This window comes from Juglans microcarpa x Juglans regia, chromosome 5S, assembly GCF_004785595.1.
Source record: "Juglans microcarpa x Juglans regia isolate MS1-56 chromosome 5S, Jm3101_v1.0, whole genome shotgun sequence".
NCBI classification, from domain to species: Eukaryota; Viridiplantae; Streptophyta; class Magnoliopsida; order Fagales; family Juglandaceae; genus Juglans; species Juglans microcarpa x Juglans regia.
In genome coordinates, this window is record NC_054603.1 from 4,621,260 (window position 1) to 4,678,016 (window position 56,757).

The following is a 56,757-nucleotide window of genomic DNA, read 5'->3' on the forward strand; positions in this document are numbered from 1 at the left end:
CTAGATCTTGAAGTCGAATCTAAATATGAATTCACCTTAAATTATTGATATTAGCCGCCTAATGACTTGAGAGAGTACCTACGATTTCCCATTGTTTAAGCCTTCCATCCTGTTTCTAATGGATAGAGTGCTACTGATCAAATAATAAATATGGTAGGATAAGTTTTGGTGACCCAAAAGAATGGTACTGTGGTACGTTAGGGTACAGAGGCCTAATAATTTGACCCTTAGATTGTGTTTGGATGTTAAGATGAGTTGAATTGAATTTTGAATAATAGTATTTTGTTGGTTCCATCGAAATGAATTTAACTTTTTTAGGTTGAGATGAGTTTAACTTTTTTATGAAAAATTGAAAAAGTAGTGAGTCTCATCAATGATTTGTTTGAAATGAGTTGAGTTGGATTCATCTTCCAAACACAGCATAAGTGGGATAACAAGAAAAGGTCCCTAGTGATCGAGATTTGAACATTAGGACCTGTGTTTGAAGATATGTTGTCTATAACTCTCAAGATAAAATCATTAAAATAACTAGCTAGGACATAAATACAAGAAGATCTAGCATTGTCATGATTTGAATCTAGCAATGAGACTCTGGCAATGTCATATAACTATCTACTCTATAGTTTAATTATTTGGTTTTTTTAGTAGTAGTTATAATAATAATAATAATAATAATAAAATAACTTTCTAAGGATTTTCTGGGTCACTTGAACCAGGGCGGGCATCCGAATTGAATCCCTCGGTGGCCTCTTCAACTATCCTCCATCTGTTAAATGTATGAGCAGGTATTTTGTTTATATGTAGAACTTGATAGATATGCAAAGAAATTTAGAAATTCTACCTTTCAAGAACAAACTTTCCCTCCTTGTATTTTTGGTTCTTGTCACTTACTTCCACCTAAATGGAATTTAACATCAGTATCCGTCCCACCATTTCTCATCTAAGCTTTTAATATTAAAAAAATAGTACTTTTCAGCTTGTGAAGTTGGAAAACTTCCATTGAAAAGCTTGAAAAAAAAAGGGACACACACACACACACACACACACACAATGTATGGTGAAACAATCCAACTGTTCCATGGTGGTTGACTTTGAAGAAGAAGGCCATCTAGTTCTATTAAAAAGACCATATAGCTTGAAAGAGGGAAGCTTACATATTTCCAACCAACATATTGCCCACAGCAGCAGCAAAAGATGTCTTCTACAGTATGCATACCAGAAGTCATCAGCCTCTCTTCTTGGGGTCCAAGTGTTATATTTACCCTGAATGAAACTTCCAAAGTTCAGAAATTTTGAAGGACTATACATGCATTCAGATTTCCTCAATTCCCATGAAAGATTTGCATCTGCAAAATTACCACAGTTGCATGCAACTTGGGGTAGAGTTGGAGAGGCATGCTAACTTGAAGGTAGAAGCATGTTTGGTTAATGAGACTGGATTTGGAAACATTTATAGAAGGGTAAAATTTGGTGAGGAAAAAAGCGACCCCCTTTGGCAATGGCAGATGTCAACGTTAATCTAATGTGGTGTTATTCTGATCATCATAGTAGAAAGACTGCTCAGGAACTGGCTCATGAAAATCAAGTCTAAGGTCGAGGGACGTGGAATTGAGCCCGTGATTTTACAGAGATCAATTATAATAAGAGACAATGCAAAAAAGACAGGTCATTAAATCCATTAATTAATGCAGCCGCAAGTTACATAAAAGCAAGATAAAGAACAAACACTAGATAACTTACACATTGCTGATAAGGTATGCCCTCCCATGATTGCAATTGAAAGACTGATTACATAACAGAGCAACAAGCTAGAGTCAGTCAGATTGCTGAACAGCAAGGCATATCAAATTAACTTGCATTCCAGAAATAAAATAGCAGAGACTATATGCAAAAAAAAAAAAATCAGACTTATGCCATGAACAAAGGTAATTTGCATCCATCATTAGCACTAAAGTCCCATATTGTTACATATTTCCGTTCTTTATGTAGCTAGTCATTCAAACTGGAGAATTTGTTTCTAACATTATCGTTTGAACTTCAGGTAGCCTCATTGCAGAAGGGAGCAGAGATAAATGCATGGAGCACATTTTCAATTCTATGAAAATATAGCGAACTGAGCAAATAGTTGGACTGGGTCAATGGAGAAGCATCCAGAGTAAAATTTCATGCCTCTGCCTCTCTTTTTTTCTCAAGTAATGCTACATACAGTTGTGAAGTGTGTAAATGCATTTCACGACTGCAAATATTATTTCTCTTGTTTTTCGGAGGACGCTAACACTTCTACTAATTGCCAAGGAAAACTACCACTCCATTTATTTTTACATACCTGGGAAAATGTCAGGTAGAATATATATCTTTTCTTATTAGTCACTACAATGTAAAATGCTAAATAAAAAATACAATCTGGAGAAAGGAGACAGATATGGAGATTGGAAGTGGCAAAAAATAGGAAAGAATGTTGGGACTAATCAGGTCTGATACAACCTGCATTCCAATCCCAAAGCAGGTTTGATTGTCTTAACCCTCTTTATAGTGTCAGAAACATTATACCCTTCTGCGCATTTTATTTCAAAAACAATATGTTCATTAGCATTTAAATATACATCAATAAGAAATTAAAAATATACCTTAAAAAACTCAAACATTGTGAGGCAAAATGAAAGAGAAACTCTTTTAGCTCTGATGCTCAAACGAAGCTTCAAAATTTCTCCCTCAGCCCCAACCACCCTTAATTACCTGTTCTGACTCATAACCTTGTCCTATAAAGGAAAGTTGGGAGTATACTTAATACTAGAATCTCTGCTAAACAGTCCCAAGGGGCTCAGTTTCTCTGCTATCTCTGCTTTGTGTCTGTGGATGGGACAAACCACAAAAGCTATGTATCTAATAACTATGAATTACTAATAACTCAACAACTGTTCCAAGAGCAGAAGCAGAAAAAATGGAAATAAAACAAGCCGATTGCAAGGGAAATAGGCCGACGAAGGGGGATCCTCAAGTCCAGCTCCAATGAAAACATAGTATATTGATTTTATGACAGTAACCACTTAATTTTGTCCCCTTTTTCCATTCTTATTATTAAACTACTCAAATAATTTTTTTTAATATATCAGTAACCACTACTCAAGTCTCGAACACTTGCGAGCAAACGACAATGCATTGGTAATCCAGAATAATTTAAGATTACGTTTGAGATAAGTTGAGTTGTGGAGAGCAGTATTTTGTAGGTTTCATTAAGATAAGTTTAACTTTTTAAATTGAAATATATGAACTATGTTAAGATGAATTTAACTTTTTTATAAAAAATTGAGAAGGTAGTCGGTCATTGGTTTGAGATGAGTTAAGTTTAGTTCAACAACACCAAACACAACCTAAACTAGTCGTTTCAAAACAATTTTTTTATTTTTTTTTATTTCTCAGCTCCACATAAACATAATTCAAACTCAAAATTAAAAAATTTCAACAAAATATAAAGCATGTAATTAATCCAATACTATCCCATTTTCAACCAAGTTTCAGAGACCCAATTAGCACCTAGTAAGGCTCTACAAACCCTTCAGTCTAAAACTACCAAAACAAAACCAAATGGTTTGACAGTATGCCTCTTTTGATCAGGTTTTGATCTATTGTAAGATATTTAACACAGATCAAAGGTACAAACTTCCGTGCATGTGTTTAATAAGTAGAGAGAGAGAGAGAGAGAGAGAGAGAGTATTGCCCTAGAGAGGACGTGGTCGACGAGAGCAAGAGCGCTCTCGCAGAATTTGCATCGGTAAGCCCTGCCGTCAATGTCCACCAGAAATACCCTGCCCATCGCCGCCGGCACCCGAAGTCCGCTCTCGCATACAACAACCCAACTCCGAATTACAATTTCTGTACCAAAACGAAAACAGACCACTAATCTCTCGCAAGTTTGGCGGTTGACGTTTCTGCTACCGGAACCGGGAAATTCACGTGCCTACCCTTTGCGCCTTCGAAAATGTTAAATGTAATTAATAAAAATTTATATAAAAAGAATTATTTTTCTACGTGTCAATAGCCTAACCGCAAATCATAAAATTTAAAATTTAAAACAAAAATTAATAAAATAAATATGTACAATTGTAAAAGCATATCATACCACTCGTATGTGTTCTTTTCGATAGCGATCGAGTGCATTTCGTTGCCATCTTATTGGACAGTCTATACATGTTTGGTTCTCAATTTAAGATAAATGATATAAGTTTTTTTTTTTTTTTATTTATAAGAGGGGAATTTTGAACTCCGTACTTCCATTTTAAAGGCTATAAATTATATCAATCAACCTACGTAACTTGCTAATACTTTATAAAGAAAAGTGAATTACACCATACAAAAGTATAAAAAATTCATTTTTCTTGATGGGAGCTTAATTTTTATAAAAAAGTGTATACATTTTGATCTTGTATATAATATTACTTATCGTAAAATTAATGTTGGAATGACATGCCTCAAAAAATATTTACTTATCAATAAATTTATTATCCCTAACCATTTGCTTTTCATTTAATTAAAAAAAAACAGAATTTTGAAAAAGAGACTGGAAAATAAGCTTTTTATTCAAAAAGTAAATTTTAAGTTACTGATTTAATTGTCTTTATGAACATATAATCTAAATGGTGGCACAGCGACATAAAAAGTAAAAATCCTTTATTTTTACCACACAATGTTAACAACTTTAAACTCATCTATATTTGGGAAAATCCCAACTTTACTCCTTTAAAAGTATCACTTATCTTTTAGTTAACACGAACATTAAATTATTAAGATTAATCGAATCATAAATTTTCATTTTTAATTTTAATTACCTCTCAATTTGATCTGAGCATCAAAATATTTGAAAAATAAATAAGCTGGCATAATTCTTCAAATACACACATAATAATGATGTAAGATAGAGGAGCGCCCACGTGGGACCGACCCCTCCTAAAGACAAAGTGTAACGCATGGCTTTAAGCCATGCGTTATAAGCAAGTAACGCATGGCTTAAAGCCATGCGTTACGACAATTGAAGGCTGGCCTTTAAGGCCAGCCGTGTATAGGAGGATTATAAATAGTCCTCTTCAATTGTTTTTTTTGTGATGATTACAAATACATAAAAATCTCTCTCTTTTTGTTCTCTCTTGATAAGATATTTAGACTGTGAATTTGTTAAGTGTTACTTTAATTTTATACTACGTAGTACATTTCGCCACTAAGAGGAAAAGCTTGTGATTTGTCAATCTGAAAAAACTTGTGGAGCAATTTTATAAGTTGAGCTTGAGGTATTTTTTCTACTGTACTTTCTAACAGATGATGATGATAGTTTAATGTAATAGGAAAAAAAGAATAGCAATGCTAGACATAATTTTAAGATATGCAAGTTCTTCTTACTTTTATTTTAAAAGAATGATGCTATTATTAAAAATATAATTTTATTTTTATGTGAATCTTATTGCATTTATCTATTTTTTTAAGAAGTGCTGAGATTTATATACTTTATAAATCATTTAAAAAGAGAGAGAGAGAGTTTTTTTTTTTTTTTTTTTGAGAAAAAGAGAAAGTTGATTTAGCAATGGAGCATAGCAATCAATGGTTGAATTCTGTCATTATACTGTTATCTTTTAGGAGGGAATATAAATTATAATAAAAAAAATAATATTTATAATTATAGAATGTATAAATATTATATATTATTTTAAAAAAATAAATATAAAAAATTAGATAAAAATTAATTTTTTAATAATATACAAAAATGAATACCCAGTACAACCTATTATTCTATTTAGCCTTCTAAATATTCCATCGGATAGAATCATGCAAAACTCGTGCGCCAAAAAAGATGAGACTTGAACGTGCGAACAGCGTCTCATCACGTGGAACACTGACATACCACACACGGCTGGCTTTAGCGTGTATGACTGACGCGACAGACACTGCCTTTAACCTTATCCTTTTCAAATCAATCTATTTTCCATTCCTTTTAAACCACAATATTCCATAATCTCGAACTCTATGAAATGACCTAAAACCACCCCTCAGACGGGACCGCACGACGCCGTTTGCGCGTGCAGAACACGAATCTAGAAGAGTAGAGAAGAGGAAAGAGGTTACGCAATAGTCAACTTAAACTAAATAAATGGAGCAGCCGCCCACACCTAACTTACCTGTTATTCGGAAGTTGCCTTTTTCTTTTTAATTGTGTTTTTTAGAGCAACGTGGCGCATCTCTGCTCTCTCTCTCTCTGTCTCTGGGAGAGGAAGGATGGGTTCCCCACCCCGCCACCCGCAATGAATCTTTTTATGCAAAACACGCCGACCCGCCGGCGCAACTGTCTGTCCCTCCTTTCCCGCACGTCAGCTTCCCCCACCTCACCTTCATAGGCAAAAAGGACATCTTTATTTATAAGTAATGATAGATGTACGGTTTTTTTATAATCTTTTATTTAATTAAATTTTAGAATAAAAATAATTTTAAAAAATAATATTATTTTTATAAATTACTTTACAAAAATATCATTCATTTAAAATATAATTATAAAAAAAAAATTGTTAAAAATATAGCATGTCTACCATTTTCCTTCGTCTATACCTTTTGCACATGCACATGCACATGCCCAACGCCGTGTATGTTATGCCGCACTTTTAGAAGTCATGTTGGTACAAATTTTATAAACTTTAAAGAGGAGTTTGTACGGTAGGTTGAGATAAAATAAAATAAAATAAAATTTTAAAATATAATAAAATATTATTAAAATATAATTTTTGTTTTGAGATTTGAAAAATTTGAATTATTTATTATATTTTATTTAAAAATTTGAATAAATTGTAATAATTAGATGATATGAAATGAGATAAGTTGAGATAATTCTGAATTCAAACCATTCCTAAATATACTGAAAAGATTTTAAAAGTAGGGTAGTGGGTGCAGATTGCAGAGATGCAAACCCCATCACCGCCCACGCGGGGGCGAAATGCTGAAGGAGTTGACTCCGTCCTAGGGGCGGGTAACACCCCTAATTTGGTAGAATTTGTTCTATGCATTAGAGATGAAATAGTCGTTCAATCGTATGAAAAAAATATATGTTTTTCGGCTATATATGTTTGTAAATACAAATTATTCAGAAAATAGTTTCTTTATTACCCTTAGATTTGTCACACTTTTTTTAGGCCACCACGGCCAGCTATATTGTTTAAGCATTGATTACAAGTTTCTCTTGTTCCTCAACAAATAATTTGACCGAAAGTTTCATATTCTCATACATTTTCCTTCTCTCTCTCCTCCTATTACCATATGTATTTGGTATCCCATCATGACATCAAATGCACTTGCACTATTTTTACTCTTTTTCTTATTCGGATGTTTCCTTTTCGACCTTCCTACTTAGTAGTCTTTCCAAATCCGCAAAGCCATTAATTTTCATTATAAAAATGTTGGGTAGCGTGATTCTTTGAAACTAGACACGCATGGAGACATAGTGGATTTGAATTTCTATGAATTGCTGTTTTATTTTTTAAGTTTTAGACTGGAAGAGAAATATACATATAAAATAGGCTCAACAGCATTTATGGTTGCCGTAAGAAATTTGTATGATAGTGCTAAATGTTAAGTATATATTAAGAGTTGCCTTTCACCGTAAAAAAAAATAATTTTTACAATAATAGAGTGTGCAAATGCTGTATATTATTTTTAAAAAAATAAATTTAAAATTCATATAAAAAGAGACAACGACTACTACTATTAAGGTAGAAAATCCGGTCCTATAATTCAGAATTTATGACCAATTTCTGTCTCTCTCTCTCTCTTTTCAACATTAAGAATAGAAAAGTATTATGCCCCATAAATTAGTGCAAGTTGGTTTAGACACCAACTATTATAAAAAATAAATAGAAAAGTTTTATTCATTATTTTTATTTTACACATAATTTTTTAATTTTTAATTTTTTTTCTTATAAAATATGTGAAGTGAATGATAAATAAATAAAAAACTCAATTAATTTAAAAAAATAAACAAAAAATTTAAAAAAATTAAATAAAAATAAAAATAAATATTATGTGTAGTATGCAAGATTATGAGTAATAAAATTAGATATAAATTTTAAATAGATAAGTCTCATATAATTTTTTTTTATAAAAAGATAAGTTTTAATGATAAAATATAATTTTTTTTATACAAGAACTTATAAATTGGATGAGATTTATGTATCTGAGGTTCGTATAAATTATTATTTTTTTTAATAGAAATCGAATTCCTAAAAGACTGGGGCCCACCCAATAGCGGCAGCCGTGCTTATCCCCCACGTCCAGTCCCAGCACCCGCGTCCACGCGGGCCCCGTTTGTGTCTCCTGCCCCACATTTTCCGGGAGTACGCAACTACGCAAACCCAAGGTCAACGTAGAATTACCTCTTCCGATCTCACGCGCCCTACACCCTCCTATTCCCGTCCGGAACTTTTACGCGATTGCCACTCCATGGTTTCCTTTTTCACACACTTGCCCCTCTCACGGAAGTTTCCGTGCGGCGTAGGTAATTAATTAATTAATGAATAAAGCGAATTTGTACGAAAAGAAAAAACATCACCTGTCGATTAAATTCCATCACTTTTATCACTATCACGTTGTTAATATATAGAAATGAAAAAGCTATTTTGCTTCTCTATTTTGTTCAATCTATTTGGCAGTTGGTCAAAAATTTTTTATTTATTTATTTAATAATTAAAAAAATAATTTTAAACATATTGATATATTTTTTTTATTTTTTAAAAATATTTAAATATATTAAAAATATTAAAAAAATATTTTTACTCTGGATGGTAAGTTCAACGGTCAAGTTTGGATGACATAGTAGCTGCACCCATATAAAAAATAATTTTATCATTTTTTTATTTAATAGTAAAAATAGAGAATATTTTTTTTATTAATACCAAAAGTTCGAGAACAGCATTTCAACTAATTTGAAAGTATAAAAACTCAACGTAAAGAATTTCTTACAAGTGCACGTCAAATAATTAAAGAAAAAAATTTATTCAATTCAACAACCCTTAGAAATTATATACATTTATTTAGCGAGATTGGAATCTTGTATTTTGGAAGAAACATACCATACACCATGGAGACCAAAGTTTATGTACCACTTGAAATAGGATTAAAATGGAGAGTATCTATTCTGTAGAATGCATTACATATAATCATAGAGTGTGTAAGTATTACGCAGTCACCTCAAAAAATAATATGGTCTATTATGAAAAAAAAGTTAATTTTTTTCATGTAGGTCTCGTATTTATTTATTTTTTTCAAAATGACTATGCGATACTTGTACACTCACGATTGTAACTATCATTTCTTGAATAATAAGCAAGCCTTTTGATCAATAATTCAAGTCCAGAAAACCAGATTCAATGTGGAGGACTAATTAGCACATGGATAGGTGCTTCTTGCTTCCTGGCAATGCACTCCAATAATATTAAACTACTTGTAATGTCTTAACGAGGGAGGTCTCGATCCTAGAATTGGCCTGGCCGCCTACTGTTTTTTTATTTTGGTCAAAAAAGCTGATTTTTTTGAAAGCATCATAGCATAGCATAGCATAGCATGTATATTATGACTTCCATTATTCCTTCTTTCGCCCCCAAACAAAAGAAAAAGTGCCCTTTGTAGAAAGCATATTATTAATTTGCTGTTTAAAAGGCGAAGCAGCCATTGCATTAGTGTTTTCTCTGCACTACGCGCAATATCCTGGTCAAGCGTGACAATCTTGGCAGATCCACTGCTGCTTGTTTTATATGGGTAGAATATCCAGAAATTAATTTGATGTTAATAGAGTATTAATTATCAAATTTCCAGCAAATTAATATTTAAGATCCTTGTATTTATAATGTTTTTAAATTGATAAATACCCAATCATTTAATTGATAAATATCCAAAAACATACGCAATGACTACACAATATAGAACTGTATAGAACATTATCTAATTAAAAAAAAAATACTCTAATCACAAAAGTGATTATACAAAAGTAATCTTACAAACTGATGTGATTTGATTTAGTTTGTCAGATTATTACGATCAAACAGATCACATGACGTCATGTTAGTTTATAAAATTATTTTTATATAATTTATTTATAGCTATATCACTATTCAATTAAAAATGAGCCATTATTATATGAAAGATACAACACGAGATAAAGGTATCCAATGTTAAGACTGGTTAAAAAACAATATCCGTGTAGGGACTGAGTCCAAAAGAATACATATATCTTTATAATTAAATTACTGGTAGTTGTCACAGTAAGTTCAAATTATTGAAGATGAAATTTCCATTTGCAGGACCTGCTTTCTCCCCCATTCAAAGAACCTTTTGCTTTCGCTGTCCAATTTACAATTAATGATATCTTGGTGTCAATATATGTTAATTCACTGTCACCTCATGATGTCTTCGTCTCCTTAATCCACTTACTAGCAAAAACAGTTGAATATAATGGGATTTGGGAAATCAACAACACGTACAATCTTTTGCAATTTAAAATACTGCACCTAGCTTTACTTTTTGTCTCTATTCAATATTATTTTTGTTATTATTTCCCACACCAGTCTTCCTATATAGCATTAAATGATTAGGGTCTTTTTATATGAGATAAGATAATTTATAAATAATAATAAAATTATTAATTAAAATAAATAAAATAAAATAAAATGATATATATCACTTCTGTATTCAAACGGGACTATGCGTTCAGTTTCATTTGTTTACGATGGCAGTACGAGGTAATTTGAAGAAACTTACACCTGATGTATACAAATTACCTTTAAAAATAATCTTGATTTTTAGAGAATTTATTTACAAAATTATATCACTATGCATCATATTTAATTTTAGAGAAGTTAAAATTGTATCTAGCAATGCTCTTCATTTTATCATTTTCAGTCACACCAACTAATGAGATATATTTTAAATAAATTTATAAGTCAGTCACTCAATTTAAAAAAAAAAATCATAAATCACATAACTAGTTATTAATTATTAGTAGAATTGGGAATGATAAACTTAAAATGAAAAATGACGTTACCAATGTTTATAAAAAAAATTTGCTTGAGGTTTTTTCATTATTGATGGTTTTGTCACATATTATACATTATGCGTGTTTAATCCACTTGATTCAATTATTTGCCTAAACGATCAATTAGGTCTCGTTTTGATAGTAAAATGAGATTAAGTGATTTCAAATGAAAGTTAAAAAATTAAATAAAATATTAAATTATTTATTATATTTTATATATAAATTTTAAAAAATTATAATTATAAAATGAGAAGAGATTGTATTTATATCCAAACAGAACATATGTACGACAATATCACGAGGGATGATCCATTTACATCCAACCAAACGAAAGTGGAATCCTCACGTTGCTCGAGAATATATACATATGTGAATTTATCTATTTAGAGAGAACGTGTTAGAATTCGAGCATGTTTTCACAAGATCGTTTATAAATACAAGCTCAACTTAAGATATCCAGCATATATACCGCGAGAATATGATTTCTGTTATCCACTACGATGTTAAAGCCAAACGAACATTGACGAAACGACGTCAAACTAATCATAATAAGAAATTCATTCATTATCTATTTTTTTATCTCTCTCTTCATTCTATAATATAATATTAAATAATAAATTTATTAAAAAATATAATAAATAATTTACAATCATTTAATATCACGTTATAGATAATAAAAAAATTATAAAATTTAAAATAATAAATAGTATTACTCTTAATTTTTTTTTAATAATAATAATATAAATACCTACCACGGAAAAGAATAAAAAGGATAAAACTCATACTAAATGCGGATGATGGACACCTGTACTCACGTTACTCATTTGGGGTGTAAAAATGAATGCAATGACACACGGCACAAGTCTAAAGCAGTATTTTCTTCACAGGCAAACAACGACACTCGTGCGCAGTCCGTACTAACATGGATCCCACGTACCATTCAACCCCACCCGAAACTCCCTGATCTCTCTCTCTCCGGCGAAGTTTTCCGGCAGATCCACCGGCACATAGTGAATCAGATACAGAAAAAAATTGTGGAAAATTGCACGTAATGTAACAATTTATCAGTCTTAATTTACTGCGAAAAACAAATACTGCAAAAACGAGAGATTACAACTGGGGAAAAAAAAGCAGACTCCTGAATAAATTCGAACAACAGCAACATCGCTGTTGCAAAAAAGGAGATCAGCAACGTATTCACATGCATCTAGCTCTGATTCTTGCTCTCACGTATTTTTTGATACTTTCCCTAACTTAGAGAGGAAAAGGAAAATAAAACTAAAAATCAACGAAATGAAGGGAAAATAGGTTACTTCCGACTCTTGTTAACGTTGAATAACTCAGGCGACTTCGGGTGGTGGGGGGCGGTTGAGATCGAGATCGAGGGCTCTCCGAGGCTTGAGATCCTGATGGTTCAAATCAACGACGGACGAGGAGTCGGAGTCGCTCTGGAAACCACGGGCGAAGGCCGAGACATGGAAATCGTTGGCTGCAGCATGAGCACGATCGAAATTCACCCTTTGATAGGGCTGACCCTGCACCATCCCGGCCCGAACGACCGCGTCGAAATAGATCATTTGGTTTGCTGCCGGCATAGCGCCGGTGAAGACTTGGACAGCCGGAACCTGACGGCAGTGGTGCTGCTGGAAGGGGAACCTTAAGCTGGCAGGGCTGGATGCGCCTCCATGACCAGTAGCGAGGTTGAGATCCAACGGCGAGGAATCGACCATCAGAGCCGGCTCACGGCTCGAGGACTCCACCGTGCTGCTCTGACTCGGACTCTGGTTATGACTAATACTAATGTTCTTTTTGTTATCCACATTATCGGAGCCAAACGGGAAGTTGGTTTTAGCCTTGGCGCCACGGAACTCTCTAGCGGCAGCGTCGTAGGCTCGAGCGGCTTCCTCCGCGGTGTCGAAGGTCCCAAGCCAGACACGGCTCTTTTTGCCTGGGTCTCTGATCTCGGCCGCGTATCTTCCCCACGGCCTCTTCCTCACTCCCCTAAAATGCACCTCCTTCCCATTACTGTTTCCGTTACCTTTAACGGCAGCCGCCTTCCCCCTCGGAGCCATATTTTTTTATTCTATTCCAGAAAGAACTGTGAATTACGCAGCGAGAAAGCGAAGAGGAAGAGAGAACGAGCTACTGAAGGGCTGGTGACCCAATTTGTAAAGAGGAGGGCAGCCTGCTTTTATAGAGGTTCAGGTAGGAATCGGCGAGGAATTGAGCAGAGAGAGAGAGAAGGCCCAGTCAACGAGGGCTTTGACTGAAAATTGAGGGAGGAAAAACAATTAAAGGCAGCGGGGGCGGCTGCTATGGAGAGCGTGGCGGTGCCTTCTAATTACGCGGCACGTGGTTTTTCTTTTTTCTTTTTAGAACTATTGAAGGTATCCGTATCCGTATCATGATCATTTATCGAACGGCTGTAAAATCCACAGTTCTTTGCGTGCGTGGGTCGCGTGAGAGGAGATTTAGGAGCGTATGTGGAAGGAAAGAGGGGGAGGGGGCAACTGGTAATAGCCGGTTGAACAAGTTGTCGGCATAAGATTCTGCATTCTCGCCGGGAGGGGCTGCTGTTTGGTGGCTTTTCTTCGGAGTCTCTCTCTTTCCAAAAGCCTTTATTTATCAACCCTTTGAATCGCTCGCTTGGACCAACGGGTGTTTATCACCCCTGCCCACTCATCACTCGACACGCGCATCCTTTATGTCTTTTACTTACGCGTGCGGCTCTCTGCACCAACGGGCTCTCTATCACGCGCCTCTGCTCTCCTCTACTCGCATTTCACCATCCATCTAATATATATATATATATATATTTTTTAGATAAACCATCCATCTAATATTAAATAATAGATACGCAAGTAAAATAATTTAATATCATATCATACATGCTAAACTAAATAACGAGTATGATTATTCATCTAATATATATATATTATATTAAAAAAAGTGAGCTAATTTGATGTGATGGGACCAGTGACAATAAAGCGATTTTCTTTGCAATAAACAAGGCTAACTCACGTATGGTCTCTCGTCCACGCGCGTCCGTCCCTGACCAAGTAAAAAACATTGGAGGAACGAGAGTGCGAAGGAGCTTTTGTACATTTGTTCATGGTATGGCAAAGAAAGGAAATACGAAATGGAAAATTACTAATAGACGAGAATGTCGTTACATGTATTAAGATACTTTCCTTCTCAACTAACATGATATTGACACACGCTTGCATACATACACATATATATATATATGTATATATTGAGTTTTCATCACTTTAATATGATTCCGACATTCTTTATGATACGTTATATGATAAGGATAAGAATATGTGGCATATAAAATCTCACATTATTTAAAAATGAGAAGTTTTTACTCTTTATAATGGTCTAATAAGATTCTAATTGTATCATGGACTAATCATTTTAAAATATAAACCGTATAATTTGAATTTTCTATCTAGACATTACATTTTTTATTTTCTCGATAAATCTGCATGCGTTAGGAATTGTTTATGACCTATTGATTCAATATTGTTGGATGGCTTCAAAAATAAATACATATGGAATGATTTAAATTGACATAATTTTATTTGATATTATAGATCTATTTTATAATAAAAAATAGTTGTATAATTTAACGTATTACATTAAATCACGTCAAATTATAAATTTAATTTTGTGACTAAAGTATTTTCGATCGATTTTTGTTTTCCTTCTCTGCATATCGATTTGCGATTGGCAAAATAGCAATACACACCTTTCTGGCTAAGAAAATAGATAGCTATTGATATCTCCCCAACATTTAAAGTTTTATTACAAGTCCTTTTTCTTGGCGGTAGCCCGTAGGGTTTGTCATATACCAGAGTTTCAGGATGTATTTAATTTCTTAATTCTTGACCATAAAATTAAAATTATCACTTGGGGAAAAAAAAAAAAAAAAACAGCAATAAATGATAAATTTGACCTTTGTGCCGAGACATGAGGCCACGATGGTCTAAAAAGTCATGTATGCCAAAAATTAATGCTGCAGATCATCGGGGACGCGTGCATGCATGGTACAGTGCATGGTACTTACAGTACTTATGTGCTTAATAATACGTGCAATATACGTACATTGACTGAGAGTCGTTGCCGCCCTACGGTCATACATGTTTCCGTTACGGCAGCTTGCTACGTACTCAATAAAAGATGTACTTCAATTATTTGTTAGGAATGGAAGTGAGGATCGATCGATGGAGATCATGGTCCTCATGATCATCTAGTTAATTTTTTAGATAATTACTAATCATGGTCCCTATAATGAAAAATAATGCTACCTGTAAACTGGTCAAATTAAGCATAGTTTTAAAGGAATTACTTCAATTTTTTAGTCGATAATGGAAAGTTATTATAATTGAGAGATATATACACTGAAGTTGATTCTACAATATTTATTGAATATTTAATATTATCTGAAAATATTATATAAAATATAATAAATATTATAAGATTTATTTCAAACCTTTTATCTCTGTCCAATTATGGTCAGTTACGGAAATTATAATTTTTTATTAAAATGAGTTTATTTTCAAGTTTTCATCATTACTCGTATCGCTTTTTAGAAGCTAGGTTCATCGAAGTTCTAGTACATAATCTCACGCAATGGATCGGGGCTACTCAATAACTTAGGAATACTTTTAATGCGCATGCATTGGACAAAATTCGTTTCTACTAGCAAGTTTTATAAACTACTTCAATGGTTTTGTTTTTTTTTAAATAAATAATGTTACATACAGTAGTAGAATGTATAAATATTATGTAATTATTTTAAAAAAGAGTTTGGTCTACTATTAAAAAATTATTATTTTTATGTGAGTTTTGTATTTATTCATTTTTTTTAAAAGTGATTGTATGACGTTTGTGTACTCACGACTGTAACTATCATTTCTCTTTTTTATTTTACTTGGATCATATAAGTATGCGTAGAATCAAAATAAAAAAAAAATAAGAAATTTGCCCACTTGACCCAAAGAGACAGGAAAAAAAAAAAAAAAATCATGTCCGCGTAACAAGTTTAATAAAATAAACGCACTCGTCTGGCCTCAGGTCATTGTATCATGTTTTGCACCTAACTTTCACCTCAATCATATTCTATACTCATGTTTTTTCCCTCACCTCAATCGTCGCTTGGATTTAATATTTTGTCCCCAATCATACTCGTGCAAAATGACAATGTAATCATTAAAAAATCATCTAATCCTTTATTTTTATAAACATTTTTTGGTTATCAAATACCAAATTAAAGCTGCATTAAACACTTGGGTCTGAGACCGGATGTCCTGACCCGAATCTGAATGGACAGCACTCGTATACACAGTATCAGTCAATTATCAACCCCTATCTAGTTCTACCAACATATATATCACAAAAATTTGACAAACTAAATAAAATAAAAACAGAATATATATATATATAATCATTTCTCTCTGATATATGTTTCCCATATAACAAGCAGTACCAGTACATATAATTTATCTTAACTACACGAGTCCATGACCCTACGTACCATATATTCAATGGGGGTCACTTATTTCAAAGATTTATGCCGAAAGAAAATCCAAAACATTATTTATATATATTTTCCCTGACGAGGTTTGGTATGAAAGGACCCCACAAAGTATCCGCGTCGATCGGAATCGATTTAAGTTGACTTTGGAGATCTGTTTGCTGCAGTATCCATGCATGCATGAGGTCCATAAGACTCTAATTAAGTTTACTGAGATATCCAATAATTACGATAATAATAAAACCTAAACAGATTATATATAATATTAACAATTGATCAGAAACGTGTCACATAATGAATGGAAGAACTCATGATGATGGAGATAGGGAAGCTAGCTAGCTAGCTAGGGGAGGGGGAGATTTTGACAGGAAGATGTACGTACAGTAGTAGTAATTTAACATGAACCACGTTGGACGGAGTAACGCTGTACGCGTGTCCTTCGCTTTAGGTGTTGACGATCTGAATCACATGCATACTTGTGGACATGAATATATACATATATATATATATATATGTATGTATGAATGTGCCAATTAGTCACAGCAGTGCAGTCTAATTACCGTCGCCGTCAATTTCAGCTTTTTCATTCTATTAAACTGATTGTGTGTACTACAATTAATTGATCAGGAAATTAATGTGCATGTATTGTCCATTCCTCATCAGACATATGTGGCTGTAGACATGAATCATATATAGCGTTCATACGTACTGTGATCCCATTGCAAGAAAAGGGGGGACATTTTAGAAGACCGATCCTAGAAATGGAGGAAACCACGTGCAATTCCTGGGCATGTTTGCAAGTAGTTGAAGTCCGGTGAGGATTCCGTTGTCGTTATAACAGCTTATAACGTCGAAACTTTGTCTGTGTAGTACTATTTTTTTTACCCTTTTCTTCGTCTATATATGCAGGATTGTTCAACTTCAAACTATTTGTACGATTAGATTAGCATTTATATAAGAAAAATCAGTATTTATGATAAATTATTTATGATGAGAATGAATACTGTTTGTGATGAGAATAGATTCATTAATTTTAATAAAAAATAAATAATTTTTTAATAAAAAATAACAAACAACAAATAAACATATATATTTTTCTCGAATTTTAGTACATGAATTAAATATTTGTTGACTATAATATGCATATATATATATATAATTTTTAAAAAATAGAGAATTATGATGACGATTCTAATGACTGATTTGCATCTTCTAGTTTTGATATCTGACTATACAAATTAAAGGGATACAAATTAAAGGAAAAAGAGTAGTGGCAAAACGTTAGTACTTTCAAAACTAATAAAAATATCGATAAAAAGCATGATGATGTCTCTATATTTTATTTTTTTAAATTATTATGTATTAGTTATTATTTATTTTCACATCTCGTATCTATAATTTTTTTATAAGATGTAAAGATATTTTTTATATAACATGTGAGTGTTTTTTCATAAAATATAGAGTGTGGGCCGGTGTGAGGTGGTGAAAGGTAATTGTGAGAAGATTTTTTATTTTTTTTATGGAATGACGTCTGTATTCTGAATGAACAGTATTTGCAGTCTTGCACAGTACTAATATATATTCTTGGCAGTTTCCGAGACAAACAAATTGAATGTAGGGTGTGAAACCGAGAAAACAAGATGAGGCGGGAGGGATCTGCATTTACGTACGTTTTTTTCTTGCAACCGATCGCTGGCTGTAGTCAAAATGCGCATTTTGCATGTTGATTTATGTTTTCTTTATTCTAATGGAGAGCCCTTTAGTTAGCGTGTTGACTCTCAAGTCATGACTACTTTAGTCTTCATCTCAAGTTTCCTTGGACTTGCTATATATTGTTATCGTATTTTTTTTGGCTCGGATTAATTAAAAGGAAAAGAAACTACGATTTGAAAAAACTTTAAGCCCACGTCTTTGATATATTCAACCCACGCACCAAAAAAAAAAAAAAAAAAAAAAAAAAAAATATTGGCATTTGGTACCATTAATGTCAATCATGAAGTTCCGGTCCCCAATATATATATAATCCAAGGGGCCAAGATCAGGACGTAAGAGTAAGCTGCCAATTAGATAGTAATTAGTACCCTATTTAACTGTTTTGAGGAAATTATTTCAAGCACGTTTTCTTTTTCATCAAAAAATATATATTTATAATAACATGACAGACCACCTATTAAATTTATCAAAACTGCTACTGGTACCCGGGGTTGGGAACCTTTCGGGAATCAGCTGTCACGTAGTAAATATATTAAAAAAAATAAAAACAAAAATAAAATCAGATGAAAATCCAGCCGAATTTACGTCCAATAAGAAAAACATCTAGCATCTCTCAAGAAATCCAACAAATAAAACTTTTTCTAAGAAGGAGAGTGCCGTCACTCGAGAAATTAGCTTATATTAGTTGAATACAATTTGGGATTTTTTGGGATTTGATCTGGGAGTCTCCAAATTAGTGAGAACCTCCTAAATTATTATTAATTCAATTAGTATGAATCTACAATAGTGATTTTACTAGTAAATTATCATACTTTGAGCTTAGTTTTTTTCCCCCTCTACTAAATGAGTAAATGTTCCTTCACTCTTCATAGGGGAGCGAATTGTGAGTATTGAACAAGTGATAGAATTATAGTACATCAATTTACAGCTTGTGGATTAACCATCCCTTTATACCAAGAAAGATTTTTAGAAAGGAAAATGTAGTCAAATAAGCTATTAATAATTTTTTAAGATAAATTTTACAAACAAGAGCTTGACCTCAAATTTATGCGAACTATACTTCTATTTCTTTCTTGATATATTTTTACATATCAATCTGCTACTTATGAGATGTTAAGAGATGTGTCTTATTTGTTAGTGTGTACTTTTCAGACAATGAGAAGACAATATTAAAAAGCAGAAGACCAACGTTTGACTTCACCATAAAACGAAGAAGGGGGGAGTGGTCGTGGGTTCGTGGAGAAGACGGAGGAGGGGTATGAGGCTTTTTGTGGGTTCGTGGAGGCGTTTGGGGTAGGAAGGCTGAGAATGAGATCACAAAGGGAGATGAAATCGCAGATCTAGAACATGAAGGAGAATGCGAAGTGGAAAACCAGAGCTTGTTCACATGGTATAAGACGATGCGAAGACAACGCTGCTAAGACGAATGACTCTGTTTGGAAGATGCGAAGAAGCTACGAATTTGAAGCTGCAAAGATGAAGGACTCTGCTTGGGAGGAAGGCTTCGAAGGACTTCATATTACTATGTGGGTAGACGAAGGGAAGGGAGGGAGAAAGCAAAGATGCAATCGTTTAGTGTATATAAAACGCACCATTTCATTTGTACATATGGATGGACGGGTACGTGGGAGGTTTCCTGGCGTGTACTAGTAGAGTTTTTGTAAATTTATAGACAAAAACTTTTGCATGCAAAGCAACCGTTGAATAGGTCTTCATTTTTCATGGTTGAAGGAAACTAATTTATTCAAATTAAGTAATTATAAAAATGACGAAACTATTAATTGCGCATGCGACATGCACATACTTTTTTAAAATTATAAGTTAAAAATTGTCATATATTATATGTTCTTTAATTCATTAAAGAAAGGTGGCCAACTAATAACATGACTAGGAGATCATATATATACACTTGGCAGTTTTCTAAATGGTTTAGAGTAATTTTCCACCAACCCAATTTAATTATAGGAAAATTAGTTAGTCCAATAAATATTATTGATGTCCTACTCACATTCTATCAATATAATATGTTGTACTAACCATCAAGTACCCTTGCATTAACACTTTTTTTTTAAAAAATAATTTGACATTAGTTTTTTTCTTTTTTAGAAAAAAGGTAGTAGCAATAATTGATGAGCGATACACAACAACACACTAGATAGGAACGAGCTGAGAGTGTAACTTGTGATGCTTTTGCAAAATAAATGTTAAGACTCTATAACACGTAGGCATAATAAATATATAGTCTAATGCAAACCATAGCAAACAAAAAACATAAGAAAATCATTTGTGCATGTCTAGAAGTGCAAGTCTTATGCAGATTATTTGAGAAAAAGTGGGACTGACACATCTTAAACTTATATATTGCGTTATTCTAAAAACACATCATCATTATAAAAAAATATATATATATTTGTGACGAAACATGCTGATTTTAGTAAAAAATAGTAATTTTCGCAAGAAATAACTAGTTATAAATAAACAGTTTTATTGTAACGGGCCTTAGACTACTTTCACGTGACGCACTTGAGACTAAACATATCCTTAAATGCATAGCGTAGCGCCGTAGATCGACTTGAGACTTTAATCTCTATATATAATGTCCAGCTCAAGCTTTCCTACAATATGTACTTATTGCCGAAGAGAATTAGTTAAAAATATGAAGTTATATTCTCTATTTTTTTTTTTTTTTTCAGTCGTGGATATTTTAACTACCCACATAGTTTTTGGGTTATAAATGAGGGAAACAATTGAATCATGAGTCCATTTCAGAAGCCACTCTATCTCAGGCCTATATCACATGAATATATTGAACCTGATCAGTGGCCCAATATAATGGTTTTCCATTTGTACTCCAAAAAAGTAACCTTTAGGAATTCATGCATGCACGATTTGTGTAGGATGGTTCAAAGAAAGTCCCTTCATATATGAGTAATGCTAATATAGTTATAAGATGTATAAATTACGCGCACTTTTTTGTTTTTTTAAGAGGTGAGGTCTGTGTCATTAAAAAATAATTTTTATTTTTTATATGAGTTTTATATTTATTCACTTTTTTAAAATAAGTGATAGAACTGTAAATATAATTTCTCTATTATATATTATTGAATTATATATAGTACTTCTCATTAATTATATATTGTGAGAAACTGAAAGTCATTAGCAAACACGTAAAGAACCAAAGCGAGAGGCGCAATTGTCGTCGGACGTGGAAGTCTACCATAAGCTGAATTAACATACTTTGATCGAAGTCATTGTTAAGCGCGTAAAGAACGAGAAGTTGGGTATATATTAACTTATGTAACGTGGCGGACACACCACTCAAGAGATATAGTTTTACCAAAATTAATATAAAATACAATAATTCTTTACAACTTGAAGAATATTTTTATAAAGTAATGATAATCTTATAACTTCTATTTTATAGGATATAATGTTATTGCTAATTATTGCTATAATTAATGTTATATTCTCTAGGATTGTTCAACTGGACCTTAATTAATCCTAATCGTCTACCCATAAATATCCTTAATAGATATTTATGGGTAGAGGATTTATGGGTAGACACTTTTTTCATTCATTAATATTCTAAATGGATGAAAATGACATTATGTTGTCTAAATTTGTATTCTCAATTTGACTGCTTATGTATTTTATTTTTATTTTTTTTACTTAATGAATAAAAAAGTGACTATTAGGGTATTAATGCTTTTTTTAAAATTTTTAAAAATATTTAAAAAATATTTAAAACAAAAAGTAAAAAAAATATAATTTGCACTAGGGACACATCTAGAGGACAAATCTGGATGGAATAGTAGCACAACCCTATTTGATTTAGGGCCATCCTCTTCTAAGATTACTATGCTGCTACCATTTCATGTCGGGTTTGGCCTCTTCTAGTTGCGCGGCCATAATCAATAGGGTGAGGTCAGTAAGTTTAGACTCTGTTTGGATGTTAAAAGTATTTTAAATTTTATGTAAATAATAGTGAAATAGTTTATGAATACTAATAAAATAGTAGTAAACTGTTTGTGAATCATAATAAAGCAACCTGAAAACAGTTATACTCCTACACATACCCTTAAGCTCTTTATTTGTGTTTTTTGTATGTCCGATTCTTCTTTTTAATTGGAGAGAAAGGTTTATGCATGGCATGATTCTTGGTTGATGTCTCAATTGTTGGTTCATTTTTTCAATGCATTGGCCAACAATTAATCGTATGATCCATAGACGGCAGCGTTGATAATTATGCATACATCCATAGCTTGTTAAAATAAAAGGAAAATTAATAAACTTACAGTTAGTCTATAACTATTTTATAATTATACTTAAAATGAAGAATAATCAAGTAAAATTAAAATTATTTTTTAATAAAATTATATAATAATATTGTTTGATTTAATATGAGTTGTAAAATAGTTATAAAAATGTTATATGCATATCAATATGAACGACGAAAACTAAAAAATAAAAACAATAAAAAGATTTTATTTGATTTGCTATTATAAGACTAACTTCCCCCAAAAAAAAGCTTAAAAAAGATTTTAATCAATAATGCTAGTAAAATAGTAATAATATCTCTAAAAAACAAATATTAAATAATTTCAAAATTCGACAGCATAATATCTCTAGCATTCGTATAATATAATATTCTTACAAATTGGATAACGATAACTTGTTGATTATTCATCTTGAAAAACCGAAACGACAATTGATTAAAAAAAAAAAAAAAAAAAACCGAAACGACAAGAGAAAGGAAAGTAGATATCGCACATAACGTGTTGACACGTGTTGAGACAGCTGCCAGCCGACAGCCGCCTCCTAGTCCCAGTCCTAGTCCTTGTTCACATTAGCTTTGTCCGAAGTCCACCGTTTGAATAAAAAACCTGTCGCTATCAGTAATAAAGAAATGAAGTAAAAACTCAAAAAAAAAAAAAAAACCGAGGCTTTGTGAAGGCTGAAAACCCCAAGACCACTCCAATGGGTCGTCGTCTTCCTCTTCTTTGTTCAACTAAAACCCTAGAAATTAATCGAGAGGCGCACAACCTCTCCCGTGCATTTGGGCATCAATGGCTCTCAACGGCCCTCGCTTGAACCCCCATTTCGCGGCCGAAAAGGCGGTCGCGGCTATCGGACTTGGCTACGATCTCTGCAACGATATCCGGCTGTCGTCATGCAAGTCGGGTCCTTCCGGGACGAGGCTGATCGAGCTGGACCATACGGAGACTCGAGACCTCGTGATTCCCGGCGGGCTGCTCGTCCCTCACGTCTGTACCTCCATCAAGTGCGACAAGGGCGAGCGCACCAGGTTTCGCTCCGATGTCGTTTCATTTCATCAGGTACCCTCTTTTCTTTTGTTTTGTTTTCCTAATTTAGAAATTCATATTATTATAGATATCTTTAACAAAAAGATGCTAATAACTTACTTGCGTCATAAATTATGCAGGGTGTTGAGAATTGTTATAAATATGCTAAGAAATATATAGAATTTCTCTTACTCAACGAACGCACCTGTTTACTGGATGACTAAGTACTGAAAAACATAGAAAGCGAAGGAGCTGAAATATGCTAAGAAATATATAGAATTTCTCTTACTCAACGAACGCACCTGTTTACTGGATGACTAAGTACTGAAAAACATAGAAAGCGAAGGAGCTGAAATCGTCATGCTTTTAAAATTATTATTTATTATTTTTAGCCTTATATCGGGCAAGTTCAATTATTACAATGGTATGCGAGGATTTGTTGCTTTGTCTAAGTTTGGGTATTATCTGCTAATTTATGCCAGATGTCGGAGCAATTTAATCAAGAAATGTCTTTATCCGGCAAAATTCCATCTGGGTTGTTCAATGCAATGTTTGATTTCAAGGGGTGCTGGCAGAAGGATGCAGCTGCCACAAGGAGTCTTGCATTCGATGGTTGGTTCATAGCTCTATATAACATTGAGCTAGACAGATCCCAGATGACACTATCCAATCACGTCAAGCAAGAAGTGCCTTCTTCATGGGATCCTGCGGCCCTTGCCGAGTAAGATCTTTTATACTGAAAATGCTTGATGTATCAGTGACTCGCAATTTGTTTATTATAAGAACTTTTTGCATTCAAAGGACCAAAGATTCTCAAGTTAACACAAGCTCGAAGAATGAATGGCTTTACGCCGGTAATTTAAGGAAGTCCACTGTGGTCTTTGGCATAATGGTCTTTTTGAGATTACGGTTTTAAACTTCTAATTGGAATGTTTTCCCAAGAATATTTCAATTTATAATGCTTAGTAACATAATTTTTCAGGTTCATCGAAAGATATGGTACTCATGTGGTTGTTGGGGTAAAGATGGGAGGTAAGGATGTAATTAGCATAAAGCAGTTGGAAAAATCAAATCTTCAGCCCAATGAAGTACAGCAATTGTTAAAGAAATTTGCTGATCAGAGATTTTCTGAAGATGAGAATGGAAGTTTCTTACCAAACACTGCTGAGTTATCGGGAAAACTAAAGGTACATATGATCTTGAGGTCAACATCATTACCATATGGTAACTGATAGCATCATCTTTATTGTAAAACTGATTCTAAGATGCATTGCAACGGTGAGTAATAAAAAGAAGCAAGAGAATATTTCCAAAGGTTTGGACGTGGTAATGTCTGACTGCTAAGTAAAGCAAAACCACTTAATTTCTAAATTCTAATATTTCCAAGTTTCCAGTCACGGGGTGATGTTTATGCATTTTGCATTATCCTGAAATCAATGAGAAAAATACCGTACACTCGAAAAGAAAAATCAACTTCTGGAAAAAAAATCCCAAATAAGGTTTCTTAGTTTCTAAAGCATTTTGGACACTTGACTCTTGCCACTCCCACTTATCAAAGAGCAGATTTTACAGCTCCCTGAATCCTCAGAAAATTTCTATTGCACCTATGGCAATGGTTAAATTCTTCAATAAGTTCTTGACTCCTAAGATAGCATAGGGCATTTTTTGTCATCACTTCCCTATCTAATTTCCACAATTGGTTTCCCCCTTTCTTTGAAGCTTAAAACATGACTTTATGCATCAAATGGGTCTTACATTTATTCCCTCCAAGTTAGATAACCTACTTTATACTCTATAGTAATTACAGGCTTCCATTATATTAAAATTTTAAACCACGGATATGTGAAAGGGGAAGTTGAGAAATAAGGAGAGTCCTTGTTCTGCTTTAATATTTCTATTTATTGCGCAGGAAGAACATTCTATCCCCTTGGACCTCCGTAAAGCAGCTTTTGCTGCCTCTGTTAGGCCACCAGATATCACATACACAAAGAACGATGTAAGCCTTTTGCTATCTAATTTAGCCCTGCTTCTTTTATTGACCATGATGGGAAACAGGCTACGTTAAAAGTGTTTAAGAGATGTATTTATTATTCTGCAGGATATAGTGCGCATCTGTATTCGAAAGGGAGGTGTTGATGTCAATCAAAGTCATAAGCAGTGGCTCTCAACCATATCACAATCTCCTAATGTCATATCAATGTCCTTTGTGCCCATAACCTCACTCTTGAGTGGTGTCCTAGGCAATGGATTCCTAATGCATGCAGTAAATCTCTACCTTAGATGTGAGTATGGTAACTCTAGTCTCTGTTTCACGAGAGCACTCTTATCTTCCAATTTTGTAAGATGGTGCAATCGTTATCCCTGAATTTGTTTTTCTGCTTATTGTGCAAACTAAGGGGTTGATACTATTTATATTCGATGGAATAGTATTAAGCTCCATACCCGCAGAAAGAGGTTAATTTTTTTAATTTCATATTTAGTGGAATATTATTGAACTTACTACTTATGGCACCAAGATAAACAATGCTGGATGCACTGGAGGTGACTCCTAATTCTTGATTTCTCTGGAAAGTTTGTGTGAGGAGGACACTTTTCCACTAGATAGACCCAAAACTTTTTCTCCTATATTGCTAATGCTCTCTGCTTTGTTGGCTGCTGTTCTGAATTCATCTCTTAATTCCCTTGATGCCCATACATCCAACTTGATGGCAGATAGGATTGTTATATGTTATTGCAGATTTTAGTAGACTATTGCACTCAACATAGCTTTATTATTATTGTTGTTGTTGTTGTTGTTGTTGTTGTTGTTATTATTATTATTATTATTTTGTTTCTGCTATGTTTTGGTCGTAACCTGTGCATGACTCTGAAAGTCTTATATGTGTAGTACCTGTATTGGTCTCTGATGGTTGATAAATCATGCAGATAAACCCCCAATTGAGGAGCTCCATCAATTTCTAGAATTTCAATTGCCTCGGCAATGGGCTCCAATGTATGGTGATTTACCTCTCACTCTTAGGCACAGAAAACAAATGTCTCCATCCCTTCAGTTTAGTTTAATGGGCCCCAGGCTTTATGTCAACACCATGCAGGTAATTCCTTCCATTGCAGCTCATAGAAGTAATAATACGATTAAGCTTAAGTTCTCGAATTTCCCTTGATCTCATTATTGGGACTCCTTAATTTTAGAAAGGACCATTCAGAAACTGTTGTCATACGTGATAGAATACTTGGTCTTGGAGAATGATAACAGTGACCATCATTTCTCTGAGTTGATAAGTTTATCTGTGTACTTCACAAATCCATGCGAAGGTGCATTTCACTTCTAGCAAGAATTAATGCTTATAGGTTGATTTTTTTTTAATCCATTAGGGATTCAAGACAGCTGCATATCGTTCCTAAGAGCTGATTTAAGCTTAGGACCAAAATCATATGATGAACTCTAATGCAGGTGCTGCATGGCTCTTGTCGCTCTGTGTCATGTAAATTGGATCCTTCCTGCCTAGACATAAAAAAATTTTAAACTTGTGACTTAGTTCAGTATGCTATTCTATTTTATCAAAAGCTAATTTTGTTTGGGGAAAGCTATTGATCTTACATACAAGAAACCGTACAAAATATTTGCTCTATATTTACATGCTATTTTCCTCATCAAGGACTGCATGCTGGTCATTTAGACCATTATTGAAACAAATTTATGAATATATTTCTAGTATTCAAGCATGTTGCCATAGAAGCAATAAATTGCTAGTCATATTCTGGTCAATAAATTTAAATTTGCAGGTCGACTCTGTAAATCGGCCAGTGACAGGGGTCCGTTTATACTTGGAAGGCAAGAAAAGTGACCATCTTGCAATTCATCTTCAGCATCTCTCAACTCTTCCTAAGATTCTCCAACTCTCAGATGACCGCAGCTACGAGCCCTTTGAGGAACCAGCTGATCGGGCCTACTTTGAACCTGTCAAATGGAGCATATTCTCGCATGTATGCACTGCCCCAGTACAATACAATGGTGCACACATTGATGATTCCGCTTCTATTGTGACAAAGGCCTGGTTTGAAGTTAAGGTTATTGGAATGAGGAAAGTTTTGTTCTTGAGGCTAGGATACTCCATGGTGGCATCTGCAAAAATACGTAGATCAGAATGGGAAGGATCTACAACTTCATCTCGAAAATCAGGATTTATCTCAATGATGATTAGCACAAGATTTAGTGCAGGACTGAATCCACCCGAGAAGCCTGTCAAAGTGGATATGAATTCAGCAGTTTATCCAGGGGGGCCACCTTTACCACCAAGGGCACCAAAAATGTCCATCTTCGTTAATACGAAGGAAATGGTGAGGGGCCCGGAGGACCCACCTGGATATTGGGTGGTCACCGGAGCCAAGCTCTGCGTAGAGGGTGGCAGAATCTCAATCAAAGTGAAATACTCACTGTTGACCATAATGTCAGAGGATTCAATAATGATGATGTGAGTATACTGATTTCCCCCCCCCCCCCCCCCCCCCCCCCCCCCCCCCCCCCGGCTGTAAATGCCAAATGGATAGTGTACATGTATTTAAATCGGCTCCATTAGTATTATTTAGCCCAAAGCCATTTTTCACGTGATAATGTTAAATATTCATTCCAAGGAAACCACCTCTCTTCTTCTGAATCTTGCTGGCACAACTTCTTTCCTGATGACCCATTGCGTTCCTGAAAATGTTATCACCTCCATAACAGAAAAATTGAAACCATATGCAGTCTTGTATTTCCGTTATTGATGGGTTTACGTATGGTTATGAACTCATTGCATGCATAAAACAAAACACGAAAAAAGCACCACCTTCTTGCCATTTTGTAAGGTTAGCAAACAAATATTGGCAAATATCTTATTCCCCAACTTTCTAACTAAAAAAATTCCTGAGGTTAATATAAATTATTGAAGTTTCCACTTCATGTACAAAGGAGATATTTATGTAGATTTCAAATCTCAAAATAATGATAATATTAAAAAAATAATATTCTAATACTATTTTATTCAACTTTAACTTTTATCTAAAATCATCTCATCTCATCTCACTATTCAAACCGGAGGTGAAATATTACTAACAAGTTCTAAATTTGGAAGGAAAATTATATAACTTGTGAAGCCTACCGGCTACCGATCAAACATATTCTGGAACACTAATAAAACAGTCATCAAGATTCATGAAGCGCTGAAAAGAATACATCCATACATCGGCGTTTGATGTTGTCATTCGTGTCTGATCCAGAATGTAAGTGGTTTCACCCTGGGCACGCTTTCATTTTTAGTTTATTTTTAGGCGTAGCTGAGAGACTTGCGTGGACTGGAATTGGATAGGTGGAGTGGGTAAAAGGAGGTTGATGTACCGCAGCTGTCGTGGATGAAAGAAATCAAATGAGCTGGATCATAGATTCCCTCCTGAGTTCATCCGCATTAAAAAAAGGTTTCTACAAGGCAACACCATAACCATATCATGAATTAAAGTTCTTCATAAACTGAGATCTTCTTGAAATATTTCTTCATGAGGTACATCACTAGGAAGTGGGGAGAGAGAGAGAGAGAGAGAGAGAGAGAGAGAGAGAGAGATGTATTAACAAGAATGGGATACAATCACCAGACATAACAATGCTGCTTCAAACAATGTAAACTACTAGCATCGCATCCAAAGGCACCCCTCTTATCAAGACTTCTTAATAACTCAATCAGTTATTTATGACGCAACATACCGCTTCTATTAGTCATTCAACAGAGTCGAGAAAAGAAGATCTTGCATAAAACCAGCTCTCCCAGCAGCTTGTCTCATCCTTTTTTCCCGTTCTTCGTAACTCAAAGAAGGATCAAAACTGCAAGGGGAGAGAGAAGTTAACAGTTGGATCCAGAGAAGGGTTTTTACAGGGGTTTAGGTGTGCATAGAGCATAAATAATTGGACCATAACAGTTGCGCATGCAGTGAGTGCTTCCTCACCATCAAAGACTGAAACTTGGTTACTTCCTAATTTATCTAATGGTCTGTGCTCCTTGGTGAATACAAAAGTGATGGACCGCCTTGTCTAAGAGATCAAAATATATACTGCATTCTCATAGAGAAACTTGTCCAACATATGACGGTCCAAATATCTCGATCCAAACCCCTAATCCACATGGACAATGTTTCCCACCACAATTTTCAAATCTTATATAAAAGAGAATAAAGAACTCAGTTTTTTTTTTAGAACATAAAGTGAGAATCTTGGAAACAAGGGAGAAAAAGTGATAACATATAGGAGGGTAATACATCTCAAAAGAAATTTTACTTAATGCATCTTAAGTAAAAAATGAAATGAGTAAACAAGGGGTTGATAATTCAATGGAAATCACAGGTTTCCAAAGATTCTAACAGAAAATAAATCTAAACCAGTACCTTGATTTCCATATATGTGCTGGTGCAGCATGTTTGGCAGAAGTGTCCTCAGCACCGTTTACCACAGATTTTGATATTTCTTCTGTTTCAGATGCAGGAAAATTCAAAATAAATGATGATAAGAATGGATCAGCAGCTGCAGCAGACACATTAGAATTGTTTGACCGATGTCCACCACCCCCTAGAAGTGCCTGCAGATGAGCCTCACGAAGATCCCGGCCCAGTAGTGATAGTGCCTGACTGTTAGGAATTGCTACTCTACGTAACCTGCGACGTCTCTGCAAGTAATCCTCAGTTAAGGGAAACTTATATAACAATTCAGTTTTGTCGTCGATAAATAGCCAAGAATATAAACAAGCATATTGTCTTCAACGTCGTATAAAGATAAAACATCAGTGATGAAATTTCAGTCTAAAGGATATCTTGAACAAGTGCCCATGATGCAGTGTGATATGACTTAACACATCCCGAGCAACTTTAACAGAGCAAATAGGACAAACCTGCAAGGAAAGAGGCAGAATGAGGCTCTACTCATGAACTGCCAATCAAAACTAGAAACTAAACAACTCAAATTTCAATATCACCCACCCTCAATTCTTAGGAATATGAATATCGACAATAAATAACTAGATAAAACAAGATTTTCATTTTGTTCATTTCCCTTCCTCCATTCTCCCCCTCCCCTTAATTTCCATTGATTCATTTTGAATGTGTAACTATATCAAAGAAACCAACATAATTCTTCGTCAATTTGGTACAAGGAAAAATAAGTTCCATCACAATGAGGGCATCAAGCACAAATATGAATCATATGATCCAAGATTTGAATTCATCAGCACTATGTCTTTGGACTTAATTAAATGGCATCCTCTAGTGATAAAACATCTTCCTAGATAGATGAACCATCTAGCAATTACAGCCTCATTTTAAATGTTCCTAGTGCAGTAACTGCAGGAAGCTCCTGAAGTTAAAAAAAAAAAATTATAATAACAACTTTATAAGTAACAAATTCTCACAAATCACTAGTATATCAATTGCAACCTTGAGCTCTTTTTTCCCTGCACAAACCTCACCATACCAGCTCCTGAAAGCCTCTTACATTTTTCTAGCAGCCAACCAATTCGACCAATAGTTTCCATATTATTGGTTTTTTCTTTTTCGGGTTCCTCTTTGCAGCAACTAAAATCTAAGTTTTCAAGACAGCAATCTATAAGCTTCTTCAGCAATATATAGTGGGGAAGGATTATGACATCAGAACGACAAGTTGGCAATACAAATATAGCTCAAAAACAGGGAACGATATAATTTGAGGAAGACTGCCAATATTTATATGATTGGAGCACCGTATCTGTTTTATTCCACACGCACAAACATATGTATGTTTTACAAATATATAAGAGGAAGTATTATTTTGGTCCCTGCGTAGTCTTTACCTACACTCGATGAAACAAGATATATCAACCAATTGCTCCGAAAAAGGCATACACAACTTTTTTACCAACGGAGATTGTAACCCTCCAACATGAATCTAATGAGGAAACCAACCGTCTACTCTCGTGGATCGAATAACATAACAGGCATCCTAGAGGAAATTTGAAAAAATAAAATAAAATCGGAGGTGCATCTAAAGAAACACGTACGGTGACTTTGGACTCGTACGAGTGCTCATCTTCGAGATGCGAACACAGCGACACGATGTCGAAGTCCTCGTAGCAATACGGGCATGTAAAATCAGGTCGGACATCGTCCTCTAGCTCAAAATCATCGATGTTCAACCGATCTAATCCAAACACAAAGCATATTTAATTAGACTGAGAAATAAATAAAAAAAAAAAAAAAAACCGAGGGAAGGGGGGGGGGGGGGAGGGATAAGATACCTAAGTGGGAACTCTGATGGTTGTGCTGATGCGTGTATTGGCGCTTGGCGGCGGTGAGACGCGAGGTCCAGAAGTCAGAATCCATTGAAAATATGGAATCAAAGATGAAGCTCACTTTTTTATCTATTAATTGACCTTTATTTAGTACCTCCAAAGAGGAAAAAAGAAATAAAAAACTGGCCTCCGATCTAGACCCTCTTGGGTGCTTTTGTACTGAAAAATCAGGACTTTTTGGCTAGATATTTGTTCAAGTTGATCGTAGGAAGCTTCAGAAAATTGGAAACGGAGAGGGTGTAGTCTTTTTATTGAAAGCTCGATGAATATTTTTCCAATGAGCTACGAATTTGACTTTTTCTTAGAGCCCTGTATTAATGGGAGGAAGCTTCATAAATGACGATTAGTTTAAGGCGAGAGAGAGAGAGAGAGAGAGAGAGAGAGAGAGATGGGAGGTGGGTGTTTGTGGTGAAGATCGGAGGTGACGTAAACGCTGTGGGAGGAAACGTAGGGTTGCTGTTCGTATTTATTGCCCTTTTTACTTCCTTTCAACGCACATTGCAATGACACTGTTTTGGTCGAGTCACAAGTGGCCAGCAGGCCACTATATATATATATATATAGATATATATATATATATATATATATTTTTTTTTTTTTGTTCGTACTATATATTCTAGAAAAATTCTACTTTTATTTTCATTATATAACTTTCAAAAATATTCAATCCAAAACACTATTAAAAATTATTTTAAAAATTATCCAGTTTGAATTTATAAATACTTTCAATTCATTTCATCTTATTATTATAATTTTTTTAAATTTTCATACAAAAAATAATAAACAATTCAACTTTTTCAAATTTTATAATAATAATAATATTAAAAAATAATATTATAACAATATTTTATTTAGCTCATCCAAAATCATCTTATCTCATCTCATTATCTAAACGAGCCCTAAAGACTCTAAAAAATTAAAAAAATTATATTCATCATCTTCACACACCGCACACCGCATATCACACTTCTTATTATTTTTTTCTTTTATTAAATATATAGTATATGAATGATGAGTAGAATAATTTAATAAATTTAAAAAGAATAAAACCATTTTTTTTTAAATGTGATGTGTGGAGATCAAGGACGGACCTATGTTGGTGGTTGGGGCGGCGATATTTTAAAAAATATGCTTTAGTATATGGTTTTTTTAAAGATATCTTAATGTAAAGATAATTTACCCCCCAAAATATTTTTAAAAATCTTATTTAGTACTTAGTTGTCTACATTTCTTTTAGTTTTTTAATAATTTTTTCATAATTATATCTATTTTTTGTCAAAATTTCACATTCTCAGTTTTTTTTTTTTTTACATCTCATAAGAGGCAATAAAATATCTTGATATTTTTTTATAAGCTATTTGGTTAATTTACAACCTCATTTTTTCTATTTATTTACATTTTTCCTTTTAAGTCTTCCACTATCTAGCTTGTTTGGATTAGTTTTGTTAGTAAGTACATATATACTACCATCAAGTTAACAATTAAGAATGAATGCAACGAATCTCACATAACTATTTCTATCTATATTATAGAGACTTTACAATATTCACTCTTAGATTCAATAAAAAAATATATCTTTATTTATTTAATTTTTATCATTTGCTTCAAAAAATCTTATATGACTATTTGTATCTTAATTTTTATTTTTTAATTGAGTCTGATGAAGCTCAAGTGAAATGTTTAGATGGGTGGTTTTAATAATTTAATTTATCCCTAGATAACAACCTTATATGGTTAATGTTAAATGTCGGTGACATACTTTGTTACCTTAAATATTAGTTACTATTTACCCCTACATATGACACACTTTGCTAATCATCCCCCCACGAACTAAATCCTAGTTCCACCCTAATGGAGATGATGAGTATCAAAACTAAAAAATTTGAGGGCTCTAGAAAGTAAAAAACGACGTCGATCTTGCCTTCTTAAGGCTTCGTTTAGAATTATAACTTATTTCAATTCATATCAACTCATTATTATAACTTTTTCAAATTCTAATACAAAATATAATAAACAATTCAATTTTTTTAGTTTCTAAAATAATAATAATATTAAAAAATAATATTTTATCATCTCAACTCAACTCAACTCAACTCACTCCAATATCCAAACGCAACCTAAATCTTAACGAAACGACGACGGGCGTGAAAACAAAGAACACGAATCAAAGTACAAACCGAGGACTGTTGGGCTACGGCTCGTTTTCCTTTCTACAGAGTACAGAAGCTTTCAGATTCTGTCAATGGCGACTACTCAACAGCAATAACAAGAACAAGGAAGCGTGAGCAAACCGGAGAAGAGAAAGCCGGTTTTCTTGAAAGTGGATCATCTCAAACCAGGAACGACTGGTCATACACAGTCTTGCAGAAGGGCCGCGCTGCCTCTCAGAACCTCCGCCGTACCCGCATTTCCTAGTGCCTTATCGGAGACGACACCGCCGCCATCATCACCGCTTGCAACGATCAAGGTCACTAACCGTAACCTCTTTCTATCTATTTATGGATATTCAATTAGGTGTATGGAAATGATTGGTTATTGTATGATGTGCTTGTTAATTTGCTCTTAGGACACATAGTTTTGCGTTTTTTTCGTTTGGGGGGGGGGGGGGGGGGGGGGGGGGGGTGAGTCTACAAACAGATCCTCAGTTATCCTCTTTTGTTTCTCTGGTGTATCCGTCCAAGCCGAACCTGTGTCATGAGTAATCGAAGAAAGGCGCACTGGTTTGAGATCTTCGAATGCTATGTTTGAGCTCTCTAGGATGAAGCCTGAGATATTTTTCTTTTCTTTTTAATGATTGGCACCCTGTGTCCGATAACAGAGTAACAACTAATCTCGGAATTGCACAAACTCTCGGCAATATTTTTCATTTCTTTCCTTGTAACGTCTTTATGATCTGGAATTTTGTTTCTCGTCGAGATTTTTTTCCACAATTTTCTTTCCCATACTCTTACGTTTCACACTCTTAGTTATCTGGAAAGTAATTCCTGATTGATTAACCTTAGATAATGCTATTTGTTACTCCACAATCCACACTAGCGTAGGAGGTACATCTAGAACTACATGCTGGAGATTATATCAGTTCTTCTAGCTCTTATCGTTTTCAAAGTTGATTTGTCTTAATTTGATAATGATTCTTGCAGTTAGTACTCTTCAAGATCCCTATTGTGTGATTCCGGATTATCAGCTTCCTGTGAGCAAGAGCGTGTGTGACAGCTTTAGAATATCCTGGGATTTGTAGGGGTGTCTTGGAGTCCATGTAGATCATGTATATGTATATTCATTTGATTGAAATCCTTAAGCAAAATCTTCTCCAACCCCCACCCCATTGAAAAATGGAAAGGAAAAATGGCAAACCACAATGAATTGATTCAGCCATCTCTTTACTTGTTTGTGACAATGATGGTTGCATCTTTCTTGCAGTTAACTTGATGAAGCCGGGCACCACTGTAATTCTTCATAACGCAAAGATTGACATGTTTAAGGGATCTATGAGTCTACTAGCTGTTGACAAATGGGCATTGAAGTTACTGAACCTGCTAAATTCAAAGTTAAAGAGGACAACAATCTCTCCCTGGTTGAATATGAGTTGGTGAATGTAAGAAATTGAAGTGGGATTGTTGTGAAATTAGTAGCATGATACTTTTTTGAGTGTTTTCTGTAGTTTAGAAGTCCAATGATTTTTACCCATAGTCCTGCGGCATGGGGGTTGCATTTTCTTCATGACAATAGACTGATAGAGTGTGTTGCTGTGTTTGCGAGCAGTCAAAGTTTGTAAACAAATCATTGCCTTTGCTTAACTTGGAATGTTGAGCTGGTTAACTGAGAAATTAGGTAACAGTCATAATGGTAGGAGTAGATGTTTTGTTTTGTTTTTCTTTCGACTTACTCAGGACTTGGTGGTAAGTCATTAAGGCTTAAGCAATGTAACAGGGCACCTAACGCAGCAGACTGCCCGGTACTAGATTGGTTGCTTGATTATTAATACTTCTATATTTTACTCTGTGATGAACTTTTGGTAGACACGAAACTGTGCATGTAACCGAAGAGTGAAATAAGGCAACTTCCTAGTTTGTCTAGCTTTCTTTCCTCACATATCCTCCAAAATGAATCACTCCATTGTCCCAATTGATACTTGCGATGAAGCTGACGCAGTTTTTTGTGATACATTAAATTGTAAATATTTTTTTATTGTAAAGAAGATCTAACATATCACATCAAACCGCCTCAATTTGTGACTTATAATTTTGCTTTGCTAGAATTTAGAGACCATTGCTTACATAAGGGAAGCTACCAGCGCCAGGCATGAACGAGGTGCTGTATAAAAAGTCAACTCTTCCTTTTATGAGACGGGCGGCATGGCATGCTAATAGACATTACTGGATTACAACGATAAGCAGTAAAATGATAGCGAAAAAAAGTTCATCAAGCCTGTATGTTAAGTGTTTGAATATATAAGAACAATTTAATCTCATTATGATGAGCAACATTTTAACCTTGTGTTTTTCAAATCCGGCCAACGAGAATAATGTCCCAATCAAGTCTTGCAAAGTCCATCGAAACTCGAGGAAATTATGATCAATGTTCGGCACCCCAACAACAATCACCCATCTACAACAAAAGAACAAGAAAAATACTAATCAAAGGTAGAGCAAAATGCTTAGTTACTTTACCTTCAATTCACAACCAAGAATGAAAAAGGTTGATTAACTTGATAACAACAGCATATTTCTTTTTAGAGTATGGAATATGGATACAATATCCGGAGAGAAACTTCCGGCAAACTAAACAAAAACAGAGGGAACATGGCAAATCTCTAGACTGAAAGTCACAATTGACAACCATTACACCCTAAAAAAGCAACAACCCAAGCCAACGATAATAAATTATGTAGGGGCTGCAGAAACTGGCGATGGGCGATGGCATGGCCAGAAAGACTAAACTTCACTATCTAGGCCGAGAATAGTAGATAAGGATAAGGCAAAGGTGGGAGCAAAATCACATCATCCTTAAAGCAAACTTCATTAGGTAGCAGATTCTGCCTATAATTTCTATCTTGGAGACTTGATAGCAAAAGTGATCAATTTATGGAAACAACAGTAGGGGAGGGGCAGTTGTCTAAAATACTGATTTGAACATTCACAATGTCTATCTCACCACCTAAAGACACTCTCTCATGTGGCTTCTCCTCACCCTTTCCCTCCTTTACATGTCAGCACAAAGATCGTCTTTGCATGTGTCCACAAGTTGCAGCAAACATTCACAACTTTCTTAAACTTTCTTATTTTTCAACTCGCCAATAACAATCTTAACTTTTTTTGCTTTCCAAGAATTCTGTGTTCTTTTGGCACTACCATACATATCAAGAACCTTAACTGTAAATATCAAATTTGCATATACAGGTGGCCTATGACCTGACTCTATTATGACTCTTTAAGAAATTTTGGTAGACACTAGGCTGGTTAACTAAAGTAAACCCAACACCAATGCCAATAAAATTTCCAGTAAAGCTACAAGATCATTATCATTAGCAGAAAAAACATTTTCTTTGGATCCATGGAAGTATTAGGAACCCATTAATTGAAATGGAAAGCAGAAGGCAAGAAGCATATCGAATTGCAATCATAAAGATGAAGGAACTACTTGACGAGGGAGCATTACTATTATCATTGTCATACCCAAACAGATCCAACTTCTTTATATTGGAACATCATTTTGTAAGCACACATTTATGAATTCAGTTACTTCCTACTGGAGTTATTAAAATTTTCCTTCAACACCTTGGCTGGCTTAGTAAACAGGCAAGAAGCATCTAGAATCCCTACTAAAAATGCTTTATTTCACCACCTTGCCTTAGAGTGCATGTACATAAAACTTTGCTCGAACCCTCTGACGTTCATCATACATCATCATTGCAATCTGAGTGAACACCACAAATCAGTACCATCCTCATGATCCTATCAACATTAATATCAATGAAAACATGGTTCAGCCTAAATTAAATATGAGGAAACACCTTTCTCTTTCCATTCATTGTTTCAAGAGTTTATAGCAACCAAAATAATCCAATTAACTTACTACCAAATAACTGAAAATTACATGCATAACAGATACACAAGCAACACTACAAAAATGAACAAGCAAATTTGATGCATAACAGCAGCCATTTCTGCAAGATAATATGAAACATTGCGGCTTTTTGATCCTTCCCCATCTATTATGGGCTTCTTCTGGGGGAGAAAAAAAAAAAGATAAATGCTTGGTCTAGTTGTCAAAATGATGAGGAAATGCTGAACATAATTTTGTTCCAAGAATCTTTTTTCATTGATAAGGAAGTCAATTTTATAAGAGCACAGAGGGCGCAACAACCTAAGTACACATGGAGCAAATGAGATTTTTGTTTCAAGAATCTAGTTGGAACTCTGTAAACTTTATTACTTTCTCTAACTTCATAACATTAGCATTCAAATTCTCATCTCTCTACATGAATTTCAAATGAGACTCCACTCACAAAATCTACCGAAGATAACATTCACCAATACTTTCAAAGTACAGAACAAAAACAAATCCAAGGAAATCCATATTTGATGCTTGATCTTCATCTAGTCTTCTCTTGCCCTACAAAAGGAAAGAGAGTAGGCATTCTTTCATTGAGAGAGAGAGAGAGAGAGAGAGAGAGAGAGAGAGAGAGAGATGGGATTACCAAAAAAATTTGAATATAATAAATAAAATAACAACCCAAAACTGGGAAACTAATAAGGCAGAAAATTTACTTGATTTCAAACCCAAAATCTCCATCCAAAGTATGTAAGATGCATCAAACTTACCAGGGGAAAAATACACATTACATATGGCCATCCTGGTAAGTGCCAATGGATTGACATCTCAGTGCCACAAAGTTCCCATTATCTATACATCTTATGTTAAAATGATATTCAAATGACATATATACACCTAGTTGATGCCATTGTCCTGATATACTACGGTGACAATTCACATGAACAGTGTTATTTCTATGCCAAACAATATCATCATTGATTGTTTTGCAACTAATCTGTCAAGGCTAGAAAAAAACCAATCCATATCAAGACCGCATATTCCAAGTATGGAGACTATCAAGTATTAGTTGCTGACAATAACAAAAACTATTGATTTTTAGGCCTTGGTATTGATACCCAGCTATCACTCAACTGATAATGGGGGCAGCAGAGGCTTCATTATTAACCAGAAGGTTCTCATACGAATAGCCCATAAATGTTAAAAAGCATCTTCCTAATAAATCTGTTAAGACTTCCTAATGTTATCGATTTTCAAGTTACAAGACGGCAAAGTAACAAGCTTGGAGAAAAGTATGAATTGATAAAGGCCACTGGGCTCCCAAATTCGCTGGTGTGACTACTGACAAACAGTGATGCTTAAATAAACCAAAAAGAACTTAACCCTTTCAATGGTTAGATCTGAATTCGTTCTCAAAAGCCAATATTTTTGTTCCTAGTGAAATCTCGATTCCCCTCATAGATTAATTAATCAAGTGATTCAGGTCAAACCATGCAAAAATTCTCATATATGATTCTTTAGCAATACACAAATCTACAACCATGAATTTGGAAATTGATATCCCAGAGGTCCCAGAACACCGACACTGCAAACGAGATTGTAACTTGAAAAACTCATACGACGGCATATCTTATATAAATAAAAAAGCAATAACCACACCACCAGCACGACAAGCAGTAGACAAATCATAGTTCAACAAAGCAGGTTCAGTGCCACACGATACTCAATCAAATAAAACGCCATAGAGAATTTAAAGTCCAAATTCAATGGAAATGAGTAAAATATAGTGCAGAAAAATGAATGGGAAATTACCTTCAGGGGTCCAACCGTAGCGAGAGACGGAGAGCATGGAGTTGAGCAATGCGGAAGCAGTGGCGGTGTGATACGGAAGCAGCGTTTCTACACAGAAGCTCATCTCCACAGGCGATCTTTTGCAACAAAACACATGGTTATTAGCTCAGACATCTACATCCATATATATGACAAAAAAATTTCACACATTGCACAGAAAGGGTTTATGTATTTAGCGTGTACCTGAAAATGCGATGTGCGAGAGGGTTTTGTTTGGGGATGCGAAATGGTGAGCACGTGGGTCTGGCTCTAGCTCTGGCTCTGGCTCCAGCGCCAGCGGTGAGCCTCGCTGCTGCGGCGGTTCGGGACGAGGAGGAGCGAAGGACGGACCTGACGGCTGTGGCGGCGGCGGCTGATGACATGGCTTTGGGTTGAACAGGGACAATGAGGGGCTTCGTTTTGTTTTAAGGGTTTTGCGTTTTCGTCTTGGGGGGTTTTAGAACTTTAGGAAGTCCCACGAGATTTGCCTTATACGCCAGTGAATGCGTATTTCTGCGAGATCCTCGGTTTACCAAAGGATATTGCAAAATTCTTTATAATAAAATTAAATTTATAATCTCATAAACCACATCTTAACAGATTATCATTTTATTAAAAAAAAAAAAAATTGTCAAAGGCATGTGACTTAATTGACATAATCACATAATCTCTAACATCTAAAATGGAGGTCTGAAGTTCGAAACACTCCTCTCCCAAATATAAAAATTATATATATATTTATAGGTTATTTTGAAATCTTTATCATATTAAAATATAAGTCCTTATAAATTTATGCTTAAAGTTATTTATCAAATCATCATTTGTATATTATTAATTTTTTTATTGTTTAGATTTAAAATTTAAGATGTGAAGTTATTCTATTATCAATCTGATGTGTAGATTATAAAATACATTATCTACATTATTTAATTATTAATATTTAATTTGTAAGATTTAAATTTAAAAATCGATATTTTAAATCAAATAATATCGTGAAACTACTTTATTAATGTGCTCTACGGATTTAAAGAATATAATTTTTACATTATGAATTATTTAGGAGAAAGAAATTTTTGTCTTTTATAATATTAGAACTAATTCCATTCAAATTCTCAACTATACTTTTTGAAGTACAAGCTTAAAAAGATCTTGTAGTTTGACCTGATTTCCGTCCTTCAAGGACCCCAAGGATCAAGAGTCGACTTGCTTCAAAAGGGTCGAGGAGGTCCGGCGGAATTGGAAGACCTTCCAACCAACGTCGAATTGAGTTCAACTTGCAACCCAAAGACGAAACAATTATTATGAACTCAATCATTATGAACTTTGTCAAATTACACTGAAATCTCATTTTTTACATACAAATCAATAACAGCATCGTTCCATGTCGTGGAAGTTTGTTCCCCTTTCATGTCAGAAACAAACAAACATGTGATTGGCTACCTTGCCAGTGCCGGCCAGCATTACTTTCTTGCCTTGCTCTTACTTCGGCTCATCTTTACAAGTGCACCAAGTAGCAGCGGTATGCAAATTCCCTGTGACATATCCACTCTTTGTCCTCTAGAGACCTCAGATTGTGCATCCCTTTTACATATCTTTTCCTGCTCTTCGAAACCTCCGATTGGGTTTTGGAAATAGAAGCCTCCTTTTTCACCTGTTCTAAGTCCAATGAGCCGCCCCAGCGTCACGCTATGGTCTTGAAAGAAGGATGCTGTGGACTGTTTGATCTCGCAGCAGAAGCATAATCATTAGTGGGAAAGTTGGACAGGCTTGCATCCAAGGCCTAAGGGTATCTCAGGAATCGACATCGTTCATACATTTTGCATAATCACTTCTTATCAGAGATGTTTTAATTGCTTTCGCCACATATAGAGGCAACTCCAGCTCTGGCAATGAGAAGAAAATGCAAGGTTCTCTCCATGAATTAATCAAAGATAATTTTGAATCATCAGTTGCTGCAACTGTCTGTCTGTCTCTTCTAGTGATCGGTTTGGTTGAAGATTCATTTATAAATTTCAGCAGAAAACTTACTTTAGTTTGAAGCAGACTTTAGAAAATTCTTTCATCAAATGGTTATTTGGACTTGTGTATTGATGCAACATGGCATGTTTGCAAAGCAGAATCTCCAAATAGTAGATCTCACAACTCTTCTATAAGCCTAAACATCAAGTCTAGAAATATAGGAGTTGAAGCAAAATCTCTGAGTGTTTCTTGTTGAAAAATCGATGGACAATAACTTGGGAGGTCAAACTGCCAATTTAAAAGTAAAAATTTCACTTGAATGAGAGTTGAGGGAATTTTCTGCCAAACACTTGACACAAGATTGGCTCAAAAATTTAATTGAACCAACCAAGTTAGCTCAAGTGAGGTTCAAGCTAACCTTCTGCTTTAAGCTCATAGAGCTCATATTGCAAATTTGCTCAAGTTAGACTCGAGCAAAGCTCGAGATTGTCTGTGGATAAAGCAAAGCTCAATAATTGAAAGAAGGACAATCTGGTATACATCATGTTATTCATGTCTCAACCAAGCATTTTACAAAAAACGCAAATGCATGCACAAACATATGTTTTTTTTTTTTTTGGGGGGGGGGAGGTGGGGAGGAGCAAGAAAAGGATAAGGTCAGAGGTCAGTTTAGTTACCTCAGTATCAAGGTTGGAGGATGACAATGAAGAGAAACTGGCCGATTGCATGTGTGAAGAGTGGGGCTCAACTCCAGCAGCCGGTAAGCTCTCCACTACTCTAAGTCTATTCACTGTCCCAAGGCCGAGCGGCCATCCATTGGGTATCTCATGCTCCTAAAAAGAGTGGTGATCAGTTAGTTTCAGAACAATCTTGAAAAAAGTTTTGGTAAGAAAAGAAACTCGGCAGTTCAGATAATGGCCAAAGGCATTGCATCTCTAACTTTAGGGAATAGTTGTCAAATAGGAAGTCTGCTCTTTGATACAGCTTTGTTCACAAATAAGAAGTCCCTTCCTTCCTTTCAAGAGCAAAAACCAAAGCACTTTGGGTTATTGCAATCAAGAGTTCCTGCATATATCACCCCAAAAAAGAGAGCCCTCCTCCTTTTTCAAGGAACGGAAAGATTGCAACAAGACTCTGTATATTGAACGAGGGGCATGTCTATTGCAAGAGAATAACAAAGGCAAGACAGAGGTTTTGGATTTGTAACAAGATGACTGCTAGTCAGTGGTTGGTGCTGAAATCAAACCCTCACATTGCTACTCGCATCATGCCATTGGATTTTCAAAAAAAGTCCCAGCAAAAATAGTTCAACTTCTTCTGTAAACGGAATTTAGCCAAAAGCAAAAAATATCTTCTAATAACCCGAGAACACTATGAGACCAATCAATCCCATTAAAGGATGATTAGTTTGCATAATGTGGAAAGAATCATTATTTTGCAGTGCTCGGCCAACAAAGAGAAAGCAAATCAGTTAATTATATATATATATATATATATATATATATATATATATATATATAAAAGCGATAGAGAGAGAGAGTAAAGAAAAGCGAACTGATCAGAGGGTTAAAGTACCGATATGATTGCTTTTTGGTGGTCAATACCATACCTTTTGAGAGGGTCCATTCTGTTGTATTTGATAAAAAGTTCTATAATTTTCCACTCTTTGCAATATGTATATGGTTGTTCTCCGATCATTGTACTATCTCTGTCTCTATAAAATATAAAAAAGAAAAGAAGAAGAAATCTGCATATAGATTCTATGAAAGTGATAATTCTCTCTTAAGTATATATACATGCTGGTTTGAGATTTGGGCTGCAGGCATGCTAGCAATTCCCGCCACTACAATTTCCTCTGCATATATTTCATCTAAAGGCAAATGCATCATAACCCTCAACCTTTTTCTTGGTATTTTACAAAAAGAGATATTGGGGTTGCTTTGTTTTATTTATCAACGGAAAGGATGATTGAGCAATTTGATTCACTCGATCACTTTCTGAGCAGACTAAACCCCCAAGAACATTAAGAATTCAGTACTATCTGCATATATCAGTTGTACTTCCATTATGATGAGGTTAGAAAGAACACTTATCGGCAACCAAAGGAGAAACTATAAGAAACCTCCCCTGATAAAAAGACAACAGAGCTGCCTTTCACTCAAAAGACAATCCAACAGTGTTCGACAAAATTAAGTAAAACTAGAAAAACGAGAGGAAAAAAGCTTCTGCTTCCGATCCAGTTAATCCAATCCAAACAATGAAAATCAAATGTGTAGAGTAAGACCCAGAAGAGAAAAGGTAACAAACCCAGAAGGAACAGATCTTTCATTCGCCAAAAAAAAAATATGTGAAAACAGACAAAGAATTCAAGAAAACCACCAAATTTAGCTTTTCTTAGCATAAAAGAGTACCAACAATGAACATTACCTCTACGATCATGGCGTTAACGGCTTCCAGAAGAAAGAAGTGGGTAAAATTGATGATCAAGGAGAACCCACAAAGTGCAAGAACATGTTCTGGAAAATCATATTGAAGAAATTAGGAGTCTTTCATGTTCTTCCTTAACCAGGGCACGGTTTTTTGAGCTTGGGTCCCACCCAGACGTTTAGCCTTAAATGTCGTCGAGAAATTCTGAAAACGATTTTAATTAGCAACTGATAACTACTAGTGTTCAGACAAACCACAACATTTTAACCTTTAATTTACCGCCATATTTCAAATCATATTAGGGGCACCAGATTGATAGCTCTCAAATGAATGATCTTTATTGAACAAGCTCTCAGGATTAGATTTTGAGCATTCAGAACAGTCTAAAGCCTAATAGGTGGGATCAGATAGATCAATAAGAGTGGGAATATTTATTAGAAAACATGAAGGGTGATGTGACTTTTCAGCTGTCCCTCGTACATCTTTTTAACTCATCAGTGGCAGGTGAGGTTTAATTAAACTTTCTTTCTAAAGGTTTGATTAAACTGTGACATGGGTACAGATTCTTGTTGCTCCCGAAATAATTTAAGCGTGTAATGTGTCAAATTGTATGGTCACTGATATTGACTTTGAAACGTACAATGTTTTCTTCAAGGGAGTGTATCTGATTGATTTATGAGTAACATGTATCTAAACAAGATATATGAAATATAAGAACATGGGTACCTGATTTCTGAGCACCTCATGCTCATGTGTGCCACATCATTCACCTCCGCCATCATTAATCGTTCAATCTAGAAGAGCCGTCAAAAGATTGATACGTAAATCTCATGTACTGTCGTGACTTTACCAAATTGAAAAATTAAATATGAGAAAATTATGGTTAGAAAAAGAGATCTATATCAACAACAACAAAATAACATGCTACGATGGTCTCTCCTTTTGGTTGCAGTCTCAAATAACAGTTCTATAATCAACCAGTTGGAGTATGTATAAACAATTTTTCTGGCATTAATTTTCTTAGACTCGGCCAAAGAACAAGGATTCAGATCCAATTTTATATGGTTTGTTCGAGGAGAATTAGAAAGCATTTTGTCTCCTTCACACTCTCTAATCATTCTGTCATTGTAATTGAAACCGATCGAGGCTGACTAATTAGAGTCACTACAAAATAGTGGCCAACTAACTATCTCACCTCACATTAACAAGATAGGAAATGCGTGGAGAGGGTGAGGAGCTGACGTGGATTACACCTCATTCATTGAGCAGGAGATGGAGACTGTTGTAGAGAAAGGGTGGAACTGAGTCGTCACAGGCTTCACAGCAATCATTGCTTTCTACTAACTTTAGTTGAGAGAGCTTTCTCCCCAAATAAAGAGAGACAGTACGCATAGCCATAAACACAAAGCAAGATTGGTTGGACAAGTGAAACGTGCCTTTCACCACGTGGCAATTAATTATGTTGAACACAGAAAAGTATGGTTTTGGTCGTTACCTATCCTCCTAGTCCTCACCTATGGATGCCGACACCGCCCCCTTCTTCAATCCCTACCGACACGGCACCTCCAATTCATCATCCTCCTTTTTTTTGAACATGATCTTTTAATATAAATTAAATAGTTAAAAAAATATTTATTATGTTTAACCAGCCATTTTAAGGAGGCTCTTCAAGTAGTGTCCAGCTCTCAAGTATTCGTTTACATAATAAATCTAATATGTGAGAAACTCTTAATTTTTTTTACAGTAAATACATCAACGGACTGTTAAGGATATTATCTGAGAAAAAGAAATCGAAAAACCACATTGCATTAATAGCGCTGCTATCTGGGCTACACGCTACATTAATAATTTTGTTGCAGAGTTACACCGCATTAAATAATTCTAACATAGGGAATAGTACGACGGCGTAGACTTCATGGGGGCAATCAAAATCTATCCCCCATACTTATAGTATAAATAGCATATCTCAAGTAAGAGAATACATCTCTCTGATCTCTAGACTGCTTTGCTTATTTATAAACTTTCAATAACACTTATTAACTTTGATATTGGAGACTCCTTGGCCCCGAGGCCGCTCTCTCCAAGTTACCTTCTCCCTTATCCTTTGTAGGGCCCGTTTCGAAAGAATTGAGTTGTCAGAACTTGATCTAAAGATTGTACGAAACATGATGTTAACAACGACGATAATTAAAAATTCTTAATACCAATTTATATATGAAATTTATGGTCTAATTTGAACAATAAGATAGGTCCATTAGATTACATTTAAATGCTCTCTGGACTCCATGCTCTTCAGCACTAGGCCGGCCACATTCGTTGTCTCGCTCTATCTTTCACAGCCAATAACAAAGATTTTTCAAATTGTTTATTTATTTAGATCATTGGCATTGAATTAGTCAAATATCTTTTCATTTTCAAATTTAATAAATATCATCTATATTTACTCCACAATAAATTAGTTAAATTATTTTCATCTAAATTATAAGTTACAGTAAATCTATTCTTCTTTTCAAATATGAAAAGAACTATAGCAAGTCTAAAAGTATTTTTTAAAATTATTATATTATAGATATAAGATTTTTATTCATATGAGATTTGATCATCTATATACATACGAGATTATTATATTATAAAATGTTAGATTATGAAAATGAAAATGAATATGATTGTTGGAGGTTATTGAAGATTATAAAAATAAAATATAAATTAATTAAAAAATAATATTTTATTATTATAGAGAGTGTGATGACTAATCTAATATAGATTTTAAGTTTTGAATGATTAGTTAAAAGTGAAAAAGTTACGTATTAGTTAAAATTTGAAGAATAGAATGACCAATCCAAAAGAATTACATAACAATAAATTTGAAGAATAAGAGGTGTGTGTTTCTTTATGGGAAAATATTTTAGATACAAAAAAATTACATGACAGTAAATTTATAAATTAATGTGACTTGATGTAGTATATTATATTTTAAAATTATTTTTATTATAAAGTAGATCTAACTAATTCCATAAAATCATATTAATTTATGAGTTTATATTTTATATGATCTTTTTGTATATGTAATTGTTGTCTTCTCTACGTGGAGTGGATGCAAATTCATTGGGCTTTGAACCATCACAATGCATGGCCAGGCTATTTTTGGTGTTGCTCGGCCCCACTGAATCTGGGCAATCTATACCAATTATGATGCAGACGTTGTTACGGGCCTTTATCGTTATTTCAAATCCATTGAACTGTTTGAAGACCCGTGGAGCTCAACCTTGAGACCATTCAAGCAAAAAACTGGCGGAAAAAGCAAAATGAAGGAAGATCTGGAATTTAGTCTGCTCCTTGTGAATGTACAACATTTTAGGTTAGAGATTCTTCTCTTGCATGCTGAGTTGCTTGTTTATGTAAAAAAATTGCAACTTGGGTGCGCCCTTGCTAGTAAAGGGGCTCTTCAATCATGGGTCAAGGCTCAAGCTCCATTGGCTTGGACTCCAATTAATGTTCAAGTTTAAGGAGTGACTCCTTATTCTAGAAAATGACATAACGCTATATTCGATTGTTGAATTAAACTCAATTCATTTCAAACTAATTATTGATAGGGCCTTAAGTTTCTAGAGGAGACAAACCTCGCTGCAGAGCCCATGCATTTATGATCATAACCTTTCTTCAATCACCCCCCTAAAAAAAAAACCTTGTTTAGGTGGTAATGGGAGTCCACTTCTGGAGAGTTTTAGCTTAATTTGTTGAGCACTGATCAATGGTTAAAGGTAGCCACCACCCAACTGTTTGGCATGCTGCATTTCATTATCAATAATGCTTTATTAATTTGAATCCAATAAATCATCAATCAAATTTATTTTCCATGCACGTGCTGCTATTGTTAGCAATGGGTAGGCATACATTGCAAGTAAATCTGGCTTCAATGTCCTGTACACTCCCGACGATACCGGGTGCCAATAAAAAAAAAAAAAATTTAAATGTGCAGATTGATAGACTAAGATTCTCTATAGTTTTTTTATTTAAATATTTTTTATAATTTGAAGTGAGATAAACACAATTTGTTAACCTCACAATATTAAATTTAACTAATAGACAATATATTCCCTAATATTATTTACAGTAGAATCCACATACCTTCTCTCGATCTCTATTTGAATTGTGGAACTATTTCGCTACCAAATTAATATTAAATATTCATTTAGATCAACCAACTTGAATATTAGGCAACTTGAATTTTGTGGGTGTAGGTTTTCGTTTATTTTCATAACTTTTTTCAACTCATTTAATTATTATAATTTTTTTAAATTTTTATATAAAATAAAATAAATAATTTAATTTTTTTAAATCTAAAAACAAAAATATTAATTAAAAAATATATTTTAATAATATTTTATTTAATTTTTATTTTTTAATTTTAATTCTAATTCATTTCCTCTCATAATAATAAAAACAAACGAGATGGCAGAAAAAAAAAAACAAAAAAAAAAAAAATATTGATCTAGACATGATGATGAATGAAAAGTGATTTTAGGTGATGTGGGGATCAGAAGTAGGTGTGGGTGTGATTATGAGATGGGTACTTTTCCTTCTATTTGCCATAGTTCCCCCGGCAAAACCTTCAAAAGTAGCACTTCAGCAATTATATCCCATTACTGTATCCTGCTACCCCTAGTGACATGTGGACCCAGTCTCATGTCCACCCACACACGTATATTTAATACAATCGTGCTAACGTGAGGTACCTCTACTAGGAGATGGTACGTGCTAGGATTTAATTACAATAAAGTTATCAGTATTATTTATTAAAATTTGATGGCAATTGATTCGTTAGAGCTTTTACAATAGTTTTTTTTATTTTATTTTTTAAAATATATTATCAAACTTTATTTTTTTTATTTTATATATTAACTTTTATATTATATCATATACCAACTGATTTAATTTATATTTTTTTTCATATCATTTAAATAATATTTTTTTTAATTTTTAAATATTTCATTTCTACCAATAAATTTATAATATCTATATATTTTTTATATTTGTAATATATTATTATATATAATGTAATATAATTCAGTCCTATATAAACCAAATAAAAATTAAAAAAAAAATCAAAGTATGAAAAAATTAGATAAATAATATTTCCAAGATATTTTTTACAAAAAATTAAAATATAAGTGTTTTAAATGATGAATAAAAAAAAATTGTATTGAAATGTAAAAGTAAATAAAAATGATGGAGTAAATAAAATATAAAAAATTAAAAAATTGCTTGAAAGATGAACAATATCGCTACATGCAGCGGGTTAATATAATAATTTATATTTTATATGTTCTTTTATATAATCAGATGGAATTTATTTTATAGATAATTTTTCAAATAATTTATATTTTTTTATATCATACATAAGTTATGCATCGAAAATACTCTTATATTTATTTTATAATAAAAATAATTTTATAATTTAATATATCACGTTAAATCACGTGTTTTCTATATTACAATAGATGGTGCGACGGGGGCTGAGAATTACCGACAAAGTGCTGTAATTCAAAGATGGAAAGAGGGCGCTGCACGGACCACAATGAGAAATATTGTGGCTATGAAAATTGACGGGATCAGCACTCAGCGATATAACAAAACCAAGAATTAAGATAAATGGCATCCATCAATACCGAGAAATTGTAATCCAGAAACACTTGGAAGACAATCCAAGTCGGCACAATGCCATGATGGGTCATTTTCAACATTTATGGTAACATTGTCGATATATATATATATATATATATAGAGGTATAAGTTTTAAATTTACAAATTTTTTATAATATTATAGATCTCATAAAAAAATTATATTTATTTTATGATGAAATCTAATTTTTTATAAAAGATTTACGAGATATTTGATGTTTGTATGTATCATTATTTATTTATTAATCAATGCCTATAGTTCCTACTCCCTACCTAATCCTAGTGCCAGTAGGTTACCGACCATTAACCAGGCCATTGAATTAGCTGGTGGCCGGAAAGGGGAGGCCGGTGAGTAGCTAAGGAGAGTAGGAGAAAATGGGTGGACGATCGATGCATGGAGTATTTTAGATTGGGTTCTATGGGTACGTAGGGTGTCAACAAGTGGGAATAGGGTTTTAAATGGGTGTAAGCTGTAAATGATATCATGCAAAGGAATCAATATCACTTGATCAAACTTTAAACTAGGCGACATAGAGATAAATATACACACACGTAAAGGTTTCGCGATATTTGGATAAGGATTTAAATTGAATTTATCTATTATAAAGTATAGTGTATTTTTATCATTTTACTTATCAATTATTTTTTTTATGAAGTGATTGAGATATTTCATGTTTTTGTAGTAAGATGAGAATTTTTAGTTTTAGATGAAAGTTTAAAATATTATTTTTTAATATTATTATTATTATTTTAAGATTTAAAAATTTTTAATTATTTATTATATTGTATAAAAATTTAAAAAAATTGTAATGATAAGATAAAAATTTTATATCTCATTCTACTTACCAAACCTATCCGAGGTCCTATAATATTATTATTTACGTAAATTCTTCTTATAAGAACTAATAATATAGATAGACTCATTTATTTGTCTATTTTCCTTGCGCTAGCTAGCTCTGAGTTCTATACATAATTGAAACAAACACTTCAAAAATCTTTGACTCCATATATGATGTCGGTCTATACTATGAGCTTTTTCGACCTCACGTCTTTGATTCGTGTAGTCTTTTTTTTTTTGGGTCATTTAATAGAGCAAACGGATGAAGCTACCTCAAATGGGCCAGCGACATAATAAATACGTTGTCTTCTTATGTCATTGAGGCGTCCTTTGTGATGTATCATTTATCACAACAGTGCATGCAAAAAGAAATAGATATATAGAGCTGTGATCTCAAATCTCAACCCGTCCCCCCTTTCTTAATATAATTCTAATTAAATTACGCAAGATTTTTGTAAAATTATGGATCCTGTCAAGAAAAAAGTAATTTTTCTACATTTTTTTATAATATGATTGACTTTTTTATAAAATATTTATGCAAATTTTTAAATTTAAGATTTGTATATATCATTTTTTAATTTTTAAACATACCTAAAAATGTACGTAATTAAGAAACTAATATTTTGAAAAATAAAATAATTTAGGACTACTTTCCTCCTCTATCCTTTTTAATGCAGCAGATGATACTGTTTCCTTTTTTATACTCTTTCGGTTTCCTTATCTTATCTTTATCTTTATCTCGTTATTTGCCATTTACGTCATCTTTGATTATTACGTGACTAACGGGATGACTGACAGCAGTGCGCCATGACATGCAATATGCTAATTAATTAAGGATAATTAATCTGGATTAAGGAAATCCCATATATAATTGCATGTGCTGTAGTTAAGTTAATTATCATGAATGCATTCTCCACTTACTACTGTATATTCATTTAAAATCTAAACTCATCTTAACTCATTATTATAATTTTTTTAAATTTCAATACAAAATATAATAAAAAATTTAATTTTTTCAAATTTTAAAATAATAATAATATTAAAAAATAATATTTTAACAATATTTTATCATTTCAACTCAACTCAATATCCAAACGCAGCTTAATTGGTCTCATCTCTAGGGGTGAAAACCGACGTCATCAGTATAGTTTTTGGGCAAAATCGACGCTGACTGACATCTGGAAAAATGGGGAAGGCGCCGACCGTAACCAGTCGATGGGAAGGAGGACACCGATCGAGACGGTTCTCTGATGATTCTAGGTCGGCATCGGTTCTCGGCAATTCTATTGAGAGAATAATGAGACAGACTGAGAGAGAGAGATGCATAGGAGAGAGAGAGAGAGTTACATAGGAGAGAGAGAGTTGCAGGAAAAAATTCAGGAATAAGAGAATTCGGAAAGAAAAAGAAGACTATTATCGAAACGACGCTGTTCCACTTAAGTTAAAGTGGAACGGCGTCATTTCAGACTTATTATTTTTTTTACATCCTTAATAAAACGACGCCGTTCGGTTTAATGCCAAACGGCGTCGTTTCCAGCATCTGTTATAATACCTATTAACTAAAACGAAGCCGTTCCACTTAAACTTAAGTGGAACGACATCGTTTCGATAAGAGTATATTAAAAATAAAAAGATTTTATTATATTGGTTGGTTCAGCGATCCGGTCCAGCTTCAAATCGAGACCGAACTATTGAAGGTCGGTTTCTTGAAATTTCCACCGCACGCCGACCGGTTCTCCATCGGTTTCGGCCAGTTCCTGACGTGGCCGATCGGTTCACTTCGATAGCGGCCGGAGCCATCGGTTTCTGTACAGCCCTACTCTTCTCCCATGCACGGTGCATGCATTATCAATCTCCATGCATGGATGCCTCGTGACCACAATGGTAATTGGCTTCATCAGCTGGCACGCTTGGATTCCTGTCCCTTTGATAGGTAATACTTGAGTTAATTTGCATTGTAGGGCCCCCACAAAGTATTAAGAAACTAGCAACCCTCGTAATTTCGCTCACATTTCGGCCTGAACTTGAACTCTTGATATATATGTGTGTGTGTTTGATTAATGGTGCATGATTGCGGTGTAAAATAATCAAATATAGTTTATAGTTTTAGGATTTATAGCTTATAATTACTGAACTAATAAGTTATACTATTAAAAAAATTATTTACTATTTGTAATCATGTTTAAAACACTTTCATGTTATCTTTGTTTGAAAACAAATGAAAAAATTACTTTTTGAGTGAATAACGATTATTTAAATTTTTAAAAATTATGACTACATGTTTGAAAATTTGAAAGTTGTAATTATCTGAAAATTGTATGGATATTTTCATCAATTGACAATCTTTTTAAAATTTGAATTACGTTCCGCATTATGCAGAGAATCACGTTTTAGGAAAATGATGATTTTCCTCAAATAACTTATTTAAGATTAAAAATGATTTAATACGTAACTCTCAAACAATTAAAATTTTTCATTTAAAAATTTTTAAAACTAGTTAGGCACATTCTTACCGCAACCCCAAAATACCCATAAGCTGTAGGATGGAGAGGAGCGTGCATGAGAGAGGCAACTATTGCAATTAATATACATTTTTATTGATTATGTCTTCATAAACAAAAGCAAAATTATGCTTTCATACCTTTAGCTTTTCAAAGCATGAAGAAGACTATGCAAACTCAGAAACAAGATAACATGAATAAGATCAAGCACTGCATAAATTAACCTATATTTCGTATTTTTCTACTTAATCTCCCCAAACAAACAGTACTGAATTAAGTAGCTAGTATCAAACACATGACCCCTGAAGATGCTTTGAACCAATCTCGTTCTTTGCACTCCATTAATATTGTCACGACAAGCATCTTGATCAAGGCACGAACTCGTCTTGTTCCTGCTGGAACTCTTCCTCATTTTGGTACCCTTCCATGGAGTGCTTATTGTGTTCGAAGGAGTTCTCATTGTTGCCATGATAATAACCCTTATTACCGTACCAAATCCTCGAGTTCACACTTGATCTTGAGTTCCCATACTGATTTGGATTGTAATTCTCGCTGTTGATGTCGTAATAATACTTGCCATTCTCCAGAAACCTCGTGTCGCTCATTCCTTGCTTCTCAACATTGTAGTACTGGTTGGCACCATTGTAGTAGTTGTTCTGGTTGGCCGTGGAGGGGTACCGGCCTCTCTGATCTGTCAGCCTTGTGTCAACCAGACCATTTTGGTTGGCCTCATAGCTGTTCTTGCTGTTGTAGTAATTATTATAGTTCCTCTGGTTGTTGTCGTAACTGTTGTCGTTGGTGTCGAGGTACTTGTTCAAGGACTCATCATCTTCAAACTCCGTTTGGAATGGGACATTGATGGGGTTGGAGGTGTAGGGGGCGCCATTGACATTGGTTAGGGTGGTGGTGGGAGGCAGCCGGTTGGACTCGTGGCCGTACAGTCCGTAGCTGCCTTGGGTACTGCTCTCTGGAATGAATGTTGGCTCTTGCTCTTGTTTGCTCAGAGTTTGTTCTTTGTTGGGTATGACTGTTGTCTCTTGGGCATTGGTGTTGACACTTGGGACTTTGCTGAAAAACTGGCTTTCTCTAGCATGAATTTGCATGGAGAAGAAGAGGCTTATGAGGAAGAGAAAAGAGATCATGTTTTTTGCAGGAGCCATAGATAGCAAGAGCTAGGAAGATAAAGATAATGTTGTGTCTATTGATTAAGGATTGTATAGTACTGAGCTAGTGAGGCTTGTTAAGGGCCAATATATAGAGATCTCTCTCTCTCTCTCTCTCTCTCTCTCTACCCAGTTTTTTCCACTCGTTAGGTGCAAATGGTTGTAAGGATTGCGATGATTATGGTCCCTTGAATGGGTGAGCATTAACAAAGAGCTCTTTCCTTTCTACCGACTGTCTCAGAACATCAGATTAAAAAATAAAAATAACATTACTTTTGGCAGAACTTTAATGTATTGCATTATTTTTTTTACTGTTCTGAACCTTTATATGTACTCCATTATGGCATCAACATAATTGTGTGCAAAATCTTTTTACTCAGAGATTCGCTCATGTCTAACCGAATACTTTAATAGGCACAGCTATAACTATTTAATCGGCTTGATCTTGATATATTATTTGGTTTCTTCCAAGCAAACAAACATTAAATGAGTTAAAACAACTCACTACTATCACTTTTTATGTTACTTAAATGGAGTTGGATGGTTGCCATGAATTAAAAAGGGATCGAGAAGCTAATATCACTAATGCAGTTGCTGTATCTGTATGGATTGCAATTTATGCAGACTTCAATGAGAAGCACACACAGACATGGTACATATACTGTTAAGATATAAAATAAATAATAAAATCTATCTCTTCTCATCAGTTTAAACTTTTGGAAAAAGTGGTGATTTCACATGGTATCAGAGCAGAGGTTCTAAGTTCGAATCTTAACTCTACACTCTATCTGATTTAATTAAATATTCTACGTGTTAGGTTACCCATTGAGAAAGAGTCTGGCCCACATGTGAGGGGAGTGTTAAGATATAAAATAAATAATAAAATCTATATCTTCTTATCAACTTAAGCTTTTGAGAAAAGTGATGATTTCACATCTACACATGCATGCACTGATTATAAGATGCATATTATATAGACTGTATCCCATTATTTTATTTGAAAAACTCTCACTTACAATGAAGAAAATTAAAACAGTGATTAGATTGATTACTCTTAGCTAAAGCCCTTAAGTGACACAAATTTACAGAGAAAACAATGGCAATTAGGCAGAGAGTAATAATGCATGGGTAGATTGTGGAGTGGGTGGGACATGGAAATAATGGTATTTAGTGCACGCAGCATGTGGCCGTCTGTCTATGTAGAATAATAGCAAGCATGGTGCAAAGGACTCGCCTATATAATCCTTAGGAACGATGGCCCCCCACTCCCACCCTCACATAAAACACATGAATTCTTAATTGTATGGGGACCCAAACCCACAGGCCTATTTCTTGGCGCCTGTTCTAAGTTTTGCATTTATGTTTGGGATTGGTCATCATGCATGGATATTTTGTTTGTAATCATTCATGAAAAGATAATACACGCAAAAAAGAAAAAGAAAAGAAAAAAAACATGGAGATGAGAATGCAGTAGCTCATTTGCTGATCATGACTAGGCATGTATGCATGCTGATCAACTTGTCGATCGATGAGATAATATTGCTTTCTTGTGGCATGCATTTTGCCCCCATAAACGATCAAACAATATTTAGTTCCATGTCGATTTCTCAACATACAAGATGAGAGATTTTCTTATTTATTTATTTTTTTTTAAAAATCAATCTATAAAAATGTTGTTAAAATATCTTCTACTAGTACTCTATCTCAAACAAACAAAGTCAGTCAAAAGCCTCAAAAGCTAGCTAGCTAGCTAGCTAAGGCATATTGTTGAATTCAAATATTCTTAATTTAGAAAATTTTAAAATTCTATAAAAAATACGAAATTGATCATCGATAAGCTAATTAAAAAAAAAAAAAGTAAAGAGAAAGAGAGAATTAAAGTTACATGAGAGCCTGACTAGCGTTGAATCGTTGAAAGGTGCAAAAGAAACTTCCTTGGATGCGTTTGTGCATTTACCAACTGTCCACCTAAAACTTAACTACCAATTACACCCATAAAGAGAGATGGAACCAGAAAGTAAATAGGAACAATATCAAACATATTGAGCTAGCTTTGGTTTTCCTAAATCCTAAAGCAAAGTTAAGCTTATTACTACGTACGGACATGCACCCTAGGGAGAAAAAAAAAAAAAAAAAAAAAAAAACAAAGGTAATGAGAGTGGCTCCCCAAAAGAAAACATGCAATTTTGCTTTAATTTTATCCATCATTAGACAAGTAGGATTTAACCACTGTATGCCCAAAATAGATTTTAAGATATAATCAAATTAAAGAGAGAATTTAAAAAAGTTCATAAAAGAAACTGAGAGAAAATTCTTCCATTTTAATTATTCCGAATTATGACAATCCACT

General features: G+C 34.1%; 7 protein-coding genes and 1 pseudogene across 12 annotated transcripts; 2 read left to right on the forward strand and 6 right to left on the reverse strand.

The window, feature by feature from the left end:
* Window positions 1–492: 492 nt before the first annotated feature.
* LOC121266844 (protein yippee-like At5g53940) lies at window positions 493–3,976 on the reverse strand. Its single transcript, XM_041170684.1, has 5 exons — window positions 3,719–3,976; window positions 1,741–1,784; window positions 1,155–1,263; window positions 842–897; window positions 493–766 (listed from the first exon to the last, which is right to left on the reverse strand). Exons 1-5 carry the CDS (start codon window positions 3,812–3,814, stop codon window positions 688–690), a joined length of 384 nt encoding a protein of 127 aa, XP_041026618.1. The 5' UTR covers window positions 3,815–3,976; the 3' UTR covers window positions 493–687.
* Window positions 3,977–12,105: 8,129 nt separating this feature from the next.
* On the reverse strand, window positions 12,106–13,315 carry LOC121266846 (ethylene-responsive transcription factor 4-like). The gene has a single exon (XM_041170686.1). The coding sequence runs from the start codon at window positions 13,126–13,128 to the stop codon at window positions 12,397–12,399; it is 732 nt and encodes a 243-aa protein (XP_041026620.1). The 5' UTR covers window positions 13,129–13,315; the 3' UTR covers window positions 12,106–12,396.
* A 9,923-nt stretch (window positions 13,316–23,238) lies between these two features.
* On the forward strand, window positions 23,239–28,107 carry LOC121266845 (MACPF domain-containing protein NSL1-like). Its single transcript, XM_041170685.1, has 7 exons — window positions 23,239–23,647; window positions 24,097–24,335; window positions 24,597–24,801; window positions 25,524–25,610; window positions 25,713–25,896; window positions 26,540–26,706; window positions 27,398–28,107. Exons 1-7 carry the CDS (start codon window positions 23,378–23,380, stop codon window positions 28,088–28,090), a joined length of 1,845 nt encoding a protein of 614 aa, XP_041026619.1. The 5' UTR covers window positions 23,239–23,377; the 3' UTR covers window positions 28,091–28,107.
* A 986-nt stretch (window positions 28,108–29,093) lies between these two features.
* On the reverse strand, window positions 29,094–32,459 carry LOC121266847 (protein DEHYDRATION-INDUCED 19-like). The gene is made up of 5 exons (XM_041170687.1): window positions 31,900–32,459; window positions 31,663–31,802; window positions 30,445–30,522; window positions 30,023–30,306; window positions 29,094–29,465 (listed from the first exon to the last, which is right to left on the reverse strand). The coding sequence occupies exons 1-5, from the start codon at window positions 31,982–31,984 to the stop codon at window positions 29,357–29,359; spliced, it is 696 nt and encodes a 231-aa protein (XP_041026621.1). The 5' UTR covers window positions 31,985–32,459; the 3' UTR covers window positions 29,094–29,356.
* Window positions 32,460–34,077: 1,618 nt separating this feature from the next.
* Window positions 34,078–36,029, forward strand: LOC121266848 (annotated as a pseudogene).
* A 244-nt stretch (window positions 36,030–36,273) lies between these two features.
* Window positions 36,274–40,381, reverse strand: LOC121266849 (protein NUCLEAR FUSION DEFECTIVE 6, mitochondrial-like). 6 transcript variants are annotated; one of them, XR_005940926.1, is made up of 4 exons: window positions 40,042–40,318; window positions 39,820–39,935; window positions 37,798–37,869; window positions 36,274–36,561 (listed from the first exon to the last, which is right to left on the reverse strand). XR_005940926.1 is itself a non-coding variant. In XM_041170691.1 (3 exons), exons 1-3 carry the CDS (start codon window positions 40,218–40,220, stop codon window positions 36,554–36,556), a joined length of 303 nt encoding a protein of 100 aa, XP_041026625.1. In that variant the 5' UTR covers window positions 40,221–40,362; the 3' UTR covers window positions 36,274–36,553. The 6 variants fall into 6 exon arrangements, 4 of the variants coding, with proteins under 4 accessions (XP_041026625.1, XP_041026623.1, XP_041026624.1 ...); XR_005940927.1 differs by lacking the exon at window positions 36,274–36,561 and adding an exon at window positions 38,462–38,568 and having other exon boundaries at window positions 37,620–37,869; XM_041170691.1 differs by lacking the exon at window positions 37,798–37,869 and having other exon boundaries at window positions 40,042–40,362.
* Window positions 40,382–41,100: 719 nt separating this feature from the next.
* Window positions 41,101–44,631, reverse strand: LOC121266851. Its single transcript, XM_041170693.1, has 4 exons — window positions 44,503–44,631; window positions 44,224–44,427; window positions 42,474–42,629; window positions 41,101–41,552 (listed from the first exon to the last, which is right to left on the reverse strand). The coding sequence occupies exons 2-4, from the start codon at window positions 44,233–44,235 to the stop codon at window positions 41,298–41,300; spliced, it is 423 nt and encodes a 140-aa protein (XP_041026627.1). The 5' UTR covers window positions 44,236–44,427; window positions 44,503–44,631; the 3' UTR covers window positions 41,101–41,297.
* An 8,802-nt stretch (window positions 44,632–53,433) lies between these two features.
* Window positions 53,434–54,578, reverse strand: LOC121266852 (protein E6). The gene has a single exon (XM_041170694.1). It carries the CDS (start codon window positions 54,402–54,404, stop codon window positions 53,613–53,615), a length of 792 nt encoding a protein of 263 aa, XP_041026628.1. The 5' UTR covers window positions 54,405–54,578; the 3' UTR covers window positions 53,434–53,612.
* Between the last annotated feature and the right edge of the window lie 2,179 nt (window positions 54,579–56,757).

Excerpts from the sequence above, each read along its gene's own strand:
- LOC121266852 (XM_041170694.1), bottom strand. The coding sequence starts at position 54,404 with ATGGCTCCTGCAAAAAACATGATCTCTTTTCTCTTCCTCATAAGCCTC.
- LOC121266851 (XM_041170693.1), bottom strand. Across the intron at positions 41,553-42,473 it reads CCTCCAACCTTGATACTGAG|TCCACAGCATCCTTCTTTCA; the intron begins GTAACTAAACTG and ends GAGATCAAACAG.
- LOC121266849 (XM_041170689.1), bottom strand. The coding sequence starts at position 40,220 with ATGTCATCAGCCGCCGCCGCCACAGCCGTCAGGTCCGTCCTTCGCTCC. Across the intron at positions 39,936-40,041 it reads CTCGCACATCGCATTTTCAG|ATCGCCTGTGGAGATGAGCT; the intron begins GTACACGCTAAA and ends TTGTTGCAAAAG. Across the intron at positions 37,870-39,819 it reads CTACGGTTGGACCCCTGAAG|ATTGCAATGATGATGTATGA; the intron begins GTAATTTCCCAT and ends GTGTTCACTCAG.
- LOC121266846 (XM_041170686.1), bottom strand. The coding sequence starts at position 13,128 with ATGGCTCCGAGGGGGAAGGCGGCTGCCGTTAAAGGTAACGGAAACAGT.
- LOC121266847 (XM_041170687.1), bottom strand. The coding sequence starts at position 31,984 with ATGGATTCTGACTTCTGGACCTCGCGTCTCACCGCCGCCAAGCGCCAA. Across the intron at positions 31,803-31,899 it reads CCATCAGAGTTCCCACTTAG|ATCGGTTGAACATCGATGAT; the intron begins GTATCTTATCCC and ends TGTTTGGATTAG. Across the intron at positions 29,466-30,022 it reads GCACATATATGGAAATCAAG|TTTTGATCCTTCTTTGAGTT; the intron begins GTACTGGTTTAG and ends CTCCCCTTGCAG.
- LOC121266844 (XM_041170684.1), bottom strand. The coding sequence starts at position 3,814 with ATGGGCAGGGTATTTCTGGTGGACATTGACGGCAGGGCTTACCGATGC. Across the intron at positions 1,264-1,740 it reads GCATACCTTATCAGCAATGT|GGTAAATATAACACTTGGAC; the intron begins GTAAGTTATCTA and ends AGTTTCATTCAG. Across the intron at positions 898-1,154 it reads AATATGTTGGTTGGAAATAT|GTGGAAGTAAGTGACAAGAA; the intron begins GTAAGCTTCCCT and ends AATTCCATTTAG.
- LOC121266845 (XM_041170685.1), top strand. The coding sequence starts at position 23,378 with ATGGCTCTCAACGGCCCTCGCTTGAACCCCCATTTCGCGGCCGAAAAG. Across the intron at positions 23,648-24,096 it reads ATGTCGTTTCATTTCATCAG|ATGTCGGAGCAATTTAATCA; the intron begins GTACCCTCTTTT and ends AATTTATGCCAG. Across the intron at positions 26,707-27,397 it reads TTTATGTCAACACCATGCAG|GTCGACTCTGTAAATCGGCC; the intron begins GTAATTCCTTCC and ends TTAAATTTGCAG.